Source organism: Trachurus trachurus (genome assembly GCF_905171665.1).
Source record: "Trachurus trachurus genome assembly, chromosome: 7".
Lineage (NCBI taxonomy): Eukaryota > Metazoa > Chordata > Actinopteri > Carangiformes > Carangidae > Trachurus > Trachurus trachurus.
In genome coordinates, this window is record NC_139901.1 from 22,458,519 (window position 1) to 22,530,607 (window position 72,089).

At 40.7% G+C, this 72,089-nt stretch overlaps 3 protein-coding genes across 5 annotated transcripts in view; 1 reads left to right on the forward strand and 2 right to left on the reverse strand.

Moving 5' to 3' along the window:
- Window positions 1–12,709: 12,709 nt before the first annotated feature.
- Window positions 12,710–15,962, reverse strand: rnf114 (ring finger protein 114). Its single transcript, XM_083974964.1, has 6 exons — window positions 15,780–15,962; window positions 14,778–14,928; window positions 14,176–14,282; window positions 13,319–13,433; window positions 13,090–13,197; window positions 12,710–13,002 (listed from the first exon to the last, which is right to left on the reverse strand). The coding sequence occupies exons 1-6, from the start codon at window positions 15,914–15,916 to the stop codon at window positions 12,937–12,939; spliced, it is 684 nt and encodes a 227-aa protein (XP_083831090.1). The 5' UTR covers window positions 15,917–15,962; the 3' UTR covers window positions 12,710–12,936.
- Window positions 15,963–17,454: 1,492 nt separating this feature from the next.
- On the forward strand, window positions 17,455–25,192 carry spata2 (spermatogenesis associated 2). 3 transcript variants are annotated; one of them, XM_083976149.1, is made up of 3 exons: window positions 17,455–17,534; window positions 18,623–19,466; window positions 20,210–25,192. In XM_083976149.1, the coding sequence occupies exons 2-3, from the start codon at window positions 19,116–19,118 to the stop codon at window positions 21,563–21,565; spliced, it is 1,707 nt and encodes a 568-aa protein (XP_083832275.1). In that variant the 5' UTR covers window positions 17,455–17,534; window positions 18,623–19,115; the 3' UTR covers window positions 21,566–25,192. The 3 variants fall into 3 exon arrangements, with proteins under 3 accessions (XP_083832275.1, XP_083832277.1, XP_083832276.1); XM_083976151.1 differs by lacking the exon at window positions 17,455–17,534 and adding an exon at window positions 17,824–18,004; XM_083976150.1 differs by lacking the exon at window positions 17,455–17,534 and adding an exon at window positions 17,824–18,000.
- Window positions 25,193–67,641: 42,449 nt separating this feature from the next.
- opn7b (opsin 7, group member b) overlaps window positions 67,642–72,089 on the reverse strand; it is a 90,470-nt gene continuing 86,022 nt past the window's right edge. The window contains exon 6 of the mRNA XM_083975404.1: window positions 67,642–72,089. This exon is cut by the window's right edge and continues 623 nt beyond it. The gene's annotated coding sequence lies outside the window, so the exon portion shown is untranslated.

The following is a 72,089-nucleotide window of genomic DNA, read 5'->3' on the forward strand; positions in this document are numbered from 1 at the left end:
CAGGGAAAGTTGAGCAGAAAGAGAAAAATGAGAGGTGGATGAGAGAGACGGCGAGCAGCTGTGTGGAGTGACAGGACGCAGTGCGGATGACTAATGGTGCTGGATGAACTCGTGATATTGACGAGTGATCAGTCATATGCTGATGCCATCTCTGCCCCAAACCATGTGTTCACTAGCGCAGGGTGTTATAATGTTGCGGCTGATGTTTTCTGTTGCATTGATTGTGAAAAAAACAAAACAACACAAAAGAAAAGAAAAAATCAACAAAAGTCTCACAAAAGATGTGATGTAAGTAAACATTTGCTGAATTAGAGAGGGACTAAATAAAACATTTCAACTAGTGCATTTTATAAACTCACGAAACAACTTTTTTATTTCAGTTTTACAGGATGTCATGAAGTATATTTTTTAATTTACTGACATCGGTAACACTTTATAATAAGTACACACTAGTAAGCATTAGTTAAGCATTACTGAATTCATTTATAACATGAATACTCATTAGTATGTAGTTTATAAACACAGTTAAAAATGTTTTACTCATCATTGATAAGCACTAACTTTATAAACTACATACTAATGAATATTCATGCGTTATAAATGAAGAATTCAGTATTTATTAATGCTTAACTAATGCTTAATAGTGTGTACTTATTATAAAGTGTTACCCTGACATCTTTTAAAACTGTTATGGAAAGATGTTCTAACTTTTTCAGCAAATTATAATCTTAATTTAAAGACAATTCAATGAAAAACGGATAATGAATATCTAAATGTAAAATGTAAATTTAATACCACAGATGATGACAGAAAAAAATATCATGCTTATTTGTGACGGTCCTCCCCTTGATTATTACATGTTTCCCGTGGGGTGAGCTGGCAAAGTAAATTTTTCTGGTTTGTTAAGGGAACAGGATGTCAAGCTCTCACAAGGAAAGGTAATAATGTGAGGGACATGGGTCAAGTTTACCATTTGCAGGGGAAAAAAAAAAAAAAAAAAACTTGAATCCCCTTTTCCTTCTTTTTGTGACAGTGGGGTCAGCGCTCCACCCATCTGGGTCTAAACTGGAGACATGGGGTGTCAGAGAGGGGCACCATACTGCCTGAGTTAGGAGACTTGATCGCGGATGGACATGTGTGTGTGGGTGGAGGGGTTGACACACACACGCGCTGCACCTCTCTCAGCTGACTCTGAGAATATGTTTGCGTGGGACAAGTCCACCAAGACCCATCCATCAACCGGGTCCAAATACGCCCTGCGCCACTGTTGACACGGGGTTAACAACTTGACACTGACGGAGGTGGGCGAGGCCCGCAGCAGAATAGAGACTGAGACAGAGAGAGAGATGGATTGGACTGTGATCGACATTCAATTTGAATTATTGCAAATATTTCCATTTAGCAGGAAATTGAGTACATTATGAAGTATCCAAGTGAGTCCAGTGACTGTTCAATGCAGCAGAAGGGAAAACAAGCAGCTGTGTATCTCCTCGTGACCTTGCCCTTACTTCAGACTATTGCTTCAGGACTAAATAGACAAGCTTGTCAAAATGGCCGCCAGAGATGAGTTACGTTGGAATTGTTCATGAAGGCATTAAACTTCCTTCCTCTCAGTAATCACCGTGCATTATTACGCATTAAACATGCACTAATGTACAAGTGATCAATTTTGTGGTATAGGACAACAACCAGAAAGTGATTAAAAACTTTTAAGGTCCATTGATTTAAAAACTACTTTGTGGGTTATGTGGGAAAAAATGGAGCTGTGCATAAAAAGTAGTAAATCGGAGCCCATAAACGGGTCCGGATGCCGGGAAAGTTCCCGTCCAATGAGGCTGAGAATGTAAAGTAAATCTCTGAGTGGCTGTGGCAGGGATGCAGGTGGAGGAAAGCGCGAGGGAAATGTAGCGTAATCTCAGCCTCAGCCACGTTATCGGCTGGGCTTTTTAACACAGGGGCCAATTTAATTGCACTTAAAGCAGAATGGCAGAACATCAATCTTGATGAGTGGATCTGCATCACAGTTCTCCCAGGCCAATCTATCACTATCTATGCCTCTGGGTAGCCTCCCCCCAACACTAACACACATGCCCATAGTCCCTCGTTGTCCCAGCTGCACGTCCCATCATGATCTACTGTATTTTTCTTTCTTTTTTCTTTTTATGTGTATTCTGTGTAAAAGATATCTATCTATGAGAAGTACAGACAACATTTTAACATTAGACCAAGTTTATTTTGTTTTTATTTTGGTCTTTTCATCTTTTTTTAATTATTATTATCTTACTGTCAAAAAATCCCATTAAACATTGAGTTAACCTGTCTCTCAATATTTTTTGTACTGTCACTCATCAATCAATTAGTTCATACTGATTGGTCCCAAATATAGCTACATTTTCATCTAAAAAATTATTAAATAATTTCCCAAATTTGCTGAACGCTGTGGTTTTTAGCCAGCGTTGCTCAGGAGTAATTGTTGTATTTGCTTGGGACAATTCCCTGTAGTGGTGAGCTAGTGAGTTACAGCAGCATGTTCAGTCAACACAAAATAAACTACAGGGCCCATGTTTGTAATTAAAGATGTCACAGAGTGACACAGTGTGTCTGATTTATGATTTTGACAGGTAGGTTTTGGACAACAGAGCTCTATGGCACAGAGCAATAAGCTACACCAGGCTTAGGATATAACACTTGTTATGTCAAATGTGTTAATTGTCACAGGATTTACAGTATGGCCAATACGAAAAATATTAAATATCAGCAGACTTATGCTTTAATAGATCTTGGTTTGTACAGTCATAATATAGCAGCAAAATTTGAAAATCTGCATGTGTGTATGTGTTTCTCCTCTACTGGGATACACAGAGTATACAGATTGCTATGAACAGTAGTGCTCTCCTTTATATAGGATCTGTGTTTTTTTTCTTCTCATGAGCATGAAACTATTTCAGCTGAAAACCAGCACATGTTAATATTGACTGGAGGAGTAAATGTAGGGGAAACATATACAGGCATTAGGGCTTGAGGCGGTAGTTCTGTGGTTAGAGAACAGTAACTACCTCCTGTGCCATAAGCATCTTGAACTCTTAGTGGCTGTAGAACACTTAAATACAGAGAGCACTGGCTTCATCAAGGCCATAAAGCATAAAGAGGACTTGAAAGCAAGGGACAGAGCCTATACAGGAGTAATGATCCCTTAATGTGGTGGCCTCTCTAACTCAACCTCTCACACACTTTCTACCCCCGTCCCCACTCCCAACTGCTACATTAGCAGGGATAATAAATGAGACTCCGGCATCACAAGCATAAACTTTTTATGACCCACCTAACCAGCCTTATCAAATGTGGATGTGATTACTTCGCCAGTTGACAGATGAAGAGATGGATGGACAGTTGTGAAGGAAGGGATGGACTGCAAAGAGGAATGAGGCGCGGGGGCGGGGGGGTTGGAGATGGTTTTCTAGAGGAAATAAATAATTATTTAATGTACATCTAGGAATGATGAGTGTGGAAAAACAGGAAGAGGAAGTGTTAAAATAAAGGATGCGGTATAAAAAATGAGAGTAGAATGGGGGGGGGTGAGGAGTGGGAGGATGGGAGTGTCTCGAGTGTTGCTCTGTGTAGCTGCTCTGAATGGGCTGGTAAGATGGAGTGGACAGGCTGTATGGGCCCAGTGAAAGGCGCCTTTCTCTTCTACATGATAACTTTGATCCCTCCTGTTTCCACACACCAGTCAGCAATATTGTTAAGCAGCAGTTGGTTAATACTTTAACCAAGTCCTGGTATAGAGACGAAGGGAGGAGGGACTCTCAGCCCCCCTTGCCACCCCTCCACTCTTACAGTTGTTTCGACTGATAGTTCTAGGATTTCCTGTGTCTGCCAGTCAGGTACCAAATCATAAAGTATATAAATTCAAAATATAACATTACTGAATTTCATTAAAGACAAAGACAATAACCACCAGTATGTCTATAAAATGGCAAAGGCAGTGAGCTATTTTATCACAAAGTATTATACAGGATCTTAATGATAAACACTTAGTGAACTTTTTGGCTGCTACTTGCCATGTACAAGATTGAAATATAAAGACTATCTCAAAACCATTTTGCCAAATTTATAATATTAATTCTGTGCATCACTATGATATTGACAGTAAATTTTAATATTAAATGTCATTGCTGCGTATAGCTTGTTGCAGTGGTTTGTGCCATCCAAGGCCTTTATATTTTATTACATAATAAAAGGTTTGATATTTTCAAGCTTTTCAAGCCAATTCGACTCTGTCAGGTACAGAGGCTGAAAGACTGAAAAGTTGCTCTTTTTCTGATGTAATAAAACTTTTAAAGGGACAGCTTCTGTCTTTATGAGGCAAAAAAATCACAAGTAAGGTGTGTATGTTGCACACTGATGGATATGTGCGCTTTAAACCTTTATTGTTCTTGTTCCTCACTGAGTTATTTTCTGCTGAGATGCAGAACTCATATGTGAGGGAAGAGCTTTTCTCACTGTAACTATGGTGCCGTGTTAGCTGTATGACTGATAGCGTGGATGCATGCTAAACATGTGTGACATGTAGTTTTTGTTCTGCCTCATTAACGAACGGCCCGGGTATGAAGAGATCAGATTAAAGGTAATTAAAATGACAAAAACACACCATCATTCCTAATGCAGCTGTAATGACGGCCTTAGTGTAGCTGAATGCCAGCCACCTCCACCTCTTTTTCCTCTCTGTTCCTCCCTCTGCTCATCCCTCTCTCCATCTCAGCTGTGGCTACAGAATCATTAACCTGGCTCTGTGAGTAGGATGTGCTGACAGAACACTCTGCTATTGTGCTTCCTGTCATCTTCAGGAAATCAGGGCTTCCCCCTGCTGTCGAGGTAAAGCACCACTGGGTGATGAGCGATGCCGATGTTTCGCTTCGTTCCTCCTTTCATTTTATTCTTCTGTTGCTATGTTTATCTCATTCTCTTCACCTCCCTTTAGGTCAGTCCCCCTAAACTGCTTACACAGGGGAAAAAAATAAAATTCAACATGTGTTCTGTACAACATCCTATTTTTACACAATTCTTTGTATTATTATTTGTGTTACATGCGGTGCATGGCTAAAATATAATGCACTTATTCAAGGGGAAGGCAAAGTAAGATCAACACCTTAATATATAATATAGTCCAGTACAAACCCACTTAAGAAATCAATACACTCCTTTCCAATACAGTTCACTAAAACTGACAATTATAAACGTCACGGCAGTAGTATTTATAGCAGGACTATTAGACTGAATTGCATGGGATTATCAGGTGTTCCTGTTATTTTGGCCTCCCCCCCCCTCTTGTGTGTGCATGTGTGTGTCTGTGTGATGGAGTGGCCATGCTCTGTCATGAGCGGTGCAGAGTTGACGCTTCCTTTACATGGCAGCTGCAAGGATCCAGTGATGTATCAGAGTCAGCAGAAGCATTGATCAGAACCAGGGTTAATCATTGCTCCGGGAATCCAGAGGAGATAGAGGCTGCCTGGGGAGAAGTAAGCCAGGAGAGTGGGCGGCTGCACCACAGGAGGCCTGCAGCTCTACAGTAAAGGAATGCTGCCAGGAAGATATAACCACTTGTCTGTTTATCTGTTTATCACTGTCCAGCTATCAGCTGTTCATAATAACAGAAGGCTCTGCGCAACTTCAAAAGCATGTGTTTAGATATGTGTTTGAGTGTGTATGGGGTAGGGGGGTGATGGGAGCCGCAATGTAATCCCCCTAAATGGACGGATTTCCGAAATGTGGGCAATGTGATGCCGGATCTGTGCTGTGTCTACTCAGCAGTACCTATTCACTCCCCTGAGCTGGGGAGTTAATAATTCAAAAGAGAGAAGAGGGAAAGAGGCCATAGGCCTGAGTGACAACATGGAGAGCGAGACAGAGACCAGTGAAAGTATGGAAAAAGTGGGTGCAGTAGGAAGGAGCAGCGCAGCAGAACCGTGGAAGGATAATAAGAAGAACTATTCCAGAGGGTGATTATATCACGTTGGAGAAAACTGAATGTGACATTGTAGTTGTGTATTTTTTTTCCAACCTCTAAACCCACAGATTACATTGACTCTACCACAAGCGGAGGCCTTTCCCTCCATCTAGCTTCCCCCCCTCCTCTCCTCTCACTACCCGTCCCTCTGGGATGCCTCTTCCCTGTGACCTGCCATCACCAGCATCACCACTGCCAACATCAAAGTCCAGGATGTTCTCTCCAAGAAACGCACACAGGGCTGTGAGCTAAACACACGTGAAAACCTACAAATAAGTAGCACAGATAAACGCACACACACACACACATAGACTCACACATGCACAGAAACTTGAAGGAATGTCAGCAATGCCAGGAGGAAGGATGAGGGGCAATTGGAACACAAAGAGGTCCATCTCCTCAGAGACAAGGGAAAACAGGGCAATAAAACCGTCATGTCGAGCCAAGAATCTGCTGATGGCACACATACATATACGCAAGTTCAGAGACACAAAGGAGAATCTGTCAAGCAGATAAAGCCATCACTGCTCCTTTTCATCCCTGGTTTTGTCCAGAGGCGTCCCCCTTTCACCTCTCCTCTGCCCCGCCAACACTTGTCAGGCAAGAGAGTCATTAATGTTTAGCTGGGCAGTGATGGCAGCGCTGACAGCACTCATCTGTCTAAGAAGACAAGATGAGAGAGAGGGACAGCCCATCAAAGGATGCCACTTAGAGAGTGAGAGGGAGAAATGAGGGGGGAAAGGAAACCGTGAGACTGAGCCTGGACTCACAAGACAGAGACACATCTTCTCTTTTTTTTTCTTGCAAAGTTAAAGGTTACATCACCAAGGTGGGATATAAAATGATGCCATTGTCATCTTCATCCTCCCCTCCTTTTCTATCTATCCACCTACACAGCCCCCATCTCCCCACCCATCCACCCCCCTCCACATGCTTGTCAGCAGTTTGATTCAGTACCTGCAGCTTAGTTACTCATTGAGCTGAGGAGGGACCAGAGCCGGTGGAGGTGTATGGACGGCTGTCTACGGGCAGCCACTGGTGGTTGGGGGGCTGCTGCTGTTTTGACAGATCTGCCTGCGTCGTCCGTTCCCTCCTGTAAAGACACAAGACACAAAGGACAGGAAGTGGAGGGAGGTAAATAGCACTGAATATGAATGGTACACTGCAGAGGCGGTTAATAATTGGGAAGTGTTGGACTATTAATCTGAGAGACAAGGCAGTGTTGGGTTTTGTGTTTGTGTGCTGCTGTAGCTCTGACAGAAGACTGAGCCTTCAGTTCTGCATATACTGACGAAACATCTTGTGATGTTTCCCATAAGCCTTTCACATTAATATCACAACAACGACCTATAGTACTTGAATAATGTTATACTGTTCTTCACTTTCAAGAAGCTCTGTTTGAACCCACACTGAGGCCATTCATCAGGACTTCTGAGGACAAGCTGTAGGTCTGTTTTTACATGTGTTTGTTCCTGTGTGAATATATTCATATATATGAGCGCAATGCATTAAATGAGTGTTTCCCTCCATCTCTCCAGATACGTCAGAAGTTAATAGAGAGGGTGCTTTGACTGCCATGACAAGTTAAGTAGAGGGAGCGGGACCATTGTCTTCCAAATCAGCTGTCAGTGTGTTTCTGCTGTCAGCAGTTTGAATCGCTACCTGCCTGGTTAATCATCGAGCCACTCTGAGCTGCTGGAGGTGCATGGCCCACCATCACGGACCCCCATCATCGCCACAACAGGACAACATCTGATTGACAGATTAGCAAGCACTGGCGTTTTTTTTCAAAGAGGGGGGTTGAAACAGGGTGGAGAGGAGTGATTGGAATTGGAAGGAGACTTGAAAAGGAACTGCGAGGTAGAGGAGGTGCGTGTTTGTGTGGGTAGGTGTGGAACAGGATTTAAGGTTAACAGGTCTTCTCTATAATGTAGGCCTATGTGTAGCTGAGGAATGTGAGGATGAAAGATTTCCTGAATGGGCTTAAAGTTTTTGTCGTAGAAAGTGTCAGAGACAAGTAAAATGAGAATATTTGCACCAACACAGTGTATTGTTCATGTACCTGTGTGTCAGCAAGAGCTGGATAGGAAGATAAAAACATCAGCTTGATATTTTTTGTTTTTTTCCCCCCTTCAACTAGTCAAAGCAGAAACTGTATGACCTCAACCATTCTCATAACTGTGCGGTTTTATATCTTAATAGCGAGCAGTTTTCCCTCAGGGTTTTGCTGGACAAGGAAGAGACAGGGAGACAGTCTCACAAGTAAAGAGGACTCCTTTGAAAGTGAAATTGCCTCCCCTGTTGGACATTAACGCTGCTACAACCAACATTACACCCCCCAATCCTCATAGGTTATGCCCACTTTAGTCCCCCCACCACACCCCCTCCGCCTCCGCCTCCTTTGATTCCCTCATGCACGCCCACTGAGGTTTGATTTCAAATGGAAAAATTAATGGGAGAATAATAGCCTTGGGCCTCACTCTCTTCCACACACACATCTTAGTTGGTCTACAGGGGGACAAAAAGGGAGGGGAGAATATTTAGATCCATTCGCCCCACTTGGTCTGCTATTCCATTGTGACCCAATCACACGCACACACACACAACACGTACACCAGAGGCTTCATACCCCCCACCCTCGTTTACACCTTAGAGGGCCTAACTTTCAAATATTAGTACAGTGGCTGTGTGGGTTTCAAATAAATAAATAAATAAATGAGCACCCAATGATTAGCAATTCTCCTGATAGTTATATCAACGTGTTTCATATTCATTTTCACTTCCAGGAGAATATTTCTGCAGAAACAGTGATTTTGGAGAACTTTCCAAGCTTTTTGAAACGCTCCTAAAACTGATGTGAGGAGTTCCATTTCCACATTATTTACATGGAGTCACCAACAGCAGCTTCAAGAAGAAATTTAAGTCCCATGTTTGGATTTATACAAAATTGATCAAATCATAATTATTCTCCTCATCCAAATATTCTGCATGTGATGTAGAACAGACAAGAGTAAATAAAACTTTGTTGTCCCTGCAGTTCTGAGCCCTCTGGTTTAATATTGGCAGAAGTCAGATTTTAGAGATCCCGAAAATAGATGCACTCACACGCACACACGCACACAAGATGTGCAAGTTTCATTTCAGCTGATACAGGGCCAAATTGGTTGCAGGCATTATAAAATCAAAGTTAACACTCATTGCTCTTAGGCTAGCAACACAAGAAGTGTGTGTGTGTGTGTGTCTGGCTGGGGTAGGGGGTCGGTTGTTAAGAGTTTAAAAGCGGAAGAAGAGTTGGTGTAGAACCAGTATTGATGTCGGGGAAGCCCACTGGCACTTTCTGTTCAAACATTTGAGAGAACTGGCCTGCCGAGCTGCAGTGCCCGGGTGGCAGGATTCCCGCTCTTCCTGTTTCTCCTGACTTTGAGGAATTTTACGGTGAACAAACTCCCAGCGCTCTTCTCACACGCCCCACACCTCATCATAGATACCTGCCTCAGCAAAACTAGAGGGAGCTAGACCAAAAGAGAACGAACTTTCTAGGCATTTGAGCAGTTCCTATCTCTTGTCACTATTTGTGTATCGCACGGGGTGACACAAAACTATTTTAATAAACACAGATGCACAACCCCTTTTTTCATGTTCAGTATTCTTCTACCAAAAGGAAAAGGTGATGGATAGGAGTCAGTCATCCTAATCCCTCAGTCACTGACTGCAGATACACTGCATTTCATGATGGATTTGAAACAAGCTAGAGGAGACCATCTCTCTGGACACGGTCCAACAGGAAATACTTTGAGACCGCTGCCAAAAACTCAAGCAGACAGACAGAGAGGAGTCAATGAATGTGGGTGGCGCTGGGCTCTGACTCATGACTTAAAAGGATGCAGCTTCAACATTATTACAAAAATATTGACAGAACATCTGGTAGTTTTATCTGTGACTGTTCAAATGTCTTGGTGATTATTGGTTTAGACAGCCAACAACAGGCATGAACTTACAGTTCAGGGATGCTGGATTTCAATCATCATCACAAGAGACTTAGGTGGAAGAGGTTTACAATACATTAAAAGAAAACAGAAGGGCTGGTGAAGGGGTGTCTTGGGTAGAGTGATGGTGCGACACACTTCTAAAACAAGCCACCGTCCCCACGACTCTCGCAGTGTGCCTTTGGGCACATGTAGCATTAATTGCTGCCTCCACAGAGCCTGCAGACTGCACACACCATCTATTGCTCGCATCAAAGAAACCACATGCTGAACTTTATGAAATTTTTATTCAATATGTTCACTTCTCTTCCCCTTTTCCCTCTCTTTCTTCCTATTCCTATTCCCCACCTTGGCCCCCCTCTCCCTTTTTTTTTTTTTTTTAGCACCGCCACCAAACAGACAAGAAAGACTTCTCTCTGCCATGTTTTTCGGCTCGACTTCCTTCCTGCCCAGAAGCACTAGAGTATCTCGTTAGTTCTCTCACAGCTAACATCTCTCCTCTATCTGCCAGGAGCAAAAAGCTGATCGGGGAGGAGGGGGGATAAAGAGAAGAAAAGAGAAGAAAGGGGGGACTACATCAAGAAGTTTGGTGGGTGAGATTCTCCGTAGAGCAAGGTGAGAAACTGTAATATAATTTAGCTACAGTAATTACAGATACAAGGAGCACACAAAGGAAAGAACAGAGATGAGAGGGATTTCTCTCCCTGTGGACAATGTACACCGAAGGGCCTAAGTTTCATCATAAACTTAACACACATTCAAATACATGCAGAATCACATGGCAAGATCATTGTTGGTGTGACATAGCATTGCCCTGATTTCTAATACATGAACAAAGGTTTGCAGAGAGGATGCCTTATATAGTACATCCCACTGTTACTTTAGCTCTTTTCAATAAAACACAGCTGCACCCAATGCTTGATTATGACAGCTGTGCAAATCCAAAATTTCAACTGATGCATCCTGCACATACCTTCCTTGTGATTGTACCTATATACACACGCACAACCAGACGCACACGCATGCACACAGACACACACAGTGGTCATCCATCAAAGCAGTGAGTGTTGTTTCTTCCCCCACAAGTCTCATACACACAGGTATAAATCACTCCGCCTGATTTCTGGGGCCAGGGTTTAAATAATTAAAGAGCTTTAATTTATCAGGATTTAGCACCCCCTGACAATAGGGCTGACAAAAGAGAATGAAAGATATATTGAGAAAGAAAAAAAAGGTCAATATACATGAGACACACATACAAAATTATTACACTTTTTACTGGAGAGAAAAATGAACATCTAGGCCAAAGTGGCACCAAAGACTACGTGAAGAGGCATTAAGGTTCTGCTCTAGAGCTACTTTGATCGGGGTGTATGCAGTTTTATTTACCTGTTGGTAGAAGACAAATGCAATGCAACTGTGTGAAGATTTGAACAACTGTATATGGTTGATTTGTGAAGATTACAACTCGCTGAAAAACAACATTGATGTAAAGTAATAGACACAATTCACAAGATAACACCCAAAACAAAAACATCCAGCAAAAAATCAAGCAGTCAAACACATTTCTTGTTACTTCACATGCTGCCAGGATTTGGAAGCATACAAATAACTATGGTGATTTTTTTTTCAGAACTGTTGGCAGTGATGTTAAGAAACATGAAAATCAGGAAAAACAAACTGTTTTTTTTTTTCAGACACTGGGCATGAGCAGTACATTGCTGTTGGGTCATATTGTGTCATCAACTATCTAAAAAGTGAAGTTATGGTTATTCTGATTACCAGTGTTTAAAGACCTGTAATATTTTTGCATGCTGCATTTAAACAAAAACCCAGTTAAACGCTAAGTTGGAGAACAACACATTGAGTAAAGAACATTTATAGAATGAAATCTGTGTTAAATTATGCCTTGCAACAGAGCCAGGAGGCTGGTCAGGGTCAGCTGCTGTCATGGATGGCCAGAGAACGGTGGAACTCTACTGCCCTCCTATGGCTATAAACATGCAAAGAATTTGTTGCCACATGAATGAAAAAAAAAGAAAAAAAGAAAAATCACAGAACTGCCCTCTTACACTGATGTTTCCCTACTTTGCATGTTTTGGTTGACTGGATGAAGTATTAGCCCTATGAGTTTTGGAAGTCAGACACAAGATCTACCAGCAGGCACAAAGACATAAGGGAGAAACATTACAATAAAGCAAACAGCCATCTCTGGCTTTGTTTGACCCTCGAATTATTTATTCTTTCCAGTAGATCTCTGAAAACAGAACAAACACAAACTCTCTCTCACACACACTTCACCCAGGAACAGCATAAAAAAACACATCTGCTAATAAACTCCGGAACAAAAAAACAAAACAACCCCCCTCTTTTTAGAGTAAACATGCATTGTCACTCGAGTAGGTTATTATATATTATTGTTAACGTTACTGGACCGATGACTTCACCGAGTGAAGTTTGTTGTTTGCTGGCAATAGTTAGCCACCTAGTGGTCAAACCCTTTTATAACATCAAGTATTGACAACAGGGAATTTTAATTAAAACTTTGGAAGTTTTTGGCTATATGACACCATGTCATAAATGAAGGAACAGCTTAATAAACATAGTTTAGTAGATATTCAACAAACTATTAAATCTACAGACTCAACTGGGGGAAGATAAGAGATTATCACACCAGAAACACAGTAGCACTCCTAAATCAGACAGTACAATATGCTTTTATTAACCATATTGCGTGATTTATTATCTGAATAATAAACCTATAGATTCATAGTTACAATATCAATTCCAAGTGAAACTGATTACGCATAGTAATGCAGTACCACCATCCGCATGATGGATGTATGATGAAAGAGTGTGGTATTGTGTCTTCCCAAGACTTTACATCAGCATCTCCCCCTCACTTTTACTCGGTTTCTCCCCTGGTGGATTGTTCCTCACACTTCAGTTGTCCAATAGGGAGCGTTGTAGAGCCTCCTGGATCATAGTGTGCTCATCTGTGGAGTAGTCCTGAAAATAAAATCAGACGCAACATAAGTTCATTCATCAATAACATAAAAAAATAAACTTGATATAGTGTTTAGGGCCTCAACCTACAACAAAGGTATCATAGGAGAAGGTATGTCTGATCTTCAGGTGCTGGAAAAAGTCAGCACTCCTGTAGTTAGGGTCCCCCCAAGGCATTGAGGCACAGATGGGGCATACCTGAGCAGACAAAGAGAGACAAATACAAACATTAGGGAACAACATATTTACCATGTTTACATCCAGATATGATGTGTAATCCCAGAATCGGTGGAATTACAAAGAAAAGCAGATGTCTTACTACTTGACGTGTGTCTCGAGCATGCTGGGAAGTACAGTGTTCAACCAGTCCGTCCTGATCGAGGTTCTGGCAGTTGCAGTAGGGGCAAGTGAAGGTGTAGCGATTTGGCACTGGACTGTGGGAAAGAAACCAATTAAAAAGAATAAATTATGAAATACATCATGCCATGGATTCTGTATTTGATGCACAATGGATCACATGGTATTAACCATTATATTGGTTAAAATATCAATATAATATTGATAACATGACATATATTGAAGATATCCACATTCTAAAATAAAACTTTTCTGGGTTTTTTGGACTTAAAACGCTGCCTCACAGCAAAGTGGTGCCATTTCTTAATCAATTCAACAAACCGGATGAAAATGAACAATAAAGGCCACAATCTAATTAGTAAGGACATTCACACTAGAAATGCATGTTCCTCAGAATTTGCTGTATTTCCAAGTGAAAACAAAATGGCAATTCAGCCTGTGCAGTGGGCTAAGAAAAACCAATAATCCATTACCACTGTGTTTTACTTTGCAGAGGTACACTTATGGCTTCACCCTGCAGGATGACTGATTTGTTAACAAAGGGATGAGGAATGAGGTAGTTTAATGGAGCAAGTGGGAGAATATGGGTTTAATGCTCATATCTCTTTGGTAAGATCAGACTGGACTCCAGTAGATTCTACTGTGATGAAGGTGAGAACAACATGATGCGTTCTTACAGCTCAATGACAGTAGATTTGTGTTTATGTTGCAAGTGTCCAGAAATGTCCCACTGTGCAGCCTGCTCGTATAAAATATTGAGCATTTATTGTGTGAACAGTGACCGAGTCATTTTTATTTCTTATTCATGCTCTATTTCACCTAATGATGACAGGCTGGGTCTGGGCAGTGGTCCTAACACCCTCCTCAATGTAGTCCTGGTATTTTGAACAAGCGGCTGTGTGGCCTCTCATCTGAGAAAGGCCAATCTGAAAAGTGAGAGAACATTGTCAGTAACCACCTCTACATGACCTGCATCATGTGATTGTTGACTCAGGTTTGTGATTTCAACTCTGCTCTTTCAACTCTCCTACCCCCATGTTCTGGTGCATGATAGCAACATAATGCAAGTGTGTCTCATCTTGAGCAGTTTGCTGGTTCAGAAACTTTCAGTAGATAAAGGCCCCGCTCTGTTTGGTTGCAATCCCACAGTCAGATACCGGAACCTTTATCATGTTAAACCAGAATGACTACATAGACACAATGCTTTTCGTTTCAAAATTGGGTCAACAAATGCACGGCATTTCCAAAGTTAACGAGAAATCATGTTAAATTATGGTGACCTCAATATTTAGGAAAATCATTGTGATAATGATTCTCGCCATACTCGAGTGATCTGTCTAAACCATTACACACCCATGTATCCAAAAACCCAACAGAGCACAAATAAGCAAAGGACACTGTGTGAGCTTTTGTAGTCATACCTGAGCTCCACACCCCTTGCACGCTGCCACGGATGATTGGATGATGGCCTCTAATTCAGCAGCTTTAGTCCAGTGGCCCAGCGAGGCCCTACATACAGCACAAACAGGCTTCTGTGGACGCAAACACTCCTGCAGACAACTCTGGCAAAACCTGACCAGAGAACGGAGAAGGAATTTGATGATGAACAAGTTGAGCATGTTGACATTTACATAATGGGGTTTGAGTCTCTTTCTTGTTTTGATACTGGGAAATTTGATGTTTACACAGAACATGAGAAACCAGGTTTCTGATAATCTGTGTGCTTTTGCACCATCTCACTGTCTCCTGGTTTCTGCTTGTTGTAGACTAGCCTACTAGGTGACATATCCAGGAACAGACTAAACCTTATTACGGTTTCTGAACTCATAATGTGATGTGATGCACAGCATGCACCTGAACTTCTCCTGAAACCAGGAAACATAAGCACATGTGATCTACTTTAATTTGACCTCTGCTGATCTGAGGGAAGTTGACTCAGGTAGCCTATTTCTTTTATTTATAGACTGCAATTAAAACACAGCGTCAGACCAGAGAAACTGGATACTGCCGTTTGCTACAATATCCCTGTGAAGTCCCTGACAAGAGCTTCCTGTAAATCAGATGGAAAGTCCCCACCTCAAGAGGGCGCAGGGACTTGTAGTCCTACTGAGTGACTTGACAAGTTGAGGCAATAGCGATCGAAACTACAACTCCCAGGTGAGGCCTCCTCTTTGATGTAAACAAAACTGAAACTGATTTAGCGAGCTGGCACTAGTTCTTAGCGAAAATTCATGCGAGCGAAATGAAATAACAGCATCACAACAGAAGCAGGCACAAGCTCGGTGGGCGTTTTGCGAGTCTGGTGCACGACACGTTTAAAAACAGCCAGCGTCCGCGAGTATTTTTAGCTCGTACGGCTGCATCGCTGGTGGCAGACGCTGGTTGAGGGGAGGACAATCGGGTAAAAAACACTAAATACTCACGTATGGCCGCATTGTGTCTTCACAGGACTGTCGAAAATTTCCAGGCAGACTGGACAGACGAACTCTGACACGTCGCTGCTCCCGTCAGAGACGTTTTTCTTGTGCTGTGCTGCGCTAAACCCTCCGAGCATCGCCATTTCTTTTCTTTAGTGAGACGGCCCCCCACCGACCGTCCCGGTGTCTACGTCAGCGGCTCCTGGTTGTGCTTTAAAAGCGCGAGGGCGGAGTCATGGCTCACAATAACAACACATGATAACAGCCGCAAATTATTATTATTTTTTATAAAAACAAAGGGGTGGGGAGGAAGTGGCACTTTATTTACTTAAGTAGGCTAGTGAACTAAGATAAATACACAACCTTTACATTTGAAAAATCTAGGCTACTAAATTATTTGCATATGGTCAGCAGCGTGGAGGAAGTGTTAGTGTAACCTTGTCTGTAAAAATAAATGTAGCGGTGTGATAGCTATTTCTTTCTAAAATGTAGCAAACTACAAAATGTAATTATTTTCCCATTGCTGATAAAAACTGTGAACAACCATTGGCTAATCATTTAAAAAATATATATATATATATTCTGGTTGACTGATCAATAAAATGATTTGTCAAAGTTGCCCACGTAGAGTGGCAATTTGACTCTACTGCCCAAAATAACTGCAATAAGACAACATAGAAAAAACAAATCATTGCATTGGAAAAGCTGGAACTGCTGACCGTTCCATATTAGCCTACTATTCAACTGAGTTTATCTTTAGGCTACAGATTATAGGCTACTGACTGTCGGTAGGATCTGAATTTGGAGCATATTGAATTGATTATTAAGATAATTTCAAAATCAAAAAAGCCATTATAGTTTCCTAAAAGTTGTTACCAGCTGGAAGTTTCTGTTATCGGATAGCCTACTGTGCATAAATATTAACCATTTTAGATTCCTACTCATCATGCAATATCATCTGAGAGGTGTCTGGTCTGTGCTGAATTCATTCCGCTGCATGACAACATACAGCCTGAAGAACTACATTATCTCCAGAGATTAAAGGACCAAGAAGTCCTGCAACTGATGGTCTGATCTCTGGATTATTGACATGGAGAGAGAAAGGATAGTCACAGCAATACACTTTAGCAAGTTATAAAGGGACATAATACTGCACTAATGTCATCACATGTTTGTCTCCCAAACATTTGACATACACAAGCCATACACAGTTTCTCCCCCAGAACTAAGACCCTACACAACTGGAGTCCGAGCCCAATTCTGCTCCTCTGCCTCCATGAATGTGGACCACCCTCCCATAACATCTGAGGGCTCTGCAGACGGCTGATATTTTTTTTAAAAAAGGGTCTCAAAACGTAGGCTACCTTTAAAAAAAGAAAGAAAAAAAAGAATTGTAATTGTGTCTCTTTTTTTCTTTTGATAACTGTCTTTGATTGCTCTAAATTCTGTTTTAGCCTACTACAATTGCCTATAGCACTTTGACATTTTTTGATAAAAATGTAAAGTGCATTACAAATAAAATGTATTATTATTATCATTTATTATTATTAATATCAAACATATTGTTCGCCCATGCAACTTCCACATACTGCTAGTGGTGGTGATGTGGTGTGGACGATGGGCTCTGCATCCCTTCCTCCTCAGCACGTGGGTCCCTGATGCTGATGAACTGTCAGAAGAACCGAGCGCATGCGCGTTGTATCGATGGGAATTTCCTCCAGTTGAGGAGGCGTAGCTAGCCACAGCTAGCACTTGTTAAAGGTAAGATGTGCGGGCGGCTGATGTTTCTGTTCACAAAACGGTGCGACCTCTCAGTTTAATCAGAATCAGACGTGGTCGCATAGGAGTCGCGCTATGATTTGTACTGTATATATTTTTTAATTGAACCTAAAATCATCTCCAAATATTTCTATCAAGCGATGGACCGCCCTGCTAGCTGAAGCAATTGTTAGCTAGCCAGCTGCGCAGAAATGGGCGTTCACTGTGTTAGCCTGTACTCAGCTGGGGGGGCCATGCCAGTCACGGAATCGGGGTGTTGTCGGGTTTGAGAGTTAGGAAGAATTCATATATGGGCTGTCCTCAGACTGTTTCTCTTACTACCGACGTTGTTTGGGGGTGGGCGGACTGTGTTGCGTTTAATGCGCAGTAGTAAGGCATGCTGATGTTGTTAGCTAAGGCATGCTATGCTCGCTAAACGGATGCTGCTTCCTAAGGTTGATGTGTGTGGGTAAGTGGAAGAGCCGGATAGCTCACAGAGGGGGGTGAACGGGAAACACAGCCCTTCCTCTTCTGTGGTTCAAGCCCCGGTAGCAGATTTTAGGCTTACGTGCCTCCTTACGTTTAATATTGCGGTCTTAACTTCAAGCTAACTAATGCTAAATGCAGGTTACCATGGGTCACTCACACTCCCGTAACGTAGTAGCTTATATATTCACTGGCGCAAGCAGAAGCGCCAGACCAAAGGGACACGTTTGTCAACAGTTAGTCGCCGATTAATGTTATGTTCACTGTTTTTCTTGGTCTTCTACACTATGATGTCCATACACTATGATTATTTATCAGTCCAAACTGTAAACGGGACGACCGACATGAAATAGTCCACATCCTCACATCATCCCACCCAGAGCACTGACTCTGTTTCTCAAAATAGTGATGGCTATACATCCTTTTACTCAGCTATAGGATTTATTTAAAAAAAACATGATTTAGGCTAATGATGGTTGCAGCATGTGAACTGTTATTTTTTGACTGTATCCCAAGAAAGTCATTTGGCTCAAGTTTCCTTGTGTCTTTGTGTGCGTCAGGCTGAGAGATTTCCATATCTTTAATGCCCTTTTGTGTCATTACAGCTGGGAGACGGTGCAGAAGAATCAGACCGTCATGAATGTTTCTTCATGATGAGTGACCTTGAACTCTGCACATGCTGAAACCAAGCTATGGAATAGATACAACTCTACATTAACAGAGTGTGAAGCAAAAAGCTGCTCCTGACCTCATCTTGCACGACATAGGCCTGTCTGTCTGGAAACAAGTCAGGCATTGAGCCAGTACCAGAGATGCCCATAAGAAGGCATCCCTACAGGCTGCAGCCTAGCTACGCCAACTGGAAGCACCAGACAAGTGTGTCTCTTGTTTAGAGGATGTGCTGCTGATTGGACGCATCATCTCATTCCTCTCCCACCTCTCCAAAACGTTATTAACGTTGAGTGTGTGCCAGCGTGTGCAGTGAATAATGGTGACAAAAAATGGTGCTTGAATGTAGCGTCCTGGTGCAGGGTGTGCTAAAAGGGGTGAGGCTCTCTCAGAAAAGTGTAACAGCTGACTGATAGTCTGCTGCTGACAATGGATGCCAAGTTGAAAGAGGACCTGTTTCGGAGGTATGTGACGGCACTGGAGAGGCGTCTGGAGGAAGGAGGGGAATACGCAGGGACTGGAATTGCACCAGAAGGGGACAAAAGCAGATACAAGGACAGCGAGGCCCTGCTCTCCACAGCCACAGCTCTACTCGGGGCCTATCAGCCAGATCCAGCACAGCGTTTCCGAATGGTGCGTTTCTATGAGGTGGTGGAGAACTCGCTCCGCTGCCAGAGAGGGGGAAACCTCAAGAGTTTGGAGAGAGCCTTCCACACCCTGGAAACCATCTGCACCAACCTCCTGCTCTTTCCTTGGAAGAAGGAGTTCAGGTGTATAAAGGTGAGTTAGTAAACTTCACCTGGTGTTGACCATACCTGCATACATAGATGTCCCATTCTCTTTATGACAGAATGAACACCTGGAAACTGAGAAAAATTAAAATATATTTTAATCATGTTAGAATGTAAATATTAGATTTCACATTTTTTCATTGGAAACAAATGCTGAGTATCACAACCTCCTGCTTTGTAGTCACTGTGCTAGTGCCCACAAAGAGTGCACTGACTTAAGTACAGAGATCCTACAGAATAGTTACAGATTCGAAATGTAGGCTCTAAGCTGCAAATTAACTTTTTGATTTTAATGTGGCCTGTCTCGACAGATTATCAAACACCTAATATCTTCTCCAAAAAATAAAGTTACAAGGCTGACCAACATTAGCAATGGCCGGAATTTTTGCTCAAATTGCCATTTAGTTTTGTCAGTATTTTCTGCTCATGCTCACACCATGGTGTCATATATAGTGTTATAAAAAAAGAAGGAAGCGTTGCAACCAAAATGACAAAGTAAACACTGTACTCTGTAATCTCTGTAGTCTTGTTTTTAAATGCTTCTGTGTGGCTTGATATTTTTTCATGCCCCCTAAATGATCTTCATGTGTAAAGGTTGTGAATACTGTAGAAAACAAACCTGTATCAGAGAAATTGCATGCGCTGTCTATTTTTACGATAGATTTTAACTTTACTGTGTCAAGTGTTTATAATTGACTGACTCTAATGCTGATTAACTCCTCTCTCTTTTAGACCTTCACTGGCCCATACGTGTACAATCTGCAGTCTGCCATATCTGATGCTGAACTCCGGGCTCTAATGCGCACCATTGGCTACGCCTGTGACCATGATTCGCAGTTCCATTTGCAGGAGCACCCAGGAGGCACAAATCATCTCCGCCAGTTGGCGTTTGAGCTCTTCTTGGCCCAGGCAGAGTGTCGTCTTCTGGGGGAGGTAGTGGCTCTGGCCCGCGGTTCAGCCTCCGAGCTGGAGGCCCTGGAACTCCGCAGAGGTTGCAGAGACGATGCAGCTGGCTGTGCCGAGGCGCTCCGCAGACGCGACAGCCTCGGGGCAGACATGGCTCGCCTGTCTGTGCGGCCGTTGGATATAGAGAGGCCTCATGCCCACCACCTGAGGCGAGGTAGCCGGCCGTCAAAGTCTGTGGATGTTACAGATGGGGCTGGTCACTGGCACGCGGCGGTTAACAAGCCTGTCTTGAAGGCCTCGTTGAGTCTGAGGAAGGAGCCTCTGTTTGTGGATGCAGAGGAGGATATGAAGGATGAGATCATCAGGCCCAGCACCTCGACATCTCTCTTCTCCGTGGTAGCTCCACCTTCCTACAGCCCTGTGGCGGATTTCTTCCCAATTCAGTCACCTCCTCCGGCTGATACCTACACATCCTACCACCTGTCCTCTTTGGATGAGATTGACTTGTACACTGAGAGGGGGGTGGGTGGGACAGGAGGAAGGCAGACCCCATCTCGACCTCCATCCAGAGAGCCTCGGGATGCGAGGGATAGTTGGCTGCTCAAAGCTCATGGTAGTGTGAAGTGTCAGGGTTGTGGACTCGGCTGCTCCACTATGGCTTCCTGCCAGAGGTGTGACATGATCCTCTGTTCTGCCTGCCATGATGTGGACCCCTCCCCTTGCTGTGGCCTCCAGGACTACCACCCCAAATCCCCGCGACCCCTTGATGGATACATCCCTGTCAAAGAAAAGCTCTCCGTCTACTCTAACACTCACTCCCACTCCCATCTCCACCCGCACCCCCTCACACTGACTCACTCGCACTCTCACCCCCATCCGCATCCCCAGATGGTGGAAAAACCCCTCATGTCCACTAAGCTGTTTCAAAGCAAGTCTGTTGCCTTGACAACACCAAAGGGCGGCAGCAGTGACCGGATAAGCTTGGGGGGATCGCGATGCGGGTTTTGCAACAAACCAGGTGCATCACACACCTGTGTGAACTGCTCGAAGGTGTCATGTGACTCGTGCATGGGTTTGTATGCAAAGGATATGTGCACGCGAAAGAATCCCCAGCACAGTTTTGTGCCCAACCATCAGCTTAACTTTAAATCTGGCACCATATCTCACTTGGTGTACCGGTGAATCAGGCAGACAGATTTTTTTTTTCTCCCCTCTCGTCCTGTCCCTTAACCTGCAGCGTAGTCTTGCACTATTGCTTTAGCTCTGTTCCCCCTTAAACAACTCGTTCACTACCTGCCCCTTTATCTGATGGTATTTTGCTCTCTATAAAAGTCTCTTGAACTTTGTACATTTTCTCTTATGTCAGTAGGGCCCTGGAATGCACATGCCACAGAGAGCCATATCATGTGCCCATCTCTCTGCCTTGTACAAGTTCAGGCCTTTTATCTATTTCTTCTTCCTTTTACCTTGCTACCTGCTCTTGAGTAGTCATGTGATGTTGTAGCGCTTCCCGAGTTCCTCAAATTTTGTCCTTCTCAAAAGGGAAACTAGAGAAAAGAGAGTTTATTCCTTCTCATCTTGAATGAATTCCGTCCAAATGAACATATATACTTTGCCTAACTTCTCAGCTAAAAAATCCTATAATATATAAATATATATATATACATATATATATACAGTGTATATATATATATATGTGTGAGTGAGTGAATGTGTGTGTGTATGTATGTGTAGAAAAGACCTCTGAGCTTGCATTCTGACAAAGGAGATCTTTTTTTAAACTTGAACAGTAGTAGGGAAAAACTGAGAAATCGTACACTGGAAGTCAATAAGTCAATAGTATATATTTTTAATCTCTATTCTCTAGAACAATGTGAGACTGTTAAATGGGCATGAGGTCTAGCATTGGGATTTTAGGGATATAAACTTATGTCTGTCGGTGTGGGGTGGGAGATATCGTAAAAGGGATATACTGAGACAATGGTCAGATGCCATATATTCTATTTAAAAGATTATGCCTTGTAAATTAAACCTTCAATTGTTTCTGGTTTTATGACTGAGGTTTAAATGCTGCTGTTGACTTGAGACATTTATGATGTGTGGTGTTGACTTCTTTCTGGTAAATAGCCTGTTGAATTGTGTCAGCTCCAAGCCCCTGACCCCATCTCATTACACTCCTCAAAGCCTCCCATGGTCCATTATGTTGTAGTGCCCCCTTTACCAGATCAGTGGTTCCCTGTCAGTCTCAGGTGGGGTCACAGGAGGCCTCACACTAGGCCACAAATCAAGTGAGTGCAGTTCCTGGAGAGTGTGTGAGCCTATCGATTGGTTTTAGACAGTATGAAAGTGTATACACTGACACGGTTTCTGTCTACCTCAAATGGCTTCAGCTTATACACCCAGTAGGACAATGTGGTTTAAAACTAGCCCTAAGAAATACAGCATTTGTTATATTACCATTCTCTAATTTGCTATTTGTGTTTTTGGCTGAATACAAAACATTTCTTGCGTTCAGTAATTTTAAAGGTTAGCAGAAGTTATTTATTTTGCGTGGGCTTTGTATTCTAAGCAACAAAGCACAGGCATTTCTGATAACAGTTATGTAAGACTGTGGACATAAAAACATGAGCAATTGTAGATTACAAATAATCAACTAAGTACAATATCCCTACAACAAATACTACCTTTTGTGAAGCTCAATCTGGTTGAGACCCTCAGACGGGTTAGTGTTGGTGTTGTACGTTTGCATAGTACTGTAAACTGTTTTGCTCATGAAATAGTCTTGTTTACACTATCTTGCAGTCTAGTGCAGTGAGCAGCTATGGCATTTAATTGATGCTGAATCACAGCCTCTCTGCTTTTGTGTTAAAGGCATTTAGCATTTGGGTTTTACCAAGATAGTTTTTGTATATTTTGCACTGCAGCGATTCATGTTTTGTTTACCCACACGTACACCACAGTGATACCAAGTAAGCAGTCATCTAAGTTTTGTTGTAAAATTTCCAGTTTTGTTAGGTAATGTGTGCTATTCTGCATTTTTTAGACCCTAGGAGACCAAAGGCTCTTGATTGGAGGCTGATGTGGTTAACATGAGTCCCCTCGAGCAAGTCGATGCCACGTGCTGTGGAAAAGGTTGGGGTCATCACAGCTCATCAAACTCTGCTAACATTTAAAACTGTTGAGTGTCAGAAATGTAGAGGAGACTCTTAGTGATCTGGATTTGACTCTCCATTAATATAATTTCCTAACGTTGCAGTTCCCATCAAGGGCTAATTTTAAATCACATTAAAAAAAAGAAGTCTGGGTTATTTTGACAGACTGTTTGGGCTACTGTAGTCTATATGATCTGTCAGGGATATCCTCCAAATGCCTTAAGCTCATTCAGCTGTCCTCTCCTTTTTTGCTGTTGTCATTATATTGCTCTGTGTTTTACCAGTCTGTAGGTTAAACATTAACATGGTTTTGCCAGGCTGCAGGAATTTTAACCTGTCCCATGACAACTAAGGAAGTAATTCACAGTTAATAAAAAATACACTCCAGTATTGACTAAGCTCCACACAGGGTTTATAAGACAGTGATATTGAACCAATGTGAATGATTTTACAAGAATTAACACATTGTATACAATATATATAATACTGTAGACTTACAGAGAAGTCAAATTTAATATATATTTTCTTGTGCAAGCGAAGACACATTTGGTAACAGGGGGTGAAGTCTGATCTCATACTTCTATTCATTCCTTCCCTTTGAAACCAAACTTTGCGTTGTGTCTTTCTCATGTTAAGCAGCATAAAGAAGGGATGTTTTGATACTGTTTGGATGTAGCTTAAGGATTTTTGAAGGGCGTTTGTGGGTCAACATTAGCTAACTAGAGTATCACAAAAGTCTTGAGTGACCTTCGGGGAGGTGTGCAATTGTTGTATTTTCATCTAATGAAGCCTTTCTAAATAGTTTGAATATTTAACATAGATATATTTCAGTTGCTCGACTCTGTTCATTGCAAATCATACCAGCAACAAAAAAGACTTTCAGAAGTATTGAGCCATGTTGCAAGAGTGATCATATTGCCAAATGAAGAACAAATATCTTATTGGAGTAGAGAACAGAATCCTGCGGCTTGCCTGGATGTACAGTTGGTGTAACATAAATGTGTGGTTTTGCTAAACTTTAGCCTTGTGTATGTAGACATTGGCCTTTTTAAGAAGCCTAGAAAGAGAATCAACATAGATACCTACCCGCACACGTTTGGACATGGATATGACTCAGATCAGTGGACTGATAACTTGTAGAGGTCGCTACAAAGGGCTAAACAGTCTTCAGGGCTGCTGCTAAGTTTGTAGGCACTGTTTTAATTGTTTAGTGAACAAATGACTTGTCAGAGGTCATAGCTTATTTTACATTCATCAGTGGAGATGAACTACTGACATTGGAAAAGCAAAAGAGCTATTTTTATTTTGTGTCATGGAATACATTGAGCCATTTGAACATGATTGGTTTAACCCACAGCAGACACACTCAAGTCATCGTGGAAGTCAATACTCCCTTTACCTCTTTGTGTGGTTATCTTACTGATATTAACAGTGGTGATGTACTTAGGCAGCCCCTTTACCATTCCCTGTTTCCCAAACTCTTTCTTGGCATGCTCTGTACAAGGCCCAAACCCATACCTCTTCTCCTTCAACCTAACACGTACCCTCACCCATTGTCACTCCTCCCTCTCCTCCTTCCACCTTGGCACTGAGGATCATTGCACAACGTCTATGTGAAGGGGTATGGACCTTACGATCAATGTGTGGGCATACATTGGGGTGGAAAGGGAAAATAGCCAAAATTGTTAATTGGTTATATATATATATATATATATATATATATATATATATATATATATATATATATATATATATATATATATATATATATATATATATATATATATATATATATAAATGATGATGATATTGAAATGTAAATGAGATTTTATAAAATAATTTAAAGAATAAAACTCTGAAAAAAAATCTGCTCCTACTGCCTTCAGTTTATGTACGACTGCTTCTCCTTGTCTTGTGAAGGCTCTGCACTTACATTCAGGGTTTACAGTCTTTCTCCCCTGATTACATTACTTGTCTGTTCTCTGTCACTTCAGTATTCAAAAGGTCACAAACTTTCTCAGCTTCCTACACTTTCTATCTCAGTCACTCAGGACCATTGTATGATGAATTTGCTGACCGCTCAGTTTGCATGGTTTGGCTTTTCTTCATAGGACCACTAGATGGCGTTAAATACTCACATATACAGTGACTGAAGCCATTTAAAACAACATCAGGCCTGATGGAGAGAAAAGCACATTCTCAACTTCATATATGACTTAAACTTTCTATAAGTGAGTCTTGATTGCATTTAATTGGTGAGCTTTGTCTATATTGGTGACTGTCATTGATTACTATGAGCAACTGTATTGGTATTGAAATGAAATCTGTATGCACATATCAAAAAATAACTTTATTATTTCTCCCTGCTCATGTCACTGTCTCCCTCATAGGACCGTAGTGTAGTGTCATATCACTGTATATTAAAATAGTCACATGTCAAAGCAAAATTTTTGGATGTCTAACAAGGCATGAGCAGTCAGTCTATCTATCTAAGATTTATCATAATGATGATAATAATCTGATAAGTTTGAGGATCAGTTTCCAATGAATGAGGTATTACACTTCTGATAATTGATGTTGTCCACAGTACAGGAACAGCAGAGACGGATGTCAGCAGAACCTATGCAGTGACTGAGATGCAGAGCGAGTGTGAGGCCCTGCATCCTGCACCATCCTCTCCTCTGGGACATGTCAGAACTGTGCTGACTAACAGTGTTTACCAGCCCTTACCAGACAGAGTAAAGAACATTACTGCTCAGCAGGAGAGAAATATAATGACTAATGACACGTTGCTTAGCCTTTGAATAACTCCCACAGCAGCATTAACACCACCACAGACACTGAAGAGAGAAACAACTACGGCTCAGGCATTCAGAAAGCTGTCGTACCACAAGATATGGTGAGTTTGCATGTGTATCGTCACAGTGTACATTACTGAATGCATCTCCATTTTACTTTCATTTCTCCCAATTATTTAACCTCCACAGGGACACGTTAACAGTAACTCTTGAAGAAACTGGACTCAAGGAATGTGCATGTTGAGATTCCAGCAGCAGAAATTTCCATTTTCCAGCTCATGGCAGTTGATCATTCACTCAGCAAGGTGAGCACAGTTTTTTAATGGACTACATTTGGAAAAAGAAAGTATGTCACTCCTAATAAACACAGTCTTCTCTGTGTGTAATGTACTTTGCGTATTCCACCCACATAAACTGACTTACCTAACACTGCACCTACGCCCAGTCTAATTTATTCGCTCCACATAAACACCTGCATTTACATACATGCACTTGTGAAAAGAATGAGGTGAGTGTTACCTAGAAACCAATACCACAGGAGGAAGCCAAGAGTTAGATATGAGATTTTGGCCTGTGTAAGACGTTTGTCACTTGTTAATTAGGTGTCAGAGGATGGTTGTGATGGTTACTCTCCCTATGTGTCACTTAGAAGGTGTCTCTCTCTCTCTCTCTCTCTCTCTCTCTCTCTCTCTCTCTCTCTCTCTCTCTCTCTCTCTCTCTCTCTCTCTCTCTCTCTCTCATAGAGTGGTTAGATTTATATCCCATATTTCACTCTCAGCAGCTAATAATATTAAATGCATCTCTTTAATGAAGAAACATTTTATCTTGTCATAATCACTAGTTTACTACCTGAGCTTCAACAAATATATGATTGTACACACACTGTATACACTATAAGCAGAGGCAAACACTTACCTATTGTCTTCTCAAGGTCAAGGCCACTCTTGGCCCATTGTCCTAAATCTTCCACTATGCACAATATAATTGTCTGAAGGTGATGTGTGCTTTTTGATTTATTAAAGGTGTCATCACCTCGCCCTCCTGAGGATGTCCTTGACGTGACAAAGCCTCATCGCATCACATGTAGGTGAGCTTATTGTTTCATGTTTATTTTCTGGAATATTTTGTCAAACAGCACCCACAGACAGTCAAACACTTTGGCAAATGGCAAGCTGAGTGTATGCAGAGCAGATATGTAGTGGTTTGTTATAAGAATGATGGTGGCCCACAAGACAACACACAATACAAACGAAGAAAGAAAACACAACCAAGCACAGAATGGTGCAAGTGATATGGGCTAAATCATAAATATTCTAATATAAGTCCAGTACACCAAGAAAATCATTTTATAAACATGATCTATTGTAAATGGATGGATAATTGAATGATAAGTATCTGACTCTGTGATTATGTAAACAAGTTGAAGTTAGAGCAAGTAATTGAGTTGTTCTGACATTTCTTCGTGCCTCATGACCCCCATACACAACCTTGGCACTTTTGCTGTCAGCAGCTCATTTCACAGCGTATTTCATAAGAGATCCATTTACAGTTGCTCACAACAAGCACGCACACTAGTACTGTTCAGTTCCCTCTGTGCTTTATTGAAAGGCAATGAATAAAAATGATGGCTGCTTCTAAAAGAGTTTGAGGACACACTCTCTGGAAGAACCATAACAACTAAAGGAGGGTTCATTTCTTTGATCTGACCCTCAATACAACAAGCAGACCACTGCCAGATAACCCCAGAGGTCAAACTGGTTTATTGCACTGAAGCATTTCTATGAGGAATTGTGCAGCAGGGCCTTTCAGTGCATCAAAAAAAAAAGTCACGTCCTGAAGGGTCGGAGCCGAGTCCACAATTGTGCACGGCATTAGCAGTTTGGAAAGCATGTACAAGTGTCTTTAGTGATGGTTTGGACAAAGAGAAATGTCTGAAAATGTCAAAGTCATTTAATTTGTCGTCTGTAGTGCTTAAGAGTGCTGTTTCCATTTCCAGAAGACTGAGTTATGCTTTAAAATCAGATGGCAAGCGCAAATATTTCAAACAGTACATCTCTGTTTGACATTAGATAATGTGCTTTTAAATATTGTAGTGAACATTTGCATTTGTCGATTATCTTTGATCAGACGTTTGCAGCCTGACTGGGTTTCTTAGATAAGCAAACACAGCTAATGATCATTTTACTTGGGGTAAAGACTTTTTGTCTGCCTTTGAGAAAGATGATAGACAGAAATACTTTAGTCATACACCACAAATACTCAAACTGTCTTCAGATGTATTGCACTTGGCTTTAGAATAGAATCAGTATTTTGATATTTCCCCCCTCCATTGTCTTATGTTATTATTTATATTTCCACAGAGCTTTTTGTTTTCCTAAAAGTGTCTGGCCTCAACAGGTGTAAATCATTACATGCCTTTAAAGTTTTTCTCGCACATTTATTTATCTTTTAAACTCTCCATGGATTAAAGGTCACCGGAGAGAAGTGAGGACAAATGCTGAGAAATGTGATTCTTGACGTCAGTGCCTTTATTGAATGAATCCGTGTTATGGAAATCAAGTTACTTTGACTCATGCAAACATTTTAATCCAAAACTTGCCCTTCATTAATTGCCTCTGGTATCTGAAGTGTCAGTGTGCACAATGTTCTTGGTAATTTCTGTCGGCTCCTTTTTTTTTCCATCCAGTGCACTGGCCTTCTCTGAAGTCTTAGAAAAATTAGAGAGAGGTTTGACTGTGCCAGCCTCTCAGCCTTGACACTCTCCTTATCGGCATCTTCCACCACTCCAGCTTCTCATTCCTTTCATACTCTAACAATTATAAAACAGCCTTGGGCCATTGTTACTGCAGAAAAGGTGAAGCACATCACTTGTTCCATAGTGCAGAAACAATTTCTCAACAGAAGCACAGTCTTGTTGTGATGTCAGTGGCATGACTTGTGATGAATAGGCTAGATGTTCCAATGCCACCACTTCATAGAAAATAAAAATGAAATAAAAGAACTGTTTTTTACTCTATAAACTTCCTATTATATTTATAGATTTTGTATATACAGTATTGTATATTTAAGCAATATATCACGACAGGCCGTGGTATATGCTCATTATACCACGGCTAAGGGGCGTTGTTCGGCCCGACGCGAAGCGGAGGGACGACAACCCCCTTGGAGTGGTATAATGAGCATATACCACGGACTGGAGTGATATATTGCTTTTATAAAACGGTTACGAATAAAGGCAATATAAAAGAGGGATACGCAATCAATTTCATGTAGTTTTATTCAACCAGAAATACATATTATCCAATAAAATAGCCTCACTGTGAAAAAATAGTCCCACCTCTCCAGACGTTAGCTCCTAGTTAGCTCTGCAGCTCGTCTTTTCCTCCGCATTTTTTCAGGTGAAAGTCACTGCTCAGTCCCCTCTACCATTGTTAACCGTCCCCGGAGGTGAAACTTCACCTTAAACATGTGAATTCAACTACTTTAGTCCGTTTTTTAACATCGTAAAAACATCAGCTGTCTTTTGCTACGGACGGCAACAGTCCGTTGTCATGGATACATGACAACAACTTCCATTCATACCAGTCATACGTGCCTGACGCGGAGTGATAGCCTGCGCTGTGATAAGGTTTTAGAATAGTAGCCGTGGTATATGCTCAATATACCACGGTTAACAACCAATCAGATCGCCGGATTTCACCTTTCCGTTTTATAATGTGGAGTAACAAATTGAGATTGCAAAACAGTGTTGTAAAACTGTTGTCATCATGACAAACTTGTGAACTGACCACATTAGTTGTTCTATAATACACTTATATTAATACAGTTAAAAAGACTTTATTAGTAACTTGAAATTTTTTAGGGATGGTGGAAGATTCTAACACAGACACACTTTCATGCAAAACTGTTTAAAACATGGCTAAAATGAATGAATTGTGTGCTTATTGCTTACACTTGACAATATAAGAGATAACAATATACGTATTAGCTTGCCAGGTTACTGTATCTATATAAAGCTTGTTCCTAATCAACCTATTGAGGATGGAGTCTGTTGAGGAGACAGTAGCTACTATACCGTAACAACATCTAGGCTAAACAAATCAAAGTAAAATCATGAATGTATGCCTCACCTAGGCTGTCAGGAATAATTAAATTATTTAGTTAATCTAAAAGGTTTGGTGATTTTCATAGTCTATTAAACGCGACTCAGCTGAGTTTACCTAGCGGCTGCAGAAGCCACTCCCCGTCTCGTTGTATTTCAGAGGTGAGGCCATAGACTGTATAAAAAAGGGTGAGGCACAGAGCACCTCTGCCTCTGACTGTTTGCGCATGCGCCCTATGTTCCCCACGTAGACTTATATCAAAGTCCTTCTAGGCAAGTCATGCCACTCGGCGGCCATCTTGGCGACGCCACGAAAACCCCAAGGAGACCAGACCCCTATCTAAATGAATGGAGGGATGGTCAAATCCACCCTTTAACATGATAGCAGGACGGAAAAAACATACAGACGTGCTAGCCAGTGAAATAAGATACAAATAAAAACCAAAAAAACATAGACTTTACCGCAGAATGACGTTTAAATCGCTATTTTTCCACAGGGAGTACTCAACTGCGCATGCGCGCGGATTTACGACACCGCCGTTACTGTACGGCTGTAACGGCTAAATCCGTGATCTAGCAGCAGCCCGAGCATAAAAAATAAAAAAATAAACGCTAGACTTACATGAAATCCGTCTTAATCATCACCTATGGGCTCCTAGTTCTGTGTGTGGTGACTGTGTCTGCTCCCCCCTCCCACGATCCCCACTAACGTTAGCTGTCTCGGATGCTATCGAATGCTAGCATGGATGTATTAGTGCTAGCATGTCGTCTCAGCAGCAGCAGCAGTCAGTTAAAAATAAATAAATACAGTCCGAGTGAACCGCTGGAGCCACGGACTGATTACCGACCATCACTAACAACTAAAGCCTCGACCGGTAACAAGTATGAGGGGCGTTGTGCTGCGCTAGCTCGATGCTAACTTCGACTAGCGGTAGCGTTAGCATCCGCCGCTAGCTTCGGTTAGCATCCGCCGCTAACAGCCGCTTCTCAGCTCACAACAAGCCTCTCGTACTCGGTACAATAAAACGAGAGGCTCTCGTTAATGGTGATGGTGTCTATCGGTCCACGGCTCCAGTGCTTCACCCGGACTGTGTGTGTTTTTTTTTTTTGGAGTGGACTGCTGCTGCTGCTATCATGGACAGGAGGCTAACGCCCCCAGGGGAAGGGGCCCAGTTTGAATGTTAGGTTAAAAAATGAAACGAACAAAACTATACATTCAAAAGTTAAATTAAAGAAAAGGTAGACTGATCGGTTCATTGTAAAACACTTATTGATGTGAATGTGGTGAATTCTGTATACGTAGCGAGGTAGCTCTTTCGTTCAGCAGCACACACCTGAAGCTTCACTTTTCATTAAGACCAACCAATGTAGCTGCCAAATTAACAAGCCGGCAGTAAACCTCTAAAACTCCGCGGGTAATTAAACAGCTTTCCTCCAGGATGAGGAGCCGCTCCCGGTCGCCGGTGGCTCTGCACTTTTCCGAAAACCTTAGAGTAAATTTTCAACCTGACCACATACAGTACACACGGTGCTAAAGCCGTGTTGTTGTTGCCACCAGGTAGGTTTGTCTGTCGTAAATCTACTTGTGCGCATGCGCTGGTGCAACAACATGATTGGCCTAGTTCAGCTCTGGCAAAGCAGGTGATTGGCTGCTGGTGAAAAGGGGCGGGACATGCGCCATCTTTGGCGTCGCAGCTTTCCCCATTCAAAACGGGCAGAGTGGTCTGTCTCCTCATATTAGAACGTCTCTGCTTATATGTACGCCAAGAGGCAGAGACTACGCTGCCTCATTGCGTAACTCCACTAATGGGGCGTTCAGACCAAAAGCTTCAAAAGACGCTCTTGACGCTCTTGACGCTTTTCCGCGACGCTGGTGGTCTGAACACCCTGGCGTTTTTGACGCGCGTCAAAGAAGTTGACGTCGGTTGTGGTTGGTTGAGTGGGGGACATCTACACTCTGATTGGTTGCCGCTGCTCCGCATCATCGCTCATTAGCATAAAGTTCAGGAGATTTCAACTTTCTCCTGACGCTCTCGCCGCCAAAACGCGACGCCAACGCCTTTGACGCTCTTCAACGCTCCTCGACGCTGGTTCTCATTGAAAATGAATGACTTCCGGCCACCGCGACGCTCTCGACGCTTTCGGTCTGAACCAAGGGGGCAGTTGTCGGTCTGAGAAGTGAGGCTCACTTCCGCGTTCAAAAAGCTGCAATCCCCTCGGCTGTCGCTGGGGGCTGGCTCCAGAAGGGAGCAACTCCAATTGAGCCCCATGTTAAAATAGCCGATTTTACAGCTTTAAAAAACATATTTACGGCCTGGTACATTTCATTTTTTTGGTCTCAACCGATAGTTTCTACCCCCGCACACACTCTGAGGGGGGTGAATTTTTTTTAAACTCTACCGTTTTACTGTTATTAGGTTTAAAGTTCTGGCCAATTAGGGCGCAGAACTGTTGAGTGACAGGTCCGGCGACCGCTGCTACGAGGCCAGTGGGCGGGCTCTCGGCCGGCCAACGGCCGCACCGCTCCAAATATGGCAAGTAGAATCCAACATGGCGCGGTTCTAACCCCCGTAGTAGCGGCACAAAACAGACTCCCCAAAACCAATGGGTGACGTCACGGACGCTACGTCCATTCTTTTTACAGTCTATGGTCTGAACGCACAGTAAGTGTGAGTGACACGTACGTTCACGTTGCTTTCGTGAATTGTAAACAAACATCGGTTTTTGCGTCCAGCAGTTTAGCGGCTAATTCAACTGCAGTGATGGATAACTGTACCGGAGAGGCTCAACAACTTGATCACCTTCATTTGAGGAATGGAAACCTTGTAATAATAGCTTGTTGAGTACAGTTAACATTATTGTTGCTTCGGTTTGAGTGTGGATTCATTGTTAACGGTTTGTTGTGTTAGCGGTAGTGCAATGTCGCGATCCTGTTATTGATGAGTTGCGTTTTAATAACAGCTGATCTGTGCACTGTAGCCTATATGGCGTGGACTGTGATGAGAAGGTGTTGCAATGCACACATCTGTGCAAACCATTGTGCAAAACCTGTTTGTTGTGACTTCCTTGCGTGATAAGCTGATTTGCCGAATACTGCCCCCCCCCATCAATTTTATGGCATCCCATGATAAAACATTAGGGAACTGACTGCAAGTCTATTCTCCTCTGGCAAATTGTTCCAAAGTTTATGGGCCCTGACAGCAATGGCTCTGTCTCCTTTGGTTTTGTATTAGCCTACCTTTATGTGCCCTGGATTTACAGTATCATTTGTTTTAGGATGTCAGTAAAACAGATAGTTTACAGATCCAAAATGTTCGGGAAGTGTGCTTTCACTGTGTGGCAGGCATGGAGGATTTATAGAAACCTAGAAGCCTAAGTAAAAGGAAGCAGTGCCCTTGGTGTAGCCTATCTCTATTTGTTTGTCAGTCAGTTTGTCTTTCCAAGTGTGTACCAATGTGCGTGACTGTGTTTTGTGTCTCTGTGTCTGTTGGCCATATGTTGAACCCTCCATTTGCCAGTGGTGTGAATAGTGTGCTCATCGGTGACCATGAGAAGAAATTAGTTTGTCTGTGTCGCTCCTGAAAAATTGTAACACTTTTTTCTATGAAGTCCCTGCATCGTAATAACATATAAAATAAACCCAAAGTATTTTCAAATTATTTATTCAGTTTTTTGAATAATGAAACATGTGATATAAAGGATAATGAATGTAAGATATATCACATCCTCAAATTTATTCTCCAGGTTTTCACCTCCTAACTGCACATATAATCTGTGGCTTTATCAGAAACTCACCTTCTTGTATGTAGTCTTAAATACAGCATCTCTTCCCTGACTGTGGATCCAGACTCTGTGACTGCATGCTTCGTGATTTTATGTGCTGTGCCCAATCGTTACACTTCCTACTTGGCAATAAGGGCCGGCTGATAAAATGTTCATGAGGCCATCACTTATAGTGACAGAAGATCAATGAATAAACAGCATCATAGAATTCACATACCAGAATTAAACTCCAGTAATTGTTACTGGAACAGCACAGTCCCTGTCCTCCGACTTAGGTCCAGTCAGGTTCGATAAAAAACAATGAATTAGAAATGTGCATGTTAGTTACCAATGTGTGTGTGCCCAGACAAAAAATGCTCTGCAGTACACCCCCAGTAAATTACAGCATGCAATTTAACACTTTTTTAACTTCAACTTACTCTCACACACTGTCAGACTCACACTGACTCATTTTCAAATGCAAAACTAACCCATAAATTTGAGCAGAATGGGGAAATAATCCTTTTGGGACTTCAAGCCTGGTTGGCCTAATTTCTAATTTAACTGGACTTTGCTTACACTACCACTTCCTAAACTGCTACAAAATAGGGGTTTGTAATATTGCTGTGTATGTACTATATATTTGTATGGACAGAATAGCTATCAAACAACTATGGTGCCCACAAAATATTTTCTTTTTTTTTTTGCTATTAAGAGTTTTTTATTGTGGGTGTTTACAACTTAAAACAACGTAGACAAATCACACCAAGGCCGTAGCTACCATTGAGGACACCGAGGTCATGACCTCGGTATTTTTTTCGGCCTAATGAATGAAATAAAAAAAAATAAAAAGTGCAAAGTATTAGGGAGGACAGATGGAAGGTGACAGTGACTCATCTCTTGTCCAAACAATTCCGGTAGGCCTATAATGCTCTTGTTTATTGACGCCCTCACGTACGCCGGTGTTTGTTTACTGGTCGCGGGAAAAAAGGCGATTCATTCGGAAAAAGCGAGTGATACAGCGCGTCGCGGAGCCTGCGTGCATGGAGGAGAAGGCTACTGAGTGAGTTGGCTCTAGATAAACTGCTCTTTCCAACCAGTTGTTACACTGCGGAGAAAACAGCTGTTTAATAGGGTCAATTCAGCGCCGTTTACTGTCTGTGTCCTGCATGCACTAGTTGAGCTACAGTAAGTGGGGGAGAGCAGAGACCTCTTTCCTGCAGATACTATACTGAGGGGGCATCTACTGCACTGTCCATTCTTCCATCAACTTTATGTGAAAAGCACAGTGACATGATACATTTTATGTTTACAGACAGGGGCGTCACTAAGTTTTAAGGACAGGGGGGGCTTAGCCCCCAGGAGATGCACAAGATGTGAGCATATGTGGTGCACAAACACAAATATTTCACAAACAAAGACTGTGAAATTGTTTCAAAATTTTTTTGGACAGATTTAACAAAGAGCATACGGTGTAAAGTTTAGGCAACCATTAGTTTTATTTCAGTCTTTTTTATTTATTTATTTATTTAAAGAAAGCTAAGACCTGTGAGATTACTACAGACATGTCTGGAGTAGGCTACAGTAGAAAATGTAAATTTTTCATCTCTGCCTAGTAAGAATACTAACAAAAATCACATTAGAGTAAAATCTACCTTTGAATCATGGGATATCAGGCAAATGAATAAGTAATGTGTAGGCTAACTGTGTAAAAGTAGATGCTAAAAAAAATTAACCTGAGCAATTTTGCAGCTGTTTTATTATCAGAGATACGTATGTCCAGGTGGAATTTGACCTTTGGAAAACTAATTAGGCTATATTTCACTAATAGCCTGTGTCATAATATTCACTCCATCCAAATACAACTGTTTTTGCCTCATTTTGATTTCACCTAGACCTCTTCATATTTTCCCATTCAAAGAAGACCATACAACCAAAATTAAGTTTGACACCAATATTTTACTAATAAAAAATATGCATAGAAATGTGAAATACTACATCGCTAAACAACGTGAATAACCAATTATAACACAAACCAAAATTTGCTGCAACAAGGAGCAGTCAGATGTATGTTTGTGGTAACTATAAGGAAAAGCAAACAAACTTCCTGGGCCTGTTTCAAAGTGAGGAACACAGCTGACGCTCCAGATGGAAGTCACCCCAAAAATAGTAGGCTATAGCTATGGTAAAAAAAAGAGTGCACACTTCACCCTAGAAACCTGTTCATCTTTATGTTAACAACCAGGACCTTCACCTTGCATTTCAGACTTTTTTTTTCGAGCTGGAATTAAACTTTATAATATAATATTTTTGCTACTCTGTGGCTGCTACGAGTGTGAGGAGCTAGTCTCCTGCTTGTAATAGATGGTGTGTTCTCATCAGAATTCAGTTGGTCTTCTCTGGATGATCACTAGTGATGATAATATCATAAAAATGGCATTAATCTAAAATGATGTGTGTAGTTTTTATCTGTCAAAGTGCACCAGATTGAAGCCTTTTAATATAAAATTGCCCCAAATTTCTGACCCCCCCCCCCCCCCCCCCCCCGCACACCACGACTATGACCTCGGTATTTCAAAAATCCTGGCTACGGCCCTGAATCACACACAAGGAAAAAAAAGGGGTGGGGGCGGGGGCACTTCCAAAGTGATGACATATAGTAGGCTATATGAAACAGCGTCTAGCCAGAGAGATTTAACGGCTGCACAGTCCCACTGTAGATGTGTATGTGCATGTACAGTATGTTAGAAATTATGAGTCTGCGGTGTGAAATTGATTTTTAATTTGCTGAAAAGATAGCATCACTAAAGATTTGACCAACAGTTAGTTTGCCATGTTGCTGCCAGATATTGTTATTTAACGTGCCACCTCCGGTTGATAAAATAGAGTTACACCAGATAGGACATGATGGGAGAGAGAGCCCCTCAATGCCAAGTCTCCTGTGCAGCTGCTTCACAGAGCAAGAGAACCGATTTCCAGCTGGGGTGGGGGATTGGGACAGTACCATAGGGATATCCATGATATGATCTTATTGCATGAAAGAATAGTTTCCTCCAACCATTGCCAACTGCCTACCACGGCATCAGATTTATAAGCCCAGGTTAGTGGGTATCGTGCATTATATGAGAGATAGTACTGATATATATCTGGGACTCCCAGTCCTCCCCTGGATCTGGGTAGTTTCTTGAAAGAAATTCTGTGTTTTTTATTATTCCAAAGGAATTGGATGAAGAGGGATTCAATGTCTCTGAACCAGCTTTGGGGAAATTTAAGAGGGATAGTGGTGATATGTACAGTGCAAGTCTTGGTAAGACATTCATTTTCAATATTTCATCTCTGCCCCACAGAGACAGTGGCAGGGCTGTCCATCAGTTTCATTTAGATTTAGGTTTTAATGATGGTAGAAATTATGTTTTCCAAAGAAGGGGGGCGCCCTTTAAATCAGATTTAAATGTATAAGAGTTAGGTGCCTCATTTTTGTTCCAATCAATCTTGTAACCAGAAAAACTGCTAAATAAATCAATCAATTTAAGAACTGCTGCTATAGCGGATGCTGGTTTACTTAGTGAGTAATATATCATCAGCATACATATTCAATTTAAAACTATATCCAGAGAAATCCACACCACATCAGCACTGAAATTTATTGCACAGGCTAATGGTTCAAGAGCAGTAATGAAAAGAAGGCTGTCTTACTCCTCTTTGGAGAGAAAAGGGCTTGGAAATTAAGCCATAGGTTTTAACAGAGGAGAGTCGAGAGATATAAAGAGCTTTGGTTAGGCAAACTTAAGGGATGGTATACTCATCTGAACTGGGTCTTGGGTAACAGGGAAATAATAGCATTACACATAGAGGATGGCATAGATTTGGAGTCCAGTATTTTGTTAAATAATAGTAGCAAGTATGTAGAAGCTGTTCTTTAAAACATGTATAAAATTCAATTCCCAAGCCGCCGTTCCCTGTAACAAGCAAGTCATCACCAGAGCCTTCACCGGGAAACAGCTTGCCTGGAGCGGTCAGCGTTTCTCAGTCTATCAAGACTTTTCTGCAGAGGGGTCGAGACGACATGCCCAATATAATGGCGTGAAAAAACAGCTTCACAAGGCTGGGGTGCGATTCGGCCTCGTCTACCCGGGGTCCCTTATTGTCACCATGAATGGGCAAAAGTTCACCTGCCTTCACCTCGCCCAAGGATTCAGAAAAAGAGCTGAAAAAGCATTTTCCAGAGTTCTTCTGACCATTCAGGGAAGGCCCTTATGAACCACTGGCGGGTTTATGATAATTTATTGTTAGTATGCATCATTAAATGATGAAGATATGTTATTACCTCAGGCTGCTTACAAAATGAGAGACCTTTGTGATTTTGTATACCCCAATCACACAATTATTATAGGTGGTGATTTTAATTCTGTTTGTGGCCCTATATTAGACTGATCTAGTTCCCCCCTTCCCTCAGATAAACACATATCAGCAGCCTTTAAGGAGTTTCAAACTCGGCTGGCTGTAATAGATGTGTGGCGCTTGATCAATCCAACGGCTCAAGAGTATTCTTTCTATTCTGGTGCGCACAATTCCTGCTCCAGAATAGATTATATTATGATGTCTTCAAATTTAGTTCAAAATGTTCTTGATATTAAGATGGATACTATTGCTCTATTGCTGTTGGTGACCATGCCCCAGTCTCTGTCACATTCTTTCCTATGGCCAACCCCTGTAAATCAAGGCAGTGGCGACTTACTGTAATACGTTGCTTCTTAAAAACAAAAACTTTACCTCCCTTATAAAAAACAAATTCCTTAGATTAAAGAAGAAGATTAAAGTGTATAGAAAATAGACAGACTATCCCAGCAATTAGAGATGAGAATGGAATGTTACAATGTGATGCTGCTTCAATCAATGAATCTTTTAAAAACGATTACTCTAAACTCTATAGTACAGAGAGTTGCTGAAATGGACAGTTTCTTTAAAGGTCTTAATTTGCCGAGGGTCAGTCCAGTTGATAGGGATGCATTTGATGCCCCTCTCACACAAATCAAAATTAAAAAAGCAATTATGAAAATGGCTTCAGGTAAAGCTCCAGGGCACTGTGAAAGTAAATGAGCCACACAACCACTGCCACACCAAAGGCTATTTACAGAAAAATAAAAATCAGTAGATTAAGATCAGATGTAATGGTTACTTTATGAGCTTAGTTTTACCCAGTGTTAGAAAAATAAAGCCTTAAAGTTGTACAGAAAAGAAAATTGAATTTGAGCCCACTTTGGGTCATAAAATTAATGTGGTAACTCATCTTTCAGACGTTGTAGGCCAAACTTTGTGCAAAATTCTATTTTTGAGTAAATCCGGGATGAAAGTGTGTATTTTTTTTTTCGCATTGGATAATGCAGGCGCACGGATTATACGTCAGCCTGTACACGATTCACCAGCCACTGACATTGGATCCGTCATCCGTCATTCAACGTCTGAGACACGCACACACACACGGAGCTCGGTCTCGCCCCAAGCTTTGAATATCCCGCCCGCTCGATAACGACCAATCAAATTCGTTTTCCTCACTCGGGTAAACTCGTGTTGCAGCTCGTGACAACTCGGCGCGACAAACAGGACAAACGGCCATTTCTGTACACCTTTAACAAAACAGCAAAATTAAAATGATGAAAAACTCTGCAGAGTCTAGCTTGAGCTTTTCACAGTTTTAATAAGTCACTCGGCTAAGGGTTTCAACATTTTTTCCATCTTCATGTATAATAAAAGCTTTTCGCTTGACTCTAATATACTGTCCTTGTGTTAAAAATAGACCTCTTGGTTGTTTTGTCTTAATTCAATTATTTGGCATAATTCACATCATTCATATTCAGATGTGTGAGTCACTGTTCCCCACAGACATGGACTTTGACTGTCAGTGAAATGTAGTATGAGGAATGAACAAATTCATGTATTATAAAAATAGAAATTAAACTAATTAAAAAAAGGCTATTTGAGGTGAATTAAGAGTGAACAAAAAATTCTGGAACATTGTCATAAGATGAACTGGCACACAGGGGACAAAACAAACAGACTCTAATCTGCAGGGAGGAGAGACAATGAGACACAGGTGCAACACAGTAGAGCTGGCCAGGTAACAAACACAGATACACACACACGACTGCATCTATAAATGCTTTGGTATTCAGATGTTTATTTCTTTTGTTTGCACTGGAAAAGCACAAAAAAGCAGAATCTGATGTTATTGCATGCAGAGCTTCAACAATGGACTGGACAGAATGAATGGCGCACTTGCAAAATGGCATGAAATAATTGGATTGCAAGCATGTGACACTGAAGATTTGTAATGTTTTATAAGTTTTCTGGCAGCTTTATACTTTGATGATTTAACAAATGTGACTTGTGGTTAAGTTTGTCCTGGAAAAACAACAACATTCATGCAGGATAAGGACAGCTTATAAAGGTCTAAACAAAGACAGATGATAGCATAGAGCGTCGGCACAAATGAACCAAAGTCAACCTGGACCAATAGGATTAACACACTTAGTCCTATTGACTGCTGTAACAATCTAGTCAGCACACACACAAACACACATGCAGAGAGAGAAAAATAGGCTTTAGTTGCAGTCTCAGTCCTCTTTTCTCCATCATTCTTGCCAGCACATTGATCTTTCTGTCTGTTTGATAGGCTGTGTGATCAGCTCATCACTGTTCATTTACTTCAGCACCACATATCTGCAGGAGGGGAAAAGGCAACATACTGTATTTCCTGGGGATGGTTTTGTGACAGGAGGAGAACAAAATGAAGACATGCGGTGCGAGTACATTTAAACCTTAAGTGTCTGCTCATGTGAGAATATACACTTCATGATGTATATCCAGTGAATAAATGCAGGAAGTCTTATCTTTATAACCCTAGTCTTCAACCTTGTCTGGGGCTTGGTTAGGGAATTCATAACCATGTATCATTAATACTGAAGAGGTCGTGGTTCATACATTGCATGCTGTGCCACAGTGCCATGCAGGCTTGCCATAGCCATGGAGTAACAAGGAAAGAGAAAATGAAATGAAGAGAATGTAACAACACTGTATTCATGTTTTCTCTTGATTTTACACCGCGACAAAGGGAACAGCAGCAGTTTTGACAATATGAACAGTACAGGATGTAGTCACACATAAAAAGAGCAAAAGAGGCATGTTTTGTAATTGGTTATATAAGACATGCATTATGTAAGTCCTCAGGGAAAGAAGACATGCTACATGTTAGTTCTCCCTTCAGAGGAGAAACCAGAGTGGTAAGCCTTAAGGTGTTGAAGGATCACTGTGTGTGAACACAAGAGTCAGTGTGTGTTTTAGTGCGCCTGTGTGTGTGTGTTTATGAACCTCTGGGTTTTGGTTTGCTTGATGGTTGAAGATCCATTGGGAGACACTTGCTGATAACATGAAGTGATGAGAAATGATGAGGCGGATGAAGTGCAGTGATGCAACGGAGGGGAAATGGAATTGGAGGAATATGCTGGAAAATGAGAAGGAACTGAGAGACAGGGAACATGGAGGAGATTAAGATCAATGCAAGCAGTCAGCAGAAGAGCTAAAAGGGCTGAGTGATCCGCAGGAATGGACTGAGAAATGGACAGATGTGTCCACAGAGAGGGAGACAAGGACTGACAGTGGAAGAGGCCATGACAATGAGAAGAGGGGATAGACAGACTGACTGACTGACTGACTGAGAGCGTGACAGTGAGCAGGAAATGAAGTGGAGAGGTGAGAAGAAAAAAGGGATGATGGAGCAGAGGAGGACCTGCTGTTACACCAGTCAGACTTTTTGCAGAGTCATAGCGTGTGAACACAGATTTACTGTATTCTGAATTTTTCCACTCCGCAATAAAGTTTTGGGTGAGTTTGGTCAGATGCAAAAAAAGATGAAAAATAGTGTCTTTTGCGAACATTTAAAGCATGCATTTAAAACTATTTGAGTCAACACCAAGGAAAATAACCATAAACCACCTAAAAATAACCATAATAGATACTCTGATACTGAAGTACAGTGTTGTTGTGAGCTAAAAGCTTACATTCATATGTTTACCAGGTATAATATTTTCTGCATTCATTGGCTTAGCCTGCTAACATAATTGCTTCTACCAAAGTTCATGGTAAACCTTCCAGAAGTTGTCAGTCTGGGAAAAAATCAAACAGCTTCACTGAATAGTAGGAAAAGTGTGATTTTTCAAAGTATATCTCAACCAAACTGCATAATTTTAGGAGATTTTGGAACAATTGGGTCGAAGATTTTTTAAAAGACTTCTCCAGGGTTCACAGACTTAGAGAAATCAATGCTGACGGTGAAGGAGCACTGGAGCTGTTCTGGTAGCTTTTGGTGGTTTACTTCTAATAGCCACCCATCCGTAATTACTTATATGAACTACTTTTATACAGTGGACAAATATTTTACATTCCATCTGTACTTTCAGGAAACAGTGTAAACTGGACTGAGAGAACAGCTCTGCAATTTTATATTTGTTTGGATTCAACTACCAAGATGAAAGGAAACTTAAACTCAAAATAACAGATGGTTTTCAGTCTTCAGTGCTCACATCCTGCTCTATTTATTTTTTAACTCTTCAAATATTGCTCCCCTGTAGGTTGTGGCAGTTTTATATAGGCCTTCCAGTTTTGTGTTTCATTAAACAGCCTGCTCCGTTGCCGGGAGTTGATAATCTTGTGCGTGAACCTGTGTGCAAAAAAATACTGCATACTTTTGCATTTGAAAGAGAAGAAGGAGAATAGCATTACCAATAAATCAATAGGTGTTGTTATAGGCATAATAAACAGTCTGGAAACAAACACACAATCATTCAAGAGTCACAACACAGCCATGACTGCAGGGACACTGTGAAATGTAGGCCCTTCTTTATGTCCTGATCAATAAGTCATTTTATAATAGCATTTGCAGTTTTTTTTATTGTCATTATTACTCTACACAAAATGAGTAACCTTGTAACTATGCAGCTCTGTGTTTACTGTTACTCATTTCAGACTGGCCATTCAGGTCCTTTGTAAAACTGCAAACAAACAGGGTAAATCAAATTTACTCTTCGGAGATGTACATCTACAAATTTGGATTTATTTATTAGCAGATTATTCATGCTTTTCATCAGTTGTCATTGCTCGTGCACTTTTCTTTCTCCTCTACACAGGATTTAGTGGAGTAAAAAGATGAAGTTAAGTGGAACAGGCTCAGTGGAGCAGCTTTAATTGACTACAGTGGCAGTGATGCCTTGCGGCTGTCAGCGAGCAGCCATGGTGCTTAGGTGCCTGGTGGAACAGACCTGTATTCATTCATTGGAAAGTTAGAGAGACTCACCTCAGCATCATTACTGGTCCTTCAGTATGGGGGCAGTCTTGTGTGACTGCTGTTCAAGCACAGCAAGAACACTGCAGGTGAATCTGGTTTAATGAGGTGCAGGTCTGGTTTACAGCTAATTAGGAAGCAGCTAAAGCTTTTCTTAATACCAAGTTTAGTAGTACGGTATACATATAAACCCTTTCACTAGCAAGGACCACGCCACAACAATGTGCCATTAGATGATTTAATGGGACGGAATGATGAAAATGAATGAATGATACTGTACAGAGTGCAGGTAAAGGTGAGGGAAGGTTGATGTCAGCGCGTCTGGTCTGGGAGGATGAACTGGAGACCGGCGGAGGGAGACTCAGAGTGGGGGTTCCGTCTCAGCGTTGTTCCGTCCGAGCTGGATTCATGCCCCCCAGACGATGCCTTGGAGGAGAGGGAACGCGTTGGTTAAGAAGAGAGGGATGGAGGAAGGGAGGGAAGGATGGAGGGATGAGAGTGAGGATGGCTGGAGCCAGGAGGTGCTTAGACAAGGGGAAGAGGGGAAGAAGAAATCAGAGGAAGGAAGGGGTTGACCGGGTATTTGTAGGCTTGACCAGTGATTAGAGGTGTGGCTGAGGCGTGGCCCTGCTCCCGAACTTAAGTGAACTCATTAACTTCCATGTAGAGAGTGTAATGTGCTTTTTACACAGGAGATATTTTAACATGTCATCGTCGGAAAGTAAAACAGGTCTTTATTACGGTCATTTACTTTTTAAATGCATGACCATGATTGTTCCCAAACCAACCATGGTGAAAAATAAAAGTCAATTTTATATAGCGCCAATTCACAACACAAGTTATCTCAAGGCACGGTGTAGCTCAAAATTACATTTACAGATCCTACCAAGAGCAGGCACATATGGCAACAGTGGCGAAGACAAACTTCCCTTTAAAGGTACATTGTGTAGGAATTACTCCCATCTAGCGTTACGGTTGTGCAAGCAACTCAATCGTATTTTTCATGCTGCATTCACGTGAAATTGGGCAGACGGCAGACGGACGACAGCCACTGCACATAACGGCATAAACAAGCCTCTATGTAAACAAGTAGTCTGTCAGCACACACGTGACAATATGTTGTCATGGCGATGTCGTATTGTTTACCTGACCCACGTTTTACCAGCTTTCTCTAGACTTCTGTGACTAAAATGACATCTGGTTTGTTACCGACGGCCGTCTGCCCGACTGCACGTGAATGCAGCATCACGCTCCATTCCTCCTCACTGCGTTACCGCGGTGACTTTTCACAGACGCCACCTCGACCTGAGCCGACAGCTCCGGTGTCTCCGGTGAGTTTCTGTGGTTTCCTACCGCCACGCTGCCACTGAGCGTAATAACATGGCGACACGACATGGCAGCCAGCACCAAGCTTAACTTACCTGCTCGATATGAATGATACGAAGGGCAAATTCAGAGCTTACCAGAACACTTCAGTTTGTTGATTACTGATTAATGAGAAACATACTTTTGAACGAAATAATCGATTTTCATGAATAACAGGAGAAGTTACACAAGAGGCAGAAACCTCGAGCAGAACCAGAATCAGGGTGGGTGGCCATCTGCCTCGACCGGTTGGGTTGGACACAAAGAGAGAGAGAAAGAGAGATATAACAAGTACAGACGAACTAATCTAATACAACAAATAAATCTTTACTTATACTAATTTGAACTCAGACATGTTCAGTTTATGGGTAAACCTAACCTAACCTCAAAGATGCAGTTTGTAAGTTGTTATGCAGCCAGCCAACATTGTCTTCTGCTGGGAGCAGGCGTTGGTGATTATATCTTGAAAATCTCTGGCAATCATCAATACAATATACAAAACGATTATATAATGCGGCCCCTAAGCAGTTTGTCTGCAGTGCATCCTTTTGGGTGCTATTAGCTTTTGGAAAGGGATTAGACAGGTGGGACTGAGCCAGCTGAAAGAAGGGAAGAAGGGATATAAACAATAGTTAACACTGACAGTGTTTTCCACTGCTGTAAACAGCTTCTGGCAAATAAAGGAATTAAATTTAAAACTGAATTGAGCATTTCTTCTTGACTAGTGACTGAGTAAACAGGTGTTCATACTAATGTTGACTATGTTGCAACAGCAAACGTTACTCATTAACTGTAATGTTCTCACATCAAGAACTGATTTCATTTATCCAGTGATTACATGTTTGCTTGTTTGCCACCTTCTTCTTTCTCTTCTTCTTCTTTGCCTCTGTTACTATTTCTACACCTCTTTGCTCATTCCTGCCACTGTGAATTAGAGAAACAGCATGACACTGGCAGCAGTAATTTGCATCATGTTGCCCATGTACTTGCATGTGTGCTCATGCGTCCAATGCACACAATACAAACAAACAGGGGCCCCACTGTTTGTTTTGCCTTTCAAATTGAAAGCCAAGGTTGTTTCTTTTAGCCATGCCGGCATTCATTTCTATAACCTTATCTACATGTTTGTTATTGTTTCGATAATGCTGGAGGTCTTCAAACTGTAAGGTAAGTCTTTGACTGATTTGTTGCTGCATGAATACTGAACACAAATGAATACACAGCTGTTCTGAGCCTTGAGTGAACAATATGTTAGAAGCTTAATGACATCAACATGCAAATTCTCCAATGACATGAAAGATTGAGTGATTATTGGCCATTAAAATGATGAAAATGTTAATTATTCCATTATAATCCTTTACCCACTGTGCAGATTCCAGTAAATTGCCTCTTGCTCCACAAGTTTCTCTTATCCATGCCCTTCCTTCTCCTTCACAGGTAATTCATGTCTCCTGTGTGGGGGAGGAGCTCAGATGAACATCAGCATGGACTATCCTATCCAGTGAAAGCTGAACATATAGGAATATGAGGTAGAAACTATATATCTATACAGGAGATAAACTATAGTCCGTATCACAGCTGGGAGCCTTATCAGTTTGCTATCACATAGTAATGAGGGGATAGTTTTCCAGGTCTGTGTGAAGGCAGACAGATGGCATCCATTGTGCTTTGGAGAAACATCTGTGCGTCTGTTGTATCTTGAACAACTGTGTTTTTCTGTGATACCATGACCTAATTTGGTCGTTGAGAGAAGTGTTTGTTGTACATACCTCAGTGCACAGGCATGTGGATGGATGAAAGCTGGCTGAAGAATAGCAATGAGAATACCACAAGACATAAAGACTTGAAGCTAATGTGTCATACACTGCTTTCTTCCAGAGTACTTTGCTCTTTCAGTTCTCTCACCTGCATATGCTGAAAACAGCAGATGTCATAAAAAGGATAGTACATAAAGACTGAAATGCATTGCTGATATTTTGTAATTTCACTGAGTGCATTGTAATTGAGATGTCCAAGATGTCACGTTTGCCACTAGCACTTAAGAGAAACTACTTTTCCAGTTTAATGTGAAAACTCACTCAGGAACTGTCCTTATGTAGTTGTGGCAAAAAGAGTAGCTTATGTGCATATTACTGTCCCAATTACCATGGGGATTTTTAGATTTCATTTTCATGTATTTGTGCACATGAATGTCATATCCATGATTATAAATCATTGTATGTTGGCTTTTAGAATCCAAATGAAAAAGCACCACAACCCTTGCTGAAGTTGGTGGCCACCAAACCAAAACCAACAAAAGTGTGCTAATTGGATTGCTCTGAGAGAAACAAGGATTCTGAAGCCTGTAAACACCATCTCCTGTTCTTCTTGCTCCTCTACATACTTGTGGTCTACGCACTCCAGCCCTGAAGTGAGTATAATGAATTTTCACCAGCATACAACCTGTAAAAGACATGTTTTTATGATCAACAACTAAGCCCATAATACCTTTTGGATTCCAACCAAGGTCGGTTTTTTTTTTATCATTTGCTTCTGTGACACCTGTGGTCATGCGGGTGAAACCTTGAAATTAAAAGCTTGACACAAATCTCACAATTTGTCATTCTAAGCTTCAGTAAAATGATTCATTTATATAATGCTTCTCTTCAAAGCACTTTACAATTCGCCTCTGGCCCGTTTCACCAATTCACACGCAGAGAGCAGTGATGGCAGCCAGCCACTGTGCAATCACCACCATCAGGAGCAATTGGACTTAAGTGTCATGCTGAAGGACATTTTGACATGTGGACAGAAGGAGCTGGGGTTTAAACTGCCAACCTTGTGATTAATGGAGGATGATAAAATGCAGTGGTGTTCAGGCATTCATGAATCGAGTAAGGTCCATTCTCAGCTACTGTATTAAGATAGCTGGGTTGGTACAGAAGTCATAAAGGTCAGTGGTGACGTCAGTGAGTCAAAGAAACTGATCAGGAACCTAGATGATATTATAATCACATACGAGGAGTGTGATAAATAACCAGTTTACTCCATGTTCTATGTACAGTTAACATCGCAAATATGATCAAAAACAGGATGTGACTCATAACGGTGGCAGGAGGCATGAAGATGTCCTTACTAAAAGTAGGCTATTTAGATATTCAGTTTTACTAGGGATCATGAGTAATTATGGGTGTTGCGGATGTGGGGTGAAATTAAATGGGGAGTAAAAGAGAGTCATAGAGAAGGAGACATATGGTGCTGTCACAGTAACAGACGGGACATGGAAGTGCCGTAACATGCGGATGCGAGGAAAGGTGCAGGGTCAGAAATGGCCTCTGTGTGTGCGCACACACACACTCACACACAGTACAAACCATGCTCCCACGGATTGGAATTAGCTCACTCAAGTAGGCGGACAATTTGGCTGGATACATGATAATTTTATGCCCATTCATACTCTGAAGTCTCTGAACGATAAATGTAGACAGATAAAATGTATTATGTAGAATTGCATGCTGAGCTCATCCAGGATCATATCTCTTAGAAAGTTGCGATTATTAACAAAGAAAAGTGCTAGAAAAGTGAAACGATGTTTGTCTTTTTGTTTGTGTGTTTGTGTGTGCATTAACTTTTAACTTCTGGTTGAATCCGAGTTTTCCTGCAATGTGAGTGAAGGGAGAAGTGAAAGGGTATGTTGTTCTAAAACCACAGAAGTAAATCAGTCGCACACAAACATGATATACATTTTTAGACTCAGTGTACGGTAACTTATAGGCTTTTTAAGATATTGTTATCTTCCATTTCCATTGTGGAAAAAGGTTTTGTAATTGTAAACCTAGTTGGTTACTTTAACAAAGTCAATTTTGTGTACTTTAATTTAATATCTCAAAAATATCTCTTTCGTTTTAGTTGCATACACTCTAATTCAATACAAAGTAAAGTTTATCTGTCACAGATTAAGCACAGATGTCATCTTAAAATGTCATCAGAAACCATGTAAGACAAAGAAAGAAAGAAAGAAAGAAAGAAAGAAAGAAAGAAAGAAAGAAAGAAAGAAGCCAAATCATTGTCTGCAGGCATTTCAGAGGAGCCATAGCACTCAGCTGACACACTATTAACATGTTAAAAGTTATTATTGTCTTTTCCAGGAAAGTTATGTTTCTGCCCTTGTCTGTTTGATTGCCAGCGGGCAGTAAAAACAACTAAACTGATTTCCACTGGACCAGGTGGAAGGGTGAGCCAGGGAAAAGCCCATCACATTTTGGTCTGGTTGTGAATCATTTTCTCCGACATCTGTTTGATGATGTTTGACTTTGGTCTTGGCTGCATTCCTGAGTGCCACGGGGTAAGAGGAGGGCGACACTTTACAATTATGGAGTATTAACATGATCTATTTGTTAAGAAAAAGACTGCATTGCTAAAATTGATCATACTATTAATGATACAAGCATTAATATTGAGTAACCCATCTAAATACTTACCTCAGAATCCGCTTTTTGGTAACTTTTGAGTAAAGTGTTTCTGTTGTTTTGAGTTGTAACAGCTGGATGCCAAAATAGGGTCACAGCTAATTAAGTAATCTCATTACGCAAGCTTTATTAGATTCATGTGTGCGAGCAGCTGAAACAATAACAATTTGACTGGGACAAAATAGTTAGTGTTTCTACATAAATGGCACCCAAAAATGAAGTGGATGGCTGATTAGTTTTCTCACAGCATTTTACCTGCTAATAAATGTCTGTTAAGTAGGTCACAGAAATTGCCCTTACACAACCATGCGGCGCCAATAGACAATGTACAATGATGTGGTTACAGAGGATGTAAACAATTTATGTGCACATGACGTATGCTGGCACCTTTTGCGCTGTTTCACCTTCTGTGCTGCTGACGCAAGTAAAGGCACCATGACATAATTTAATGAAGTGAATAGTCTTCATGTTAATGCACTTTATGTCTAGCCTTAAAGTCTTTTTCATATGGTACCTGAGAGATCCTGACAAACCACAACTCAAGAGATGTCATAGATGACACTCGAGCAAATTAAGATAACACTTCACTACACAAACACTTCTGAAGATGGTTTAAAAGGCTAAGCATTAACAAAGCATAATAAAGCACACCCTAGCTGCATTCATCACTTTGCATTCCACGGAAACACTTCTGTTGTTGTCTGTTTCCTGCTGCACATATGTGTTTGTCTGTTTGGTTGTATTGTGTATAAATGCTCTGTGCTTGGATGGATGGTTGTGTTGTGTGTAGGCTACTTGCATCGCACTTGTCAAAGTGATAAATATGTTTACTTTCCTCTTGTTTTGTTTTGTTTTTTTAAATTCTGCCACAATGCAATTTGGTCACAAATTGTTGTGTCCATTTTACAAGCAGAACATTAAGAGACAAACAAACAACAGGATGGTCACAAGACCAGGCTCTACAGCATCAGTCATGAGTCAAGTGACCCAACCCAGATTCACCAATGTCAAAGAAAAAACACACAAAATAACAAAAGTAAACTAAAGAAAACAAACAAACAGTGGTGACCAACTAGTAACACAACCAGAGATACAGAGACCAGTCTAATTGCAAAAGGTAAAATATGCAGTACTTACATTTTATAATTAATACCTAACCTAACCTAACCTAACCCAACCTAACCTAACCTGCATACATTTTACAGTTTACTTTAACCTTACTAAAGTCACATCATAGGCTAAAGATTGATACATTTGTTAAGTAAAATACAAGTTTATAAGAAGTTACAGCCCACTGCTAACTCCCATGTACATATGTATATGTATACATTTCCTTTGAACCTATGACACTGTCCTCTTCCAGTATATCCTGTGTTGAAAACCTACAGGCATTGATGAGGATTTATAGATAATACACTCAAACAATGAGGCCGATTATATTTGAGCGGGGGATCCACAGTTCGTCTAGACTGTCCGGAGCACGCTCGACCCACACAAGCCTCATGACCTGTCACATTAGATAATATGCAAGTGTAATTCTTGAAAATGGACTGCGGCTAAAAACAGGTCAGGGATAGATAGAGACAACTTTTAATTGTCTGAAGGTTTCTCTCTAACTTCGAAGTCTGTGTCCAAAGTGCCCCTAGGATGTCAAACTCTCCACTCCAAACTACCCCAGTCTTATTTTGGTCTGACAAGCTGTTGAGATGCTGGAACATCTCTGACCAAGGGTTCTGTAGCCTCAGCCAGTGTTCATGCACTGATATCACTAGCAGGGAGTAAGTCATACCGCATTATGTCAAAGAATATTACAGGGCTTTTAGTATACCCACTATACAGGTACAACTTAGATAGCACTTATAGATTTGTCCTTTTCATTAAGAAAACAGTAGCTCAGCTTAATCTGCCACATGTCAGCACAAAGAAATCATTGTCCAAAACATTTGGCGACAAAAGACTCACACATCACACGCTTGACGATCAACAACCAGACGTGAGGTCGGGTTGTTCAGGAGGAATTAAAGGAGCACTTGGATCAACTCACTGACACTGCTGGTGGGAAGCCTATGGTGCAACTGTGTCAGTGTCACACAACAACAGGAGGCATCACAACCAGCACTCCAACTCTACTTCAGGCAACGCAACTGATGCCTGCCAGACATACATTTCATTTTATAATACACTGGCTGCCTGTGACCACACTATGTCTGCCACTTTGAAGGAAATCTCCGCGAGGCAGAATGCATTTTACCTGTGGCATTATTCCAGAGAGATTACGATCACTGTCAGACCATCCCCTGAGATGTCCCTATCCAAGCACTTCCATCATAGGCTGAATGGAGGATTTACATGCTACAGTGCACACCACAGGAAAGAGTCTGAGACCGTAGCCTTTCTGTGACTAGAGAGACGTAAATATACTGTATATTTACTGGCTTGAAAAGTTTTGTTTTGGGGACTCCTAACTGGCTACAATCTCAAGTTAAAATGAGAAGGTGCTACAAATCAAATAAACATTTTCTATAAGCTGCTTTGAGTGTCTGGACTTCAGCAAACTGTTTGATGCAAAGATAATATCCCACCTGCAATGTTATGGTGATAGTGGCTTTTACGATCACTCAAGCATGTCTTGTTATAAGGTGGTTATAATACAAACTGATCCTTATAAAAGACTGGCTGCGGCTCAGGAACAGGCCGCTTCACCATATCAAAGCTGTGCCTTGTGCTGTGCTTTGGTGAGCACCCAGGACCAATTCTGTCAATTGAGCAAAATTTGATCAACACTATAGAGACACAAGACACAACAGCCAAATGACTGACAGCTGATCACCATCTGATTTTTTTTTCAATTCCAGTGGATGGAAATGGATAAATTCTGAGGGAGGACATGTTTCAAAAGAGTTTAAAGCTAGTGTAACAGTAAATATATATCTACTACTACAGTTTTTATTGACTTAGCCTACAATACAAAGCAGCATACAACTGATCTGGAGGGCATACTCCTGCTAGTTCAATGTTTTAGAAGAAATAAGTAAAATGAAATCTGCCCTTGAGTTGTCTGAATAGTGTTACGGTGCCTTTGTCGCATAGTGGTGCATTTCCTTATTGTGGATGACAAAATGTACATTACAGGCTTCAGCAATGTAGAAATCTATGAAGATGATGAAGACTGATGGGAATCTGCACTGAAGGTCATTCACAAAACCTCTATTTGTACCCGCCTGACCCTCATACAGTTTAAAGTTGTATTTAGATGCCATTATTCGAAAACTAAACTTGGCACTGGATTTTCCCAGATATGGTAGATGTCTGTGACAGATATGGAGGCACATCCTGCAATCTTACGCATATGTTTTTCTCTTGCCCAGCTCTGTTGAACTTTTGGCAAATGTACTTCAACACCATGTCTAAGATATATATCTAAGATATTTGTGGGAAAGGGCCGCTCGATGCAGGGGCAGTTGTGCTACCAACTGAGCTAAACACCACCCCGGAAACTGGGTTTTGTTCAGCCCCCTGATTCTTGTATCTCATTGAAGGCTACACGGTGTCACATCATGTCAGTAGATTCCGACAGGCATTACACTGGAATTCAATAACTTTGTGTTTAGTTTTGAGTCAATCCATAGTAGTTAAATTGTCACTCAAAATCCAATGTAGCTGAAGGATAACGTTTTAACTGCAGTGCAGTATTTTGAGTTAGAGACTGTAACTAATCTTTATTTGTTGTTGTTGTTTTTGGAGAGAAAATCACTAAAGGAGGCAAGATACTGGATTGTGCTGTGGGACTCATCAGTGAGGGTTGTGTATTCTGACCTTCCCTGATGACATGCCTTTTACAACCAATGATACAATCCAAGAAAATGCAAAGGTGAAAACACTCAGTACGTTTACATGCAGAGCTTAATCGAGCTATGCTCAAAATTCGATTTTGGCGTCTAGTTGGACTTCTGTCCTTTTCTCAATTTACATGCAACTGAGAAAACCGAATAACTGACGGGGTCCGCCCCCTCATGCAGCGTCGTTAACCCGTCGTTTCAGCGGGTTAATACGCCCCGCAGTCCTGTTGACTTTTCTGTCACCTCGTAAAAAACTGAATATAAACAACTTAGTAAGCTTAATAATAAATTCTCAACTGCAGTTCCCGACCAGACGCGCCAGTCTGGGCCGGATTCGCGCTGAGAATAGGATACAGGCTTCCTTTTTTCATCTCTCTCTCTCTCTCTCTCTCTCTCTCTCTCTCTCTCTCTCTCTCTGCATTGTCCAGCTTCAGTCCGACTAAGGCGTTTACATGCGCTTCAGTTGTCCAGTTATAGTCGGATTAAGGCAATAATTTGTTTTTTTCAAGTGTCATGTAAACGTACTGACTGACAAAGAGGAGGTTTGCATGAATGATTGCTGAGTTTTATGCTGGAATAATTATTATGTAGGTGATGCAGGTCACCAGGCTTGAGGATTATCAAATGATTGACAAAGGTAAATTCTTATCTCCCTACAGGATTGAGTTTGGCTCTACTGCTTTTTTGTGCAGGTTAGCTTGTCTGTGTTACTGCTTTATCTCTTTATATTTGCCTGGTTGTTGCTTTGTTTTTAGATATGATTGTGATTAGTCAGTTAAAGAACTGCTGCTAATTGTACTGTACAGAATTCCTGCACAACGGTCCAGGCCTGGAGGTCCCACTACTCTGCTGGAGATGTACGAATCACATGCAAAGCCTTTCCCTCCAGCACCAGGGCCATGTTGCTGGCTGCTTCTTTGTGCTCCAGCCTCTGTGCCATGCTGGGCTTGTGAAAGAACTTGTGGCTCTAACTGTGTTTTCCCTGTTTAGGGTGCAGCAGGCTGGGCATACAAACCTGTGGTGGTGGGTGGTGGTGGTGGTGGTTCGATGTCTGGAGCAGGCAACAGGGTGTCCAGGCAGGTTCTGATACTAGCTATGGGGCTGTCAATAATGACAGACAACGGGTATTCCTGTTGTGGCACTTTTGGCCTCGAGGGAGTGGTGGAGCTGTGGTGCACTGGGCAGGAAAACTTTTAATGCTGGGCATGGCATGTTTTTCAAGTACCAGGTGTTTGATTTCTCTATTTATATCTGTGTCTAAGTGGCAAATCCAACTTCTGACAGCAATTTAGTGAGCTTGCATAGAAGAAAGTACTGTGTGTGGCAGAGATCTTATTTTTTAAGCAAATCCTGTGCCCCAGTAAACTGAAATGCTGTTTAATTATCTCTCGAATTGAGCACTCAGCAGAAACAGTTGCTCGAAGCCATTAATTACGACAGGAGTTTCTGTTGTGGTGGCTCATTGCTAGTTAGGACACAGTCTTGGCCACACAAACACTGAACAGCTACCTCAAATGACCTCAACAAAACATAAACATTAAACCTCAACACAACATTAATAACATTAACACTGCTAAAGTTCTTGTGATTGGAACAGGCAGCAGTCGTAGCGACACCCCCCCACCAGTTACTATCATATGAACCGGCATGTACTATACTGGAACCCTGGAAATTGGGAAGAATTACTGTGTATGCTGTGGGTTGTAATCTAATTCATTACCAGGGGGATTTATGCAGTAGGTGTTTTGAATAGACAAACAAAAGGAATGCACTTAAACCAGATTCAAAGTAAATACATTTAAGATATTTGGCAGAAACGGAGTACAGCTTATAACTCGATTACATAATCAAATCTTAACAAAATACTGACTATTATTATGGGGAAGGGGAAGAATCCAGCAGGAACAGGCAAGCATCTTCAAGTTTGGTGAGGAGAAAGGTGAAGTTGAGATACAAATGGAGAGCAGCACATTGGTAACAGATGATTTTCACTTAATGGTGGATACAGGTAGAGAAGTTTGACAAAGATTAAGTTTTGTGAAAATATGTGAATATGCCATGAGAGAGTGTGAAAACAGTGCATGCAGCTGTGAAGGGCACTTGATTTCCCATGAACTCAGGAGAGATGTCATCAAAATCTCAGTCAATCTCAGCTGACATTTACATAACCTAGAGACACTCCAATTTCTTTCTTTTCTTCGTTTTTACAAAATATTTATAGAACTGTCCTAAATCACACTCTTATCATCACACTCTTCCCTCCTTACACACACACACACACACACACACACACACACACACACACACACACACACACACACACACACACACACACACACACACACACACACACACACACACACGTGTCTGTTAGTGTTCAAGGCTTCCTATTTTGAGATGTTCCTCAGGCTTAAATGTATAATCCAGTTAAATTTGTACTTTTCAGATTATTAAATCCACCGTGAGGAATGTCAGCTGAGTGTATAAGGTCAGCAAAATGTACAAAGGTGATTATTCAGCGACAGACTCGTAGGCTTTCTCTCTTACTTTTGCCTCAAGGAAAACAAGCAAAGAACAACCTAATGTACCTCTTACCGTTTCTGTGTAGACCTGGTTTCAACAAAAGACCGTGCCCTTCTGTCTTACACATCTAACTTCAAGGCTGTAATGTGTGTGCAGGAATACAACATACGATGGATTCAAAATGGAGACCTTGTTAACCTTAGATCCAACTAGTAAAACACAGAGAAGAAAAAGGTACTTCTATGACCAGACCAAAAACAAAAGATAAAACAGTTCAGTTGGATGCGGCGTTCAAGTTACAAGGACATGTTAAGTTCTGTAACAGCTTTGTGTTGAAAGGCTTATTAGATATCAAACACTGGTAAGCATTTTTTTATTTATCACAGAGGGGGTTTCATGGTACCAACTATTTCATGTTTAACAATAGAGGTATGTTCATGTTATGAAGTAGCCAGGGATATGCCCTTGTACTTGTATTTGGTTGGACAAGACAGCGCCTTCCTAACCAGATTGCATCACAAAAACGAGCCTGGTTAACTTTGTGTAGACTTCTTAGACCACAGTCACAGCTTTAGGGTTAGAGTTAGGGTTAGGATTATCAAAGCCAAGATGCATTGATGCATATGTGACACATTCAGTGAGTTTGTGTTTTGAGGTTGATGTTATGCATTTGATAACATGCTGACACTGGCTGGCTAATGTTTAGCTAGGATTCATTTATTAAGAAACACAACTTTTCAACACTAAATGTATCTAATCATAAGATGTGCTAGAGAGGTCTCACAGGTCAACTTGATGGAACAATACACATTTCCCTACTTGTAGCTTCACCATTACCAAAAAAACAAGTTGTCTTCGCCTGTGTATGTTTTCTGGATAATCTCATCTGGTACTGATTACTTAGTGACATTTTGTCTTGTTTCATCTGTGTAGGGTGATTTCCAAGATCACAATGGATGGGACCTTTTTTGCCATGAATGGAGTCTGGGCCTCTTAATTGAATGCTTACACAGGTAAGTAAACAAGTTAAGTAAACAAGTAAACATCTGTTTAGGCTAGCTAAGTATCAATACAAACATTTTGATTATTTTTATCCATGTCAGCCACTGCAGGCGGTATAAAGTGTTAGTACTGACTTTAATGTATTATAGGCCAGAGAGCAATGTACGGAGGCTTGGTCTAGACATCCATCCATTGATTTTTATTCTCTATGACCAAACTTGCAGTCTATGGTCTTCATGCTAGAGTTCTGTGATTGTCGGTGAGTCACTCTGACCCCAACAGCAGTTGCATAAACTCTCTGAAGTCCATCCGTAATTCACTGACTATTTGTTTTTATTCAGAGAATACATTTTATATTAGCTGCAGGGCAATGCTCAACTTCAAAAGCTTTATTTTTTTTTTTAATTTGAGGAGGAACAATATCACAAATCACAGTTCTTTCCAAAGCCAGACAAATATTGTTTGAAGTCCAGTTATCCTTTGTGTAACCAAGCCTCTGTGGATATTCTAAACAATTTATTTTGCAGTAATTACATTCACTAAGAATTTTTTAATCAAATAAAGCTATTGGAAATAACCATCTAAAACAATATCCTTATTAGCTTTGGTATTAATGAAACAAACAATTTCTTCTCAGGCTCAGATAACACACGATATCCACAATATCCCATTCTTTGACTTTCTAATGTAATTTACTGCTATTCCCTGACTAAAGGATAACATTGTATTTTCTCAGAGATCATGAAATATGTATACAAAGCCAGGCTTTTAATTGCTCAAATTAGTAAATTTGACATAACTATGCATACAAATTAGAACAAAGGAGAGTCTTTGTCCTTATGTAATGCCCTGGTCATGTGGTCAGACTTAGCAGAGTTCCTCTTTCATTTTCTTTGAATCATGGAAATCACATGGCATCAGCATCATGTTGAATGGATGGTAACTGAGTTGTGTAGAACCGATGCTAGTGGGGAAAAGGAAATAACTTACAATGTATTTTGATAAACAGTGAAAAAAACATAGAATAAAAAATATATTTTGTACAGATACTGTTGATAAACACAACAACCACTTTGAGAAAGCAATGTAATAAAAATTGTAACCACAGCTAAGAGAGAGGAAACATCCTCTCTGTATCGTAAAGAGAAGTGCTGTAGTAGTTTCTACTTTCATCTATTAAGGAATCTAAAGGCCATATAATTTATGCTTTGATAATTTTTCAACCTTTTAAAAGTTGTAGTGCTATCTTTTAACCATTTTTAAATTCTGCCTTTGGCCTCAGTCATACATGTTCAGTTTTACAGTGTCAGGCATTACAGATATTTATCTCTAAAAACTGTAAAACACTTGACACTGCATCTCTTCTACCATTTGTGATCAGTATAGCTCAAATTAATTACATGAGATTAACCGTTCATCCGAATGATGATGTGTGAGAAGAAACTGTTTTTGTGCTCTCTACAGCCTCTGCCAAAGGGCAGGAGTTCAAGCTTGTTGTGTTTGCTGTCTGATGCTGGAGGCTTCAAGTCCGGGATGGTGAGCAGGTCACACAAGAGGCTGACGTCAGATGAGCGTCATTTTCCTTATTCATCACCTGACTGGTGACTGGGACACAACAGGGAAAAAGTCAACAGGCGTAATAATAACAGGTGAGTCCTCTTGCACACATAGATTTGCAGTTGTAATATGAGTGAATGGCATTTTCTTTATTTAGAAAATCATGCTTTTATCAGTTATTTTGTCTGTGTTGTTTCTGTCTCTGTTCTGGTTGCTGGTCAGATGACACGGGATTGTAGTGCATGTGTCACCTGTGAATTGCCTGTGTGTGGGTGGGTGACCTGGGTTCAATGACTCATTCAGGAAGGCTCTCTCTCTGTTGTTCCCTCTCTCTGTTTGATGTTTGCAACAAATGTTGAATGTTCATGTTTTGCAGTGATGGACTCTTTCAGTCTTTTGAGGATTGGTATGATCTTTCTCAGTATAGAGGTGGAGAAACTGTTCAGCCTTAAAGGTGTACAGTCAGAAAAGAAAATTGAATTTGAGCCGACTCTGGGTCATACAATTAGTGTAATAACTCATCTATTTTTGAGTAAATCCGGGATGAATTTTTTTTTCCGCATTGGATAATGCAGGCGCACGGATTATACGTCAGCCTGTACACGATTCATCAGCCACTGATATTGGATCCGTCATCCGTCATTCAAACGTCTGAGACACACACACACACACCGAGCTCGGGCTCCCCCCAAACTTTGAATGTCCCGCCTGCTCGATAACGACCAATCAAATTCGTTTTCCTTACTCGGGTAAACTCGTGTTGCAGCTCGTGACAACTCGGCGCGACAAACGGGACAAACTGCCATTTCTGTACAACTTTAAGGAAGTCTTTGTTGTGCAATTCAGATCATCCTTGCGCTACCTTTCCCTGTGTATCCAAGGCTGCTGCCTCAATGTGTAATTAAGTTCTTTATAAATAGTTAAGTGCAGAGAGCCTGAAAAAAGCAAAACAAACAAACAAATAAATAAAAACATAAATTGAATTACAGCTAACTTGAATATGTAATGGAATTACATTGGGAATTTAAAAATAATACTTTCATGGGTTAAACTAGCTTTTTTTTTAGGAGCTGCTGCTTTTCTAGGACTGTGTTGAACATTGAGGACCTCTTGAATCACATGATCACTGCTCTAATTTGAGCTGCCCATTTGACAAGGTGGATTTTCCACCCTTCAAAATTCAGTGAATGCATGAAACTTCCTACTTCTGCCAGAATTATCAACAATCTTGCTCGGCTCCATCTCAGACTCTTCCAGGATGTCAGATGTTTCCTCCAACTCTTCTTTGTTTTACGATTTGTATATGAGATTTTGTGTGTTACTCTACCCTGGCCTGTGTAGTGCAGTGTATCAGTAAGATAGTGGTCTCGACTATGGCTACGTATGATGTGATCTGATGTGATAACCGGCTTTAGCGTGTCCTTTAGCTTAGTCCTCGCATTGTATTTTTCTGTCACTGAGATAACATTTGGAGGGAGGGGTAGTTTTGGTTCGAGTTGAGTGCCTGGATCATCTTAGCCTCGTAAACCAGCCGCTCCCGGAAATGCAATTCATTTCATTTCTGAGGGAGAGTCTGGCCTCATCCCCCCTGTAAGCGTTTGGGGTGGGTGGGAGCTGGGCGGGAGTAGTAGCGTTGACAGACAACCCCATTCAGCCAATCAGCAAGTTGGTGTAGTGACGGGGCTTTGCACCAGTCGGTCCCTGATTGGCCAACGTGCTGTGTCAATCACAGCGGCGACGCTGATTGGCTCGGCCTTCTGAGGGTTTCAGGCCAAACGCTTAGAGCGGGGATGAGGCCAGACTCTCCCTAAGAAATGAAATGAATTGCATTTCCGGGAGCGGCTGGTTTACGAGGCTAGGATCATCTGCCTACATTAAAAAAAGACCCAAAGACTTAATTATAGTCAAAAGGTGTTGAAATCTCATTTTGCTCTTGTTTATGTTATTGTCGAGCAACGGGGCTAACATATATACGTATCTCTCTCTCTGTCTACATTCATACAAATTGGTGGCAGTGCTGATTTATAAAGAAGAGCAGTGTGAGTGTTAACACAACATTGCATTTATTTAATATTCCTCAGAGACAAAGGTGCAGTATACAGTGCAGTGCATATTCCTTGTACCTGCACTGAGACCTACTGCTTCTACCTGAGTTTGTAAGCTGTCTCATTATCTGTCCCAATACCTTCACTGACCACTGACTGGAAGTGAAAGCTGACTTGCTCATTCAATATCCACAATGGTAACACAATGGTAACAATAACAATAAATTATTATGCATATATAAACTCTCCGGCATCATTAAATGCTCCAGTATGAACAAATATGGCAAAAGATTTAATGTAATAGTTTCACTGTGCAGTAGTTTGTCTATGTCACACTAAATCACTAAATACATCCCTGCTCTGACTAATCTGTAATGGGACATTTTCAACAACTGATCAGATGATGCCCTGATTATTTCAGACTGAATTAATGAACACAACCATACATTTGCTGGCTTAGTAATCAGTAACCCATGTTTGTATCCTTCAGTGAACTCCATGTGGGGGTCCCTGCTGCTAGCACAGGCTACATAATGTACTCAATGAAATTCAATCACAATTTTGAATGTTTAGACCTCACAGTCATTGTGATTAGGTAACAAGGTCTTGTGTGTGTGTGTGAGAGAGAGAGAAGTTGCCTCAAATTCAAGCTGTATTGGAGAGTTATGTTCTCTGGATTAGGAATGAGAAAACGCATCATATGCGCACATTTTTTAATCAGAAAGAGTTAGTGATGTAATTTCGCCTACACCCATCCCTAGAAAAAAGGTACCACACCATCTGGACCTGGTGACCTTCTGATCTTCTGTCTCGAAGAAAGTTAGGGGAGGGGCGAGATGATTGCAGAAGGTGCGAGTGGGTGTGTGATGTCAGAGATGCAGCAGGAGAGGGGTGTGTGAATATCCATTTATCAAACCTACAGGAAAACACACCGTCAGCCAGATTGATCTCCACAGTGTTGGGGCATGGTTTTCTATAGCTGTAGCCTCTCTGCACTGACACAGGGTCTTTAGCTGATAATTCGTTTTTCAGTTTTGTGGTGTTTTTTGCTACTCTGGTGATAGGTGATTGCATTTCTAGGCTGGCAGGGTGCTGAAAGATGCCCTTTAGTATGGTGTCAAGTGTGCCTTTATCTCTAGAGGGGAATGTAATGCCTGCATATTGAACACTTAGGTTTGCTTTTTAAAGTCAAAGATTATCTTGTCAGCCAGGTGTTATGCCTCACTAACGTGGAATTTAAATTCTTACTGGAATAAAAGAGGAAAATACCTGCAGATAATAGTTAAAGTGTGTAGTTATGTTAAGTTTTTCTGGTTTGACAGCACCTTGTCTTAACACTATGACATTTGTACTGTACACCTACCTTAGTTTATGTAAAATCATATTCCACCTCCTCTCACTTTCTCTGAATACTGTAGCACAGTCTGCTCTGTGGAGATGAAAACAAGGCAGCTGCAATGAGCTGTCCAGGACAGACTCACTGAGCCAGGTTTTAGTTAAGAACAAGTCAGCCAAGTATGAAAAGCTGAAGCTTGTCCTCCTGATGGCCATTTTGTAGGCAGGAGAACTGAGACCGGCCAGGTGATAGGACATGATTGGTTTACAAAATCCCAGCGTAGCGGTACTCTTTCTCCTCCTGGACCCAAACAGATGCTCCTCCAACCAAAGTCTGCAAAACAAAAACCCCAGGAAAGAGTGTGTGGTGTGGACTGGCAGATGTCCAGCATTGAGACTGGGTTGGAATTAATCATGTCAGAGTAGAAAAGGTGGAAAACAAAAACAGTGAAAATAGAGTAAAGGCATCCAAAGCACCATAGTTGAACAGACTGAATACAACCATACTCTGTTAGCATGTTTGACTTGTTTGACATGCTCTTAGAAACTTGATCTTAAAATCAATATTGATCTTCTTTCAAGAGTTTTCTCAGTTAAGAATTCAGCCTTTGACTCTGATCACTGTACAATTTTACTCCACTCCCCTATAGGCTTGTTATCACAGCTGTAGCTGAGTGTAGATTGGTTGTCTTATCTGTACTCCATTATTGCACTCTGAAATTTGAAGGATCACGCTGGTGGTTTTGCATACAGTATTTCAGCCCACATCCTTTACATTACTACAGGCCATTTTCCAAAGCTCTCCCATAGGTCATGGCAGTTCAGTTCATCATGGCAATTATTTTTCGTTGTTTAGTTTTGTTTTATCTTGGGTAAAGCGAGTGAAAGTGTTGACTGATTTGAAAAGTATGGTGCAATCACCGTCTGGTGGGAAAATGTCTCTTACATCACTGTCTTTCAAGTTCAATGCATGCTTTATCTGACTCAAAAAGAAGAAAAACCATCATAGAAATACCCGAAGGTATAGATTAAGTACATATAATGATGAGATCAGTATATCCATGCAGTATTTCCATGCATTATCAAGGCTGTAGGGTAAAGGTTTTCTTCATTTTCATGGATTAAAATACTGCTTTAATTTTTTCGTCATGTTGTTTCTGGCCTCTTAAAATTGAAAGGAAAGAGAATTTGAAGAGTCCAACATGACTAACATTAAATTTGATGAAAAGAAAATTCTTATGGTGCAACAGGGTTTTTGGTCTGGTTTTATATTAGTGTCAGTATGGCTTAAGATTTTTTATTTTTACCAGAGATAATTATTCTGACAGGTGTGATGAGAGGAGATCCCTTGGTCTTGGATGATATTCAGTTGTCTGAATGAGGAACATGGAATGATGAAATTATATTCAGTGTAATAAATCTTTTGTATGATTATTTTTTTCAAATTAAAAGCAAAAATAACATAAATATATGGTTTTAATTTTGTCATTTGCAATGTTTTGTTGGTACCTAACAAAAATAAAACACATTGTTTCATTTTTGGAGCTTGTACGAAGGGAGACTTTTCCTTGGGCATGCACATTGTACTATATCTGGAAGTAAACATTGTGTTGTGATATTGTTTCATATTTGAAAGCTGTCTAATCTAATCCAATACTCTGCCAGGCATAGAATCAAATTAGGTTAATATCCTGTGCTATGTTATACTGTGGAGGGCTGTGGATGATTGGATCTTAATTTTCAAAGATGAAGTTATATATATTGGCAAAATGTTGCCAGTAGGAACGGAAAGCTACTTTAAATGAATTGTTTTCAGGGAGTCTGCACCAGCACTCAATGCCTGACTCATGGTCTTGAAAGATACCTGTACATTTTCACATCATGAGAAGGGAATTTAGCACCAGGATGAAAAAATGAACTGGAGACATACTTGATAAACAAATAAGATCAAATTAAATATATGAAATTAAATGTAAGAAGAACACAAATGTAAGAAGAACACAAATCTATAATACTGGGAAACAAGCTACAAGCAGTGACATATTGGTGTATTTGGGGAGGAACATCTATTTAAAAAACTACCACTACAATTGAAACCTTACACTACTTCATTATCTTATTCATGGAATTGTAATGGAAATGTTTATACAGCATGTAACTGAGTAAATACAGCAGGGAAGCTCTGGCAGTATAAATATAATCATATATTTCAGCTTTCTATTACAAAAATCAAAACATCATTGTAACTGGTCGCTGGAATACATTTGCCAGGATTTCAACCTCGGCTGTTTACACAGGAAATTGGTATTTATCAAATGTATATATGCACATAATTCTATGTTAACACAGCAAGGTCAGACATTATCTGCCTCATCAGTGTATATTTTAACAGTGCACATACAGAAGTCAGTCGGATATGCTGACAATGCAAGCATTGAACAGAAGGATTAGGATCCTACTCCTGCTATTGTAGTGCTGGCATTAACGTGCTGTGCTTATAAATACTGTCACGTAATGCCAGTTTGTTGTGGAGATGGGATACTTGATTTCTTTTTTTTTTTTCAGTTTTAAATATATTTTAAAATGCTTGACGAGTGATCATTAAAATGTAACACATACTAAATCAGGGCGTCGTTTAGCTCAGTTGGTAGAGCAGAGGCTATATAGTCCTCGCTGCAGCCAGCCCTGTATCGAATACCGAATCAGGTGACCCTTTGATGCATGTCATTCCCCCTCTATCTGCCTCCCATTTCCTGTCTCTCTCTCAACTATACTATCAATTAAAGGTGAAAAAGTCCAAAAATATACTTTCAATCCTAAACCTGATTACAGAAACAGATGTAATTGTCGTTATGTACAGTAGATAACACATTTTGTCTGTTAGACCCCTGTTTTCTTCATGCTCTGAAAGGCCATTACTGTTAGACCTTGATATGTCTTATATTTGATTGAACTGAGTCAGACAAGCAGCAGATATTAACCTACAGGTCATGATGCATGCCCACTTTAGGTGAACGAGAGGTTAAACTACAAAGGAAAAGAACTGGAGCATTTACTTTACTTGTTGCCAAAACAAGCAAACTGAGAAAATAATTGAATAATTATTTATGGTTTAATCATTTGTAACTTCTTTTAAATTCACCATGTTCATATATGTACATTCTGTAACAGCAAAATGTGCAATCTGCCTCAGATGATAACACCCTTTTCATATCAGCTAAAGCTTGTATGACAGACGACATATTCATGATTGACACAAACATTATGCTTGACTGCTGCAGTTCAGCGCGCATTCAGACACAACTCTCTATCCTGAAAACCTGTTCCAATGCAGACCTGGCAGAGGGTGTTTTTGGCAGATGGTTGTTCAGCAGGGGCATATTGTTAAGGTGCAGTACCCAGATCATGTCCATCTGTTTGCACATACTACCACCGCTCGCGCCTGTGCCTAAATCTGCAGGGTTAATGCCAGGTGTGCAAGAAGACAAAGAATAGAAACAGTGGCAGTGTGTACTGTTTTTCAATAGTATGTGCTCAATGCAAGAAGCAAGTTCTCTCTGGTATATTTCCTCAAGGTCAGAGATGCTGCTGAAATGACAATGAAAGATTAAGATTAAGACTGAGATCATATCACACCAAAGCCTATTATGTAATGCTAATATTTCATCTTCTCATGAGAGATTATTGATTCCAGGAAAAATGGAGAGAGTTATTCTTTATTTTTTCATTTCTAATTTCTAATTTGTTTCCACACAGTACTGTATGTGGTGACCCTTAAATTACATACATTTTATCATGGTTATCATGTAATTACATAATTATATAGTAATGTGAAAGAAATGATCAAGAAACAACAGGTAAGGTCAGGTAAAGTGAGAGTAATTTTTATGGCATAAAATTTTGGTTGAATAACAATTTTAGTAGAAGTTAAAGCAGAAGTAAGCGATCCGGTGGTTTGGGCTAACTTCTTGTCAGCAGATGGAGTTAGCAGTCCCCGCCCTCATCCCTACGTCACCACATTCACGCCCATCCCTTGGCTGCACACACAGAGAGGACCGCCCCTTTATGCCGTTCTCTCTCCTCATTGGATAAAGGTTGTAGGATACAAGGAAAGTTTTCTCCTCGGCTTACAGCAGAGCAGAGTGACTGACAGACCCGTGTTTCAGACCAAACACTCTATATAAGTGATTGCTGTCGGAAGATATAACTATTTAAGACTTATATTAACACAAATATTCCGCTTACTTCTGCTTTAAGATTAGTCTGGAACTGCAATAGGAATTTAAGATCACATATGCAGTCTTTTCTGTGTAGGCTACATTGCATTAATCTCCCTTTTTGCATGCATTGAAGCAGGCTGTAAGCAGGTAATACCAAGTCTCATATTTTAATCAGCATGCCAACATTGTTTCTTCCATGTAGCCGAAATCCTATTCAACAGTCTGTGATGGTCATCCAGTATGCTTACTAAGTAACCATAAGGAGGCAGAAATGGCTGTGTTGTGGTGAGTGAAGTGTGGTTAGTAAGACGTGGCTCTCAGCATCAACAGCAAATACTCATAAATCTTAATCAATAGTCCTGTGTTGGAGATGCAGAACACTGTTACAAAACTAATTAGAGCTAAAAAATCCATGTCACCCTGCTAGGAGATCACACGAAGACACTGTGTGTGTGTGTGTGTGTGTGTGTGTGTGTGTGTGTGTGTGTGTGTGTGTGTGTGTGTGTGTGTGTGTGTGTGTGTGTGTGTGTGTGTGTGTGTGTGTGTGTGTGTGTGTGTGTGTGTGTGAACATATGCACCCAGAAAAACATGGCAAGGAACAAGGGGAAAAGGGGAAGGGGTTGGTGGTGAACAGACAACAGCATAAGCAGTCAATTGCATAAATATGTACTATATTTCTACTATGGAACGTCAGTGAACCAATGACAGTCTAATAAAAACTGATTCAGACAGCCAGGGTTTCATAGGGTCATGTGGCTGAGTCGCTCAGATGATGCCTTTGCTAACCTCCTTGATACTCTCTCCTGTTTCACCTGTCAACCTATAGCACAATGATTGATGGTGGGCAGGGGCAGACACAATCCAGATGTTTCACATGATAGGAGGTAGGCATAAATGTGCTTACCACCAGGGATTTGATTTTCTTTTCTTACTTTTATGTTGGAAAATCTGCGTTTTGCATTGTTTTTAAATATGTGTGTGTGAAAAGGGGCTTAATAAATCAAGCTTCAGCTAAACTTGAAATGTTACCTAGAACAAAGTCTTTGAGGCGTTTCTGTACTGACTTCAATACTCAGCTGTAGTGGTCACCATTTTGTTCTGGCTTGCTGACTGATGATGAACAGCATTTTTTTTCTCTCTCGCTCTCTCTCTCTCTTTTTTTTTTAGCACATATCAGATGGCAGTGGTTGAATCAGTGTTTTCATGGATTCATTTAAATCTCTAAACATTCACGGCCCCAGTAGTCATCCTCTGACTTTAACCTTTAACCCCCTATGCTGACATGAGGTAGGCAATGTACTACATTTATAGATTTGTGTATCATGATTAAGTGTTACAGCAAAGCCGTTGCAGGGTCTGAATCTATTGCCCTGTGCTTCCTCAAGTAAGTACACACTGTGGGCATGGCAACTACCTGCGTTGTTTATAATCCATCCTTACTTATTGGTGATATGAGAAAATGTACTTTGTCCAATACTTTTATTTTATATAACAGTAATTTCAGTGCCAGAGAATGACTGTAAACTCCTTTAGCTAAAAGAGGGCATACTGTATCTTCATGATCCATTCTAACTATTAAAAAACAATGAAACAATGAATGAAAGGCAACATAAACTATTCTTATTCATGGAATCCTTATTTATATTTATTTATCATACCATTTTATCCCAGAACACATGTTGTGCCCTGGATAGATGCATTGAACACTTTTCATACAATCCTCAATACTTTTTCCAAAAAAAAAAAAAAAAAAGATGTAAACATTTTTCACAGTGCATCTGAAACTTCACCAACAACAATAATAATCATTTCAATAAGTATAATATAGTAATATTTTAAAACCTTTATAGATTGATAGACAGTTTTTTTCCATATACAAACATACATATATTTACAACAGGATACATTCAGCCTTGTTTGTGTCTTAGAAACTGGGGGAGAGGGTTTGCAAAACTTCTGACGTGTGTGAGTATTTTTATTTACAGAGTAAAACAGTGCAAATCTCCTGAGGATAGAGTGTTTGCTTTTCTGAAGACAAAAGGAAATTGCCATTACAATAGGGCCTTCACCGACGCTTGTCGTCGCTCTGGTCCTAAATAGGGATTCGTACGAAGACTCTGCATTCCAGCTGCAGTCAGAAGATTCAGATTCTAGTTGCATCCTTCTGATCACATTTAACTTTATTTACAGCGGATTAGCACAGACATATAGAGAGAGCAGTGTGTATAGGGTTTATCACATCATTCAGACCCAGCATAGGCTTAGAGAGTTCAGTGAGTGTGTTATAAAGCATTATAAATACTGCATAAGGAATTTCTGCTGATTCAGGGTCTAATGTCCCAAATGCGATTAACAAAGTCTTTGTCATGTTTCCAAGGCTGCATCTTGACAGGTAAGATTCAGACAGTAAAAAAGAGTTAAGATTAGTGTGTTTAACAAAAGTGTTGATATCAGGATTTGTTGATGTGTGCACAAATGATAACTTCAGCCAACTGAGCAGTTTCATGCACACTTCCGACCCATCAGCTCTTTAATTTTTACATAATTAAAATCGCTTGCAGGAAACTGCTCATCCAAGCGGCTGTAATCACAACAAACACTTTCCTTAACATTAAAAGCTGTATATCTCCAATTCTACTTCAGCCATGAGAGCCACAAATACATTCCATGATTAATTGGGAGGTAGAAAGTCACCTTCATAGAAGCTGCATATATTATAACCTCATAACAGATTAAATTTCTCGCTTAGATTATTGTGTCTCTGTGGAGCCCAGTATCACCACATGGTAAATGCATCTTAAATAATGATAGTCAAAAGTAATGGCCATCATATGATGGCTGTGTAATATTACTTATCCTACCATTAGGATGTAAGTTCAGCTAAGTCTCTCCCACAGCTATTAACAGGGTCAAGGAAAATAGATTCCAGCTGCAGCGAGGGAAGCTGCAAACCTGGAAGCTGTTTTCCACTAAAACCTTTTATAACAAGAGAAAACATGGAAATACTTTTCAACGCCACCAGTCAGAAGCTGAAATAACAAAATAAAATCCATCACCCCCATTTCAAGACACTTGCAAGGGGTCTCTCTATCCCCTCATTATACACTTAGGCTGATATTCATGGTAATGTATGAGATACATTTGGCATCTGTACATACACATAATATCTACATACATGCAAACCAATGTCTACATGAAATCCCTGACATCATATATATATATACATATATACTGTATATGTGTGTGTGTAAGTGTATACTATACACTATAAGAATGAGTGAAGCCAGTGAAGATGACCCAGGTGGGAATGGCTAGTGATACAACACCCAGGTTCCTTGAGTTGAACAGAATAGAAAAAAGAGACATCAGAATCAGATTTTCACAGTTGTGTTTCCTGGTTTGTACGTCTGTCTTTGCCCAAGAATAAAGGCTGTCCAGCACAGGGCTGGAAGCCAAGTCGTTGATATGTATGTTCTTTTCATGGTAACCTGCATATCGGTAGAAAAAATATGAACATCCAAAACAACATTTAGGCTTTTACAGTGAGTATAAAGGTGACCATAACCAGTGACGTTCTATATTGTATAACCTTTGGTTCCAGCATGAATTTCTTCTTGCAGTCTACTTATCCTTCAACTTTTATACCCTTTTTCTCCTACTACTGTAATCTTGTAGCCAACATGAAACCAACAACATTCTTGTACTCAGAAGTAAGTACAATCGTGCAGATTTTTCTCAGAGAAAGATCATGTGTACTGTAGATTGGCTACTTATTACCTTTTGGTTTAATGGTTCAGTAATGAGGTGCTACCCTGTACATCCATGTAATTGTATACAATATAGATGAAAAAAAAGATGAAGGAAATATCGAGACGACAATTATTAACTGTCTGGAAAATCCTGTTGTCTTTGCAAACAGTGATTCTGTTCACAGCAGTAAAGTTTCTCACATGTTTGTTCCTTGATTCACTAAATGATCTGGTTTAAGAGTAACAGTGCAACGTTTAACTAAGCTCTGGTCTAATTGATTCTGAGATCGGGTGGGGAATTCCTATACTCAAAGTAAAACAATTTGGACATTCAGACCGAAAATAGCACTGCAATATATATAAAAAAAGTGTGTACTGACGGTGGTGTGTTGCCTCAGGCACTGGTTTGATGAAGATATCAAGCCAGTTTCATTTTAGATTAAATTACACCTCATGTCTAGTGCTGATGCAAGAATATAGTGAGGTGCATAGTAATGATATGGAAATGATTATTAACCATCTCAAAAGTGGTCTACAGTAGATTGACTCACCCTAACCCGAACCCCAGGCGGGATATTCGTTCAGGTGGCAAAGATGGTTTGGTTTCAGTTGAAGAAGTGACCACCATTGTAGGAGCAGTGATTCAAGGAGTGCAGCCAAGCAGCAGAATACATTGCCTGTGCTGACGTGGTTGTTTGCATGACTTAAAGCAAATTATTTTCTGGCAAGGTAAGAGAATAAAATAGAAACTGTATTTATAGTCAGGTGTCTGTGAAAACTGCAAAGAACTGCAATATTTCCTTTCACTATGGCAAAGAAAGGGATCTCAGCTTGGCATGAAAGACACACAAGTCAACCACAACATGCTCTTGAGCAGATCTAATTAATCTCGTCCATGTCGGGTCTTTTTGTACTTACATTTGATGACCTATGCTGCCATGGGAAAAGTGCTAAACTGCTTGTTGGACAAACACTGCGGTTAAGCTCAAGTATGCTCGCTGGGCATATTTTTATTGGTATAATTTTGGTAGGTGCTGAGGCGAAGTCTTGTGTCTTTCATGCCTTTGAATTGAACAACAGCTCCTTTTCAGTCAGGAGCAGCACTAAAAACAAGTTGCCTAAATCCATGCAGTTAATTTCTCCTATTTTGTTATAATGGCTTGAGGAACATGTTTAATATACTCATTTCAGCATTGTCTGTTTTTTTTTTTTGTCGTTTGTGTCAGGCTTCCTTCTCTGAGGAACTGCACACTTGTACTTCTGCCCATGAAAGCACATGCTCAGAGAGGCACATTAGAAACATATGCACGCATAAATAATAAATAAATTGCACAATGTTCCTGCGAAGTTGGCAGTGTCCTTTGTAGGGAAACTTTGGCCCACTGAATTAATCTGGAGCACAGCCAAAGACAGCCATATAACTGCAACCTGGCTGTCACAGATAAAGATGTTGCTTCCATCAGATAAAAAATGCACATGACATGATTTAAATCTGACTAATAATAGTGGTACACAGATTTCTCTAGATATAAAATAAATAAATAAAATGTTAACACTTATATATTAACTATATGCTATAAACGATTTGTTCAGTTTGAAGTTCATGGCTTACTTTATGCTGGTTGGATGCTCAAATTGTTCTTTTGTTGCGATCTTGAGCATTTTTGTCTCCAAATACAGTAGACAGGGAGAGAAAAGAGTTCATGGAGTGTACAAATTTGGTCATACAAAGTCTTCTGCTTCTATATTTCAGTTATGCCATTTGTTCTGAACAATTAGGCAAGATTGACATTGGTAACTCCTCTTTTAAGAAGATCAATACAGCCCTGCAGTAAAATGTTCATCTTCATTTTTACACACATAACAAAGAACTCACTAATCCAAATCTTAACCTCTGTCCTTCGTTGCAAGGGTTGGTTCATGAAAGTGAATATGGAGGCTGACACACCATAATTGGGCTTAATTCATACCTGTTACCATTTGTCTTTGGGAATGAAGAGACATTTACTATAAGAAAACAACTGCAACCCTGTGGTCCTTCAATTTGAGGCATGCATGAATAAATACGTATAACATCAAATACATCATCAAATACAGTACTTGTAATAAATACATAAAAGGTAGTTAAAGGAGTACAACGTTTCAATATCAGCTCCTCCCTGTAAATCCAGCCTGAATTGATTTGCATTGATTCTCAGTCTTGTTTCCTTAGTGTTGATCAGTCGAACTGATCAGGTAGTTATTGATGCAAGTTAATTTGACCTGATGAATTATCGATGTACACGTCTGTGGTTGCATGTTGGCTGTTTGACTCACTCATCCCTCTGTATTGGCTTCTAACCCTAAACCCTTCTAGTCATATGTTTTTGGCAGTATCACATATTTGAGGCATAAAACAAGTCCTTGGTTTTTAAACTTTGACCTTTAGAGTTGCAACATTTATTTCCTTCAATCATTATTGATCCTTTTGTT

Excerpts from the sequence above, each read along its gene's own strand:
- spata2 (XM_083976149.1), top strand. The coding sequence starts at position 19,116 with ATGGATGCCAAGTTGAAAGAGGACCTGTTTCGGAGGTATGTGACGGCA. Across the intron at positions 19,467-20,209 it reads AGGAGTTCAGGTGTATAAAG|ACCTTCACTGGCCCATACGT; the intron begins GTGAGTTAGTAA and ends TCTCTCTTTTAG.
- rnf114 (XM_083974964.1), bottom strand. The coding sequence starts at position 15,916 with ATGGCGATGCTCGGAGGGTTTAGCGCAGCACAGCACAAGAAAAACGTC. Across the intron at positions 13,434-14,175 it reads ACCCAGCCTGTCATCATTAG|TCCAGTGCCAAATCGCTACA; the intron begins GTGAAATAGAGC and ends TCTTTCCCACAG. Across the intron at positions 13,198-13,318 it reads CTCGAGACACACGTCAAGTA|GTATGCCCCATCTGTGCCTC; the intron begins GTAAGACATCTG and ends TTGTCTGCTCAG.